Below are 72,089 nucleotides of genomic sequence, written 5' to 3'. Positions count from 1 at the left end.
ACCCAGGGATCACTGGACAGTGATCAGGAGCAGGAACCCTGGCTGATTTCCTCTCTCTCTCTAACCCAGCGATCACTGGACAGTGACCAGGATCAGGAACCCTGGCTGATTTCCCCTCTCTCTCTCTAACCCAGGGATCACTGGACAGTGATCAGGAGCAGGAACCCTGGCTGATTTCCCTGATCTCTCTCTAACCCAGGGATCACTGGACAGTGATCAGGAGCAGGAACCCTGGCTGATTTCCCCCTCTCTCTCTAACGCAGGGATCACAGGACAGTGGTCAGGAGCAGGAACCCTGGCTGATTTCCCCTCTCTCTCTAACCCAGGGCTCACTGGACAGTGATCAGGAGCAGGAACCCTGGCTGATTTCCCCTCTCTCTCTCTCTAACCCAGGGATCACTGGACAGTGATCAGGAGCAGGAACCCTGGCTGATTCCCCCTCTCTCGCTCTAACCCAGGGATGACTGGACAGTGATCAGGAGCAGGAACCCTGGCTGATTTCCCCTCTCTCTCTCTAACCCAGGGATCACTGGACAGTGATCAGGAGCAGGAACCCTGGCTGATTTCCCCTCTCTCTCTAACCCAAGGATCACTGGACAGTGATCAGGAGCAGGAACCCTGGCTGATTTCCCCTCTCTCTCTCTAACCCAGGGATCACTGGACAGTGATCAGGAGCAGGAACCCTGGCTGATTTCCCCTCTCTCACTCTAACCCAGGGATCACTGGACAGTGATCAGGAGCAGGAACCCTGGCTGATTTCCCCTCTCTCTCTCTAACCCAGGGATCACTGGACAGTGATCAGGAGCAGGAACCCTGGCTGATTTCCCCTCTCTCTCTAACCCAGGGATCACTGGACAGGGATCAGGAGCAGGAACCCTGGCTGATTTCCCCCCTCTCTCTCTCTAACCCAGGGATCACTGGACAGTGATCAGGAGCAGGAACCCTGGCTGATTTCCCCTCTCTCTCTCTAACCCAGGGATCACTGGACAGTGATCAGGAGCAGGAACCCTGGCTGATTTTCCCTCTCTCTCTAACCCAAGGATCACTGGACAGTGATCAGGAGCAGGAACCCTGGCTGATTTCCCCTCTCTCTCTAACCCAGGGATCACTGGACAGTGATCAAGAGCAGGACCCCTGGCTGATTTTCCCTCTCTCTCTAAGCCAAGGATCACTGGACAGTGATCAGGATCAGGAACCCTGGCTGATTTTCTCTCTCTCTAACCCAGGGATCACTGGACAGTGATCAGGAGCAGGAACCCGGGCTGATTTTCCCTCTCTCTCTAACCCAGGGATCACTGGACAGTGATCAGGAGCAGGAACCCTGGCTGATTTCCTCTCTCTAACCCAGGGATCACTGGACAGTGATCAGGAGCAGGAGCCCTGGCTGATTTCCCCTCTCTCTCTCTAACACAGGGATGACTGTTCAGTGATCAGGAGCAGGAACCCTGGCTGATTTCCCCTCTCTCTCTCTAACCCAGGGATCACTGGACAGTGATCAGGTGCAGGAACCCTGGCTGATTTCCCCTCTCTCTCTAACCCAGGGCTCACTGGACAGTGATCAGGAGCAGGAACCCTGTCTGATTTCCCCTCTCTCTCTAAGCCAGGGATCACTGGACAGTGATCAGAGCAGGAACCCTGGCTGATTTCCCCTCTCTCTCTAACCCAGGGATCACTGGACAGTGATCAGGAGCAGGAACCCTGGCTGATTTACTCTCTCTCTCTAACCCAGGGATCACTGGACAGTGATCAGGAGCAGGAACCCTGGCTGATTTTCCCTCTCTCTCTCGAACCCAGGGATCACTGGACAGTGATCAGGAGCAGGAACACTGGCTGATTTCCCCTCTCTCTCTCTCTAACCCAGCGATCACTGGACAGTGATCAGGAGCAGGAGCCCTGGCTGATTTCCCCTCTCTCTCTCTAACCCAGGGATCACAGGACAGTGATCAGGAGCAGGAACCCTGGCTGACTTCCCCTCTCTCTCTCTAACCCAGGGATCACTGGACAGTGATCAGGAGCAGGAACCCTGGCCGATTTCCCGTCTCTCTCAAACCCAGGGATCACTGGACAGTGATCAGGAGCAGGAACCCTGGCTGATTTCCCCTCTCTCTCTAACCCAGGGATCACTGGACAGTGATCAGGAGCAGGAACCCTGGCTGATTTCCCCTCTCTCTCTCTAACCCAGGGATCACTGGACAGTGATCAGGAGCAGGAACCCTGGCTGATTTCCTCTCTCTCTCTAACCCTGGGATCACTGGACAGTGATCAGGAGCAGGAACCCTGGCTGATTTCCCCTCTCTCTCTCTCGAACCCAGGGATCACTGGACAGTGATCAGAAGCAGGAACCCTGGCTGATTTCCCCTCTCTCTCTAACCCAGGGATCACTGGACAGTGATCAGGAGCAGGAACCCTGGCTGATTTCCCCTATCTCTCTCTAACCCAGTGATCACTGGACAGTGATCAGGAGCAGGAACCCTGACTGATTTCCCTGCTCTCTCTAACCCAGTGATCACTGGACAGTGATCAGGAGCAGGAACCCTGGCTGATTTCCCCTCTCTCTCTCTAACCCAGGGATCACTGGACAGTGATCAGGAGGAGGAACCCTGGCTGATTTCCCCTCTCTCTCACTAACCCAGGGATCACTGGACAATGATCAGGAGCAGGAACCCTGGCTGATTTCCCCTCTCTCTCCAACCCAGGGATCACAAGACAGTGATCAGGAGCAGGAAACCTGGCTGATTTCGCCTCTCTCTAACCCAGGGATCACTGGACAGTGATGAGGAGCAGGAACCCTGGCTGATTTCCCCTCTCTCTCTAACCCAGGGATCACTGGACAGTGATCAGGAGCAGGAACCCTGGCTGATTTCCTCTCTCTCTCTAACCCAGGGATCACTGGGCAGCGATCAGGAGCAGGAACCCTGGCTGATTTCCTCTCTCTCTCTAACCCAGGGGGCACTGGACAGTGATCAGGAGCAGGAAGCCTGGCTGATTTCACCCCTCTCTCTAACCCAGGGATGACTGGACAGTGATCAGGGGCAGGAACCCTGGCTGATTTCCCCTCTCTCTCGCTAACCCAGGGATCACTGGACAGTGATCAGGAGCAGGAACCCTGGCTGATTTCCCCCCTCTCTCTCTAACCCAGGGATCACTGGACAGTGATCAGGAGCAGGAACCCTGGCTGATTTCCCCTCTCTCTCTCTAACCCAGGGACCACTGGACAGTGATCAGTAGCAGGAACCCTGGCTGATTTCCCCTCTCTCTCTCTAACCCAGGGATCACTGGACAGTGATCAGGAGCAGGAACCCTGGCTGATTTCCCCTCTCTCTCTAACCCAGGGATCACTGGACAGTGATCAGGAGATGGAACCCTGGCTGATTTCCCCTCTCTTTCTAACCCGGGGATCACTGGACAGTGATCAGGAGCAGGAACCCTGGCTGATTTCCTCTCTCTCTCTCTAACCCAGGGATCACTGGACAGTGATCAGGAGCAGGAACCCTGGCTGATTTCCCCTCTCTCTCTCTACCCCAGGCATCACTGTACAGTGATCAGGAGCAGGACCCTGGCTGATTTCTCCTCTCTCTTTCTAACCCAGGGATCAGTGGACAGTGATCAGGAGCAGGAACCCTGGCTGATTCCCCCTCTCTCTCTCTAACCCAGGGGTCACTGGACAGTGATCAGGAGCAGGAACCCTGGCTTATTTCCCCCCTCTCTCTCTAATCCAGGGATCGCTGGACAGTGATCAGGAGCAGGAACCCTGGCTGATTTTCCCTCTCTCTCTAACCCAGGGATGACTGAACAGTGATCAGGAGCAGGAACACTGGCTGATTTCCCCTCTCTCTCTAACCCGGAGATCACTGGACAGTGATCAGGAGCAGGAACACTGGCTGATTTCCCCTCTCTCTCTAACCCGGAGATCACTGGACAGTGATCAGGAGCAGAAACCCTGGCTGATTTCCCCCCTCTCTCTCTAACCCAGGGATCACTGGACAGTGATCAGGAGCAGGAACCCTGGCTGATTTCCCTCTCTCTCTCTAACTCAGGGATCTGTGGACAGTGATTAGGAGCAGGAACCCTGGCTGATTTCCCCTCTCTATCTAACCCAGGGATCACTGGACAGTGATCAGGATCAGGATCCCTGGCTGATTTCCCCTCTCTCACTCTAACCCAGGGATCAGTGGACAGTGATCAGGAGCAGGAACCCTGGCTGATTTCCACCCTCTCTCTCTAACCCAGGGATAACTGGACAGTGATCAGGAGCAGGAACCCTGGCTGATTTCCCCTCTCTCACTCTAACCCAGGGATCACTGGACAGTGATCAGGAGCAGGAACCCTGGCTGATTTCCACCCTCTCTCTCTAACCCAGGGACCACTGGACAGTGATCAGGAGCAGGAACCCTGGCTGATTTCCCCTCTCTCTCTAACCCAGGGATCACTGGACAGTGATCAGGAGCAGGAACCCTGGCTGATCTCCCCTCTCTCTCTAACCCAGGGATCACTGGACAGTGATCAGGAGCAGGAACCCTGGCTGATTTCCCCTCTCTCTCTCTAACCCAGGGATCACTGGACAGTGATCAGGAGCAGGAACCCTGGCTGATTTCCCCTCTCTCTCTCTAACCCAGGGATCACTGGACAGTGATCAGGAGCAGGAACCCTGGCTGATCTCCCCTCTCTCTCTAACCCAGGGATCACTGGACAGTGATCAGGAGCAGGAACCCTGGCTGATTTCCACCCTCTCTCTCTAACCCAGGGACCACTGGACAGTGATCAGGAGCAGGAACCCTGGCTGATTTCCCCTCTCTCTCTAACCCAGGGATCACAGGACAGTGATCAGGAGCAGGAACCCTGGCTGATTTCCCCTCTCTCTCTCACCCAGGGATGACAGGACAGTGATCAGGAGCAGGAACCCTGGCTGATTTCCCCTCTCTCTCTCTAACCCAGGGATCACTGGACAGTGATCAGGAGCAGGAACCCTGGCTGATTTCCCCTCTCTCTCTCTAACCCAGGGATCACTGGACAGTGATCAGGTGCAGGAACCCTGGCTGATTTCCCCTCTCTCTCTAACCCAGGGCTCACTGGACAGTGATCAGGAGCAGGAACCCTGTCTGATTTCCCCTCTCTCTCTAAGCCAGGGATCACTGGACAGTGATCAGAGCAGGAACCCTGGCTGATTTCCCCTCTCTCTCTAACCCAGGGATCACTGGACAGTGATCAGGAGCAGGAACCCTGGCTGATTTACTCTCTCTCTCTAACCCAGGGATCACTGGACAGTGATCAGGAGCAGGAACCCTGGCTGATTTTCCCTCTCTCTCTCGAACCCAGGGATCACTGGACAGTGATCAGGAGCAGGAACACTGGCTGATTTCCCCTCTCTCTCTCTCTAACCCAGCGATCACTGGACAGTGATCAGGAGCAGGAGCCCTGGCTGATTTCCCCTCTCTCTCTCTAACCCAGGGATCACAGGACAGTGATCAGGAGCAGGAACCCTGGCTGACTTCCCCTCTCTCTCTCTAACCCAGGGATCACTGGACAGTGATCAGGAGCAGGAACCCTGGCCGATTTCCCGTCTCTCTCAAACCCAGGGATCACTGGACAGTGATCAGGAGCAGGAACCCTGGCTGATTTCCCCTCTCTCTCTAACCCAGGGATCACTGGACAGTGATCAGGAGCAGGAACCCTGGCTGATTTCCCCTCTCTCTCTCTAACCCAGGGATCACTGGACAGTGATCAGGAGCAGGAACCCTGGCTGATTTCCTCTCTCTCTCTAACCCTGGGATCACTGGACAGTGATCAGGAGCAGGAACCCTGGCTGATTTCCCCTCTCTCTCTCTCGAACCCAGGGATCACTGGACAGTGATCAGAAGCAGGAACCCTGGCTGATTTCCCCTCTCTCTCTAACCCAGGGATCACTGGACAGTGATCAGGAGCAGGAACCCTGGCTGATTTCCCCTATCTCTCTCTAACCCAGTGATCACTGGACAGTGATCAGGAGCAGGAACCCTGACTGATTTCCCTGCTCTCTCTAACCCAGTGATCACTGGACAGTGATCAGGAGCAGGAACCCTGGCTGATTTCCCCTCTCTCTCTCTAACCCAGGGATCACTGGACAGTGATCAGGAGGAGGAACCCTGGCTGATTTCCCCTCTCTCTCACTAACCCAGGGATCACTGGACAATGATCAGGAGCAGGAACCCTGGCTGATTTCCCCTCTCTCTCCAACCCAGGGATCACAAGACAGTGATCAGGAGCAGGAAACCTGGCTGATTTCGCCTCTCTCTAACCCAGGGATCACTGGACAGTGATGAGGAGCAGGAACCCTGGCTGATTTCCCCTCTCTCTCTAACCCAGGGATCACTGGACAGTGATCAGGAGCAGGAACCCTGGCTGATTTCCTCTCTCTCTCTAACCCAGGGATCACTGGGCAGCGATCAGGAGCAGGAACCCTGGCTGATTTCCTCTCTCTCTCTAACCCAGGGGGCACTGGACAGTGATCAGGAGCAGGAAGCCTGGCTGATTTCACCCCTCTCTCTAACCCAGGGATGACTGGACAGTGATCAGGGGCAGGAACCCTGGCTGATTTCCCCTCTCTCTCGCTAACCCAGGGATCACTGGACAGTGATCAGGAGCAGGAACCCTGGCTGATTTCCCCCCTCTCTCTCTAACCCAGGGATCACTGGACAGTGATCAGGAGCAGGAACCCTGGCTGATTTCCCCTCTCTCTCTCTAACCCAGGGACCACTGGACAGTGATCAGTAGCAGGAACCCTGGCTGATTTCCCCTCTCTCTCTCTAACCCAGGGATCACTGGACAGTGATCAGGAGCAGGAACCCTGGCTGATTTCCCCTCTCTCTCTAACCCAGGGATCACTGGACAGTGATCAGGAGATGGAACCCTGGCTGATTTCCCCTCTCTTTCTAACCCGGGGATCACTGGACAGTGATCAGGAGCAGGAACCCTGGCTGATTTCCTCTCTCTCTCTCTAACCCAGGGATCACTGGACAGTGATCAGGAGCAGGAACCCTGGCTGATTTCCCCTCTCTCTCTCTACCCCAGGCATCACTGTACAGTGATCAGGAGCAGGACCCTGGCTGATTTCTCCTCTCTCTTTCTAACCCAGGGATCAGTGGACAGTGATCAGGAGCAGGAACCCTGGCTGATTCCCCCTCTCTCTCTCTAACCCAGGGGTCACTGGACAGTGATCAGGAGCAGGAACCCTGGCTTATTTCCCCCCTCTCTCTCTAATCCAGGGATCGCTGGACAGTGATCAGGAGCAGGAACCCTGGCTGATTTTCCCTCTCTCTCTAACCCAGGGATGACTGAACAGTGATCAGGAGCAGGAACACTGGCTGATTTCCCCTCTCTCTCTAACCCGGAGATCACTGGACAGTGATCAGGAGCAGGAACACTGGCTGATTTCCCCTCTCTCTCTAACCCGGAGATCACTGGACAGTGATCAGGAGCAGAAACCCTGGCTGATTTCCCCCCTCTCTCTCTAACCCAGGGATCACTGGACAGTGATCAGGAGCAGGAACCCTGGCTGATTTCCCTCTCTCTCTCTAACTCAGGGATCTGTGGACAGTGATTAGGAGCAGGAACCCTGGCTGATTTCCCCTCTCTATCTAACCCAGGGATCACTGGACAGTGATCAGGATCAGGATCCCTGGCTGATTTCCCCTCTCTCACTCTAACCCAGGGATCAGTGGACAGTGATCAGGAGCAGGAACCCTGGCTGATTTCCACCCTCTCTCTCTAACCCAGGGATAACTGGACAGTGATCAGGAGCAGGAACCCTGGCTGATTTCCCCTCTCTCACTCTAACCCAGGGATCACTGGACAGTGATCAGGAGCAGGAACCCTGGCTGATTTCCACCCTCTCTCTCTAACCCAGGGACCACTGGACAGTGATCAGGAGCAGGAACCCTGGCTGATTTCCCCTCTCTCTCTAACCCAGGGATCACTGGACAGTGATCAGGAGCAGGAACCCTGGCTGATCTCCCCTCTCTCTCTAACCCAGGGATCACTGGACAGTGATCAGGAGCAGGAACCCTGGCTGATTTCCCCTCTCTCTCTCTAACCCAGGGATCACTGGACAGTGATCAGGAGCAGGAACCCTGGCTGATTTCCCCTCTCTCTCTCTAACCCAGGGATCACTGGACAGTGATCAGGAGCAGGAACCCTGGCTGATCTCCCCTCTCTCTCTAACCCAGGGATCACTGGACAGTGATCAGGAGCAGGAACCCTGGCTGATTTCCACCCTCTCTCTCTAACCCAGGGACCACTGGACAGTGATCAGGAGCAGGAACCCTGGCTGATTTCCCCTCTCTCTCTAACCCAGGGATCACAGGACAGTGATCAGGAGCAGGAACCCTGGCTGATTTCCCCTCTCTCTCTCACCCAGGGATGACAGGACAGTGATCAGGAGCAGGAACCCTGGCTGATTTCCCCTCTCTCTCTCTAACCCAGGGATCACTGGACAGTGATCAGGAGCAGGAACCCTGGCTGATTTCCCCTCTCTCTCTAACCCAGGGATCACTGGATATTGATCAGGAGCAGGAACCCTGGCTGATTTCCCCTCTCTCTAACCCAGGGATCACTGGATATTGATCAGGAGCAGGAACCCTGGCTGATTTCCCCTCTCTCTCTAACCCAGGGATGACTGGACAGTGATCAGGAGCAGGAACCCTGGCTGATTTCCCCTCTCTCTCTCTAACCCAGGGATCAGTGGACAGTGATCAGGAGCAGGAACCCTGGCTGATTTCCCCCCTCTCTCTCTAACTCAGTGATGACTGGACAGTGATCAGGAGCAGGAACCCTGGCTGATTTCCCCTCTCTCTCTCTAACCCAGGGATCACTGGACAGTGATCAGGAGCAGGAACCCTGGCTGATTTCCCCCCTCTCTCTCTAACTCAGTGATGACTGGACAGTGATCAGGAGCAGGAACCCTGGCTGATTTCCCCTCTCTCTCTCTAACCCAGGGATCACTGGACAGTGATCAGGAGCAGGAACCCTGGCTGATTTCCCCCCTCTCTCTCTAACTCAGTGATGACAGGACAGTGATCAGGAGCAGGAACCCTGGCTGATTTCCCCTCTCTCTCTCTAACCCAGGGATCACTGGACAGTGATCAGGAGCAGGAACCCTGGCTGATTTCCCCTCTCTCTCTCTAACCCAGCGATCACTGGACAGTGATCAGGAGCAGGAACCCTGGCTGATTTCCCCTCTCTCTCACTAACCCAGGGATCACTGGACAGTGATCAGGAGCAGGAACCCTGGCGTATTTCCCCTCTCTCTCTCTACCCCAGGGATCACTGGACAGTGATCAGGATCAGGAACCCTGGCTGATTTCCCCTCTCTCTCACTAACCCAGGGATCACTGGACAGTGATCAGGAGCAGGAACCCTGGCTTATTTCCCCTCTCTCTCTCTAACCCAGGGATCTCTGGACAGTGATCAGGAGCAGGAACCCTGGCTGATATCCCCTCTCTCGCTAACCCAGGGATCACTGGACAGTGATCAGGAGCAGGAACCCTGGCTGATTTCCCCTCTCTCTCTAACCCAGGGATCACTGGACAGTGAACAGGAGCAGGAACCCTGGCTGAATTCCCCTCTCTCTCTAACCCTGGGCTCACTGGACAGTGATCAGGAGAAGGAACACTGGCTGATTTCCCCTGTCTCTCTCTCTCTCTAACCCAGGGATCACTGGACAGTGATCAGGAGCAGGAACCCAGGCAGATTTCCCCTCTCTCTCTAACCCAGGGATCACTGGACAGTGATCAGGAGCAGGAACCCTGGCTGATTTCCCCTCTCTCTCTAACCCAGGGATCAGTGGACAGTGATCAGGAGCAGGAACCCTGGCTGATTTCCCCTCTCTCTCTATCCCAGCGATGACTGGACAGTGATCAGGAGCAGGAACCCTGGCTGATTTCCCCTCTCTCTCTAACCCAGGGATCACTGGACAGTGATCAGGAGCAGGAACCCTGGCTGATTTCCTCTCTCTCTCTCTAACCCAGGGATCACTGGACAGTGATCAGGAGGAGGAACCCTGGCTGACTTCCACCGTCTCTCTCTAACCCAGGGATCACTGGACAGTGATCAGGACCAGGAACCCTGGCTGATTTCCTCTCTCTCTCTAACCCAGGGATCACTGGACAGTGATCTGGAGCAGGAACCCTGGCTGATTTCCCCTCTCTCCCTCTAACCCAGCGATCACTGGACAGTGATCAGGAGCAGGAACCCTGGCTGATTTCCTCTCTCTCTCTCTCACCCAGGGGTCACTGGACAGTGATCAGGAGCAGGAATCCTGGCTGATTTCCCCTCTCTCTCTAACCCAGGGATCACTGGACAGTGATCAGGAGCAGGAACCCTGGCTGATGCCCCCTCTCTCTCTCTAACCCAGGGATCACTGGACAGTGATCAGGAGCAGGAACCCTGGCTAATTTCCCCTCTCTCTCTCTAACCCAGGGATGACTGGACAGTGATCAGGAGCAGGAAGCCTGGCTGATTTCCACCCTCTCTCTCTAACCCAGGGATCACTGGACAGTGATCAGGAGCAGGAACCCTGGCTGATTTCCCCTCTCTCTCTCTAACCCAGGGATCACTGGACAGTGATCAGGAGCAGGAACCCTGGCTGATTTCCCCTCTCTCTCTCTAACCCAGGGATGACTGGAGAGTGATCAGGAGGAGGAACCCTGGCTGATTTCCCCTCTCTCTCTCTAACCCAGGGATCACTGGACAGTGATTCGGAGCAGGAACCCTGGCTGATTTCCCCTCTCTCTCTCTAGCCCAGGGATCACAGGACAGTGTTCAGGAGCAGGAACCCTGGCTGATTTCCCCTCTCTCTCTAACCCAGGGATCACGGGACAGTGATCAGGAGCAGGAACCCTGGCTGATTTCCCCTCTCTCTCTCTAACCCAGGGATGACTGGACAGTGATCAGGAGCAGGAACCCTGGCTGATTTCCCCTCTCTCTCTAACCCAGGGATCACTGAACAGTGATCAGGAGCAGGAAATCTGGCTGATTTCCCCTCTCTCTCTCTCTAACCCAGGGATCACTGGACAGTGATCAGGAGCAGGAACCCTGGCTGATTTCCCCTCTCGCTCTAACCCAGGGATCACTGGACAGTGACCAGGAGCAGGAACCCTGGCTGATTTCTCCTCTCTCTCTCTACCCCAGGGATCACTGGACAGTGATCAGGAGCAGGAACCCTGGCTGATTTCTCCTCTCTCTCTCTACCCCAGGGATCACTGGACAGTGATCAGGATCAGGAACCCTGGCTGATTTCCCCTCTCTCTCTCTAACCCAGGGATGACAGGACAGTGATCAGGAGCAGGAACCCTGGCTGATTTCCCCTCTCTCTCTAACCCAGGGATGACTGGACCATGATCAGGAGCAGGAACCCTGGCTGATTTCCCCTCTCTCTCTAACCCAGGGATCACTGGACAATGATCAGGAGCAGGAACCCTGGCTGAATTCCCCTCTCTCTCTCTAACCCAGGGATCACTGGACAGTGATCAGGAGCAGGAACCCTGGCTGAATTCCCCTCTCTCTCTCTAACCCAGGGATCACTGGACAGTGATCAGGAGCAGGAACCCTGGCTGATTTCCCCTCTCTCTAACCCAGGGATGACTGGACAGTGATCAGGAGCAGGAACCCTGGCTGATTTCCCCTCTCTCTTCAACCCAGGGAACACTGCACAATGATCAGGAGCAGGAACCCTGGCTGATTTCCCCTCTCTCTCTCTAACCCAGGGATCACTGGACAGTGATCAGGAGCAGGAACCCTGGCTGATTTCCCCTCTCTCTCTAACCCAGGGATCACTGGACAGTGATCAGGAACAGGAACCCTGGCTGATTTCCCCTCTCTCTCTCTAACCCAGGGATCACTGGACAGTGATCAGGAGCAGGAACCCTGGCTGATTTCCCCTCTCTCTCTAACCCAGGGATCACTGGACAGTGATCAGTAGCAGGAACCCTGGCTGATTTCCCCTCTCTCTCTCTAACCCAGGGATCACTGGACAGTGATCAGGAGCAGGAACCCTGGCTGATTTCCCCTCTCTCTCTCTCTAACCCAGGGATCACTGGACAGTGACCAGGAGCAGGAACCCTGGCTGATTTCTCCTCTCTCTCTCTACCCCAGGGATCACTGGACAGTGATCAGGAGCAGGAACCCTGGCTGATTTCTCCTCTCTCTCTCTACCCCAGGGATCACTGGACAGTGATCAGGAGCAGGAACCCTGGCTGATTTCCCCTCTCTCTCTAACCCAGGGATCACTGGACAGTGATCAGGAGCAGGAACCCTGGCTGATTTCCCCTCTCTCTCTACCCCAGGGATCACCGGACAGTGATCAGGAGCAGGAACCCTGGCTGATTTCCCCTCTCTCTCTAACCCAGGGATGACTGGACAGTGATCAGGAGCAGGAACCCTGGCTGATTTCCTCTCTCTCTCTCTAACCCAGGGATCACTGGACAGTGATCAGGAGCAGGAACCCTGGCTGATTTCCCCTCTCACTCTCTAACCCAGGGATGACAGGACAGTGATCAGGAGCAGGAACCCTGGCTGATTTCCCCTCTCTCTCTCTCACCCAGGGATCACTGGACAGTGATGAGGAGCAGGAACCCTGGCTGATTTCCTCTATCTCTCTAACCCAGGGATCACTGGACAGTGATCAGGAGCAGGAACCCTGGCTGATTTCCCCTCTCTCTCTAGCCCAGGGATCACTGGACAGTGATCAGGAGCAGGAACCCTGGCTGATTTTCTCTCTCTCTCTAACCCAGGGATCACTGGACAGTGATCAGGAGCAGGAACCCTGGCTGATTTCTCCTCTCTTCTAACCCAGGGATAACTGGACAGTGATCAGGAGCAGGAACCCTGGCTGATTTCCCCTCTCTCTCTAACCCAGGGATCAGTGGACAGTGATCAGGAGCAGGAACCCTGGCTGATTTCCCCTCTCTCTCTATCCCAGCGATGACTGGACAGTGATCAGGAGCAGGAACCCTGGCTGACTTCCCCTCTCTCTCTAACCCAGGGATCACTGGACAGTGATCAGGAGCAGGAACCCTGGCTGATTTCCTCTCTCTCTCTAACCCAGGGATCACTGGACAGTGATCAGGAGGAGGAACCCTGGCTGACTTCCACCGTCTCTCTCTAACCCAGGGATCACTGGACAGTGATCAGGACCAGGAACCCTGGCTGATTTCCTCTCTCTCTCTAACCCAGGGATCACTGGACAGTGATCAGGAGCAGGAACCCTGGCTGATTTCCCCTCTCTCCCTCTAACCCAGCGATCACTGGACAGTGATCAGGAGCAGGAACCCTGGCTGATTTCCTCTCTCTCTCTCTCACCCAGGGGTCACTGGACAGTGATCAGGAGCAGGAATCCTGGCTGATTTCCCCTCTCTCTCTAACCCAGGGATCACTGGACAGTGATCAGGAGCAGGAACCCTGGCTGATGCCCCCTCTCTCTCTCTAACCCAGGGATCACTGGACAGTGATCAGGAGCAGGAACCCTGGCTAATTTCCCCTCTCTCTCTCTAACCCAGGGATGACTGGACAGTGATCAGGAGCAGGAAGCCTGGCTGATTTCCACCCTCTCTCTCTAACCCAGGGATCACTGGACAGTGATCAGGAGCAGGAACCCTGGCTGATTTCCCCTCTCTCTCTCTAACCCAGGGATCACTGGACAGTGATCAGGAGCAGGAACCCTGGCTGATTTCCCCTCTCTCTCTAACCCAGGGATCACGGGACAGTGATCAGGAGCAGGAACCCTGGCTGATTTCCCCTCTCTCTCTCTAACCCAGGGATGACTGGACAGTGATCAGGAGCAGGAACCCTGGCTGATTTTCCCTCTCTCTCTCTAACCCAGGGTTCACTGAACAGTGATCAGGAGCAGGAAATCTGGCTGATTTCCCCTCTCTCTCTCTCTAACCCAGGGATCACTGGACAGTGACCAGGAGCGGGAACCCTGGCTGATTTCTCCTCTCTCTCTCTACCCCAGGGATCACTGGACAGTGATCAGGAGCAGGAACCCTGGCTGATTTCTCCTCTCTCTCTCTACCCCAGGGATCACTGGACAGTGATCAGGATCAGGAACCCTGGCTGATTTCCCCTCTCTCTCTCTAACCCAGGGATGACAGGACAGTGATCAGGAGCAGGAACCCTGGCTGATTTCCCCTCTCTCTCTAACCCAGGGATGATTGGACCGTGATCAGGAGCAGGAACCCTGGCTGATTTCCCCTCTCTCTCTAACCCAGGGATCACTGGACAATGATCAGGAGCAGGAACCCTGGCTGAATTCCCCTCTCTCTCTCTAACCCAGGGATCACTGGACAGTGATCAGGAGCAGGAACCCTGGCTGAATTCCCCTCTCTCTCTCTAACCCAGGGATCACTGGACAGTGATCAGGAGCAGGAACCCTGGCTGATTTCCCCTCTCTCTAACCCAGGGATGACTGGACAGTGATCAGGAGCAGGAACCCTGGCTGATTTCCCCTCTCTCTTCAACCCAGGGAACACTGCACAATGATCAGGAGCAGGAACCCTGGCTGATTTCCCCTCTCTCTCTCTCTAACCCAGGGATCACTGGACAGTGATCAGGAGCAGGAACCCTGGCTGATTTCCCCTCTCTCTCTAACCCAGGGATCACTGGACAGTGATCAGGAACAGGAACCCTGGCTGATTTCCCCTCTCTCTCTCTAACCCAGGGATCACTGGACAGTGATCAGGAGCAGGAACCCTGGCTGATTTCCCCTCTCTCTCTAACCCAGGGATCACTGGACAGTGATCAGTAGCAGGAACCCTGGCTGATTTCCCCTCTCTCTCTCTAACCCAGGGATCACTGGACAGTGATCAGGAGCAGGAACCCTGGCTGATTTCCCCTCTCTCTCTCTCTAACCCAGGGATCACTGGACAGTGACCAGGAGCAGGAACCCTGGCTGATTTCTCCTCTCTCTCTCTACCCCAGGGATCACTGGACAGTGATCAGGAGCAGGAACCCTGGCTGATTTCTCCTCTCTCTCTCTACCCCAGGGATCACTGGACAGTGATCAGGAGCAGGAACCCTGGCTGATTTCCCCTCTCTCTCTAACCCAGGGATCACTGGACAGTGATCAGGAGCAGGAACCCTGGCTGATTTCCCCTCTCTCTCTACCCCAGGGATCACCGGACAGTGATCAGGAGCAGGAACCCTGGCTGATTTCCCCTCTCTCTCTAACCCAGGGATGACTGGACAGTGATCAGGAGCAGGAACCCTGGCTGATTTCCTCTCTCTCTCTCTAACCCAGGGATCACTGGACAGTGATCAGGAGCAGGAACCCTGGCTGATTTCCCCTCTCACTCTCTAACCCAGGGATGACAGGACAGTGATCAGGAGCAGGAACCCTGGCTGATTTCCCCTCTCTCTCTCTCACCCAGGGATCACTGGACAGTGATGAGGAGCAGGAACCCTGGCTGATTTCCCCTCTCTCTCTAGCCCAGGGATCACTGGACAGTGATCAGGAGCAGGAACCCTGGCTGATTTTCTCTCTCACTCTAACCCAGGGATCACTGGACAGTGATCAGGAGCAGGAACCCTGGCTGATTTCTCCTCTCTTCTAACCCAGGGATAACTGGACAGTGATCAGGAGCAGGAACCCTGGCTGATTTCCCCTCCCTCTCTAACCCAGGGATCACTGGACAGTGATCAGGAGCAGGAGCCCTGGCTGATTTCCCCTCTCTCTCTAACCCAGGGATCACGGGACTGTGATCAGGAGCAGGAACCCTAGCTGATTTCCCCTCTCTCTCTCGAACCCAGGGATCACTGGACAGTGATCAGGAGCAGGAACCCTGGCTAATTTCCCCTCTCTCTCTGACCCAGGGATCACTGGACAGTGATCAGGAGCAGGAAACCTGGCTGATTTCCCCTCTCTCTCTAACCCAGGGATGACTGGACAGTGATCAGGAGCAGGAACCCTGGCTGATTTCCCCTCTCTCTCTAACCCAGGGATCACGGGACTGTGATCAGGAGCAGGAACCCTAGCTGATTTCCCCTCTCTCTCTCGAACCCAGGGATCACTGGACAGTGATCAGGAGCAGGAACCCTGGCTAATTTCCCCTCTCTCTCTGACCCAGGGATCACTGGACAGTGATCAGGAGCAGGAAACCTGGCTGATTTCCCCTCTCTCTCTAACCCAGGGATGACTGGACAGTGATCAGGAGCAGGAACCCTGGCTGATTTCCCCTCTCTCTCTCTAACCCAGGGATCACTGGTCAGTGATCAGGAGCAGGAACCCTGGCTGATTTCCCCTCTCTCTCTCTAACCCAGGGATCACTGGACAGTGTTCAGGAGCAGGAACCCTGGCTGATTTCCCCCCTCTCTCTCTAACCCAGGGATCACTGGAGAGTGATCAGGAGCAGGAACCCTGGCTGATTTCCCCTCTCTCTCTAACCCAGGGACCACTGGACAGTGATCAGGAGCAGGAACCCTGGCTGATTTCCCCTCTCTCTCTCTAACCCAGGGATCACTGGACAGTGATCAGGAGCAGGAACCCTGGCTGATTTCCCCTCTCTCTCTAACCCAGGGATCACTGGACAGTGATCAGGAGCAGGAACCCTGGCTGATTTCCCCTCTCTCTCTCTAACCCAGGGATCACTGGACAGTGATCAGGAGCAGGAACCCTGGCTGATTTCCCCTCTCTCTCTAACCCAGGGATCACTGGACAGTGATCAGGAGCAGGAACCCTGGCTGATTTCCCCTCTCTCTCTAACCCAGGGGTCACTGGACAGTGATCAGGTGCAGGAACCCTGGCTGATTTCCCCTCTCTCTCTAACCCAGGGATCACTGGACAGTGATCAGGAGCAGGAACCCTGGCTGATTTCCCCTCTCTGTCTAACCCAGGGATCACTGGACAGTGATCAGGAGCAGGAACCCTGGCTGATTTCCCCTCTCTCTCTCTAACCCAGGGATGACTGGACAGTGATCAGGAGCAGGAACCCTGGCTGATTTCCCCTCTCTCTCTCTAACCCAGGGATGACTGGACAGTGATCAGGAGCAGGAACCCTGGCTGATTTCCCCTCTCTCTCTCTAACCCAGGGATCACTGGACAGTGATCAGGAGCAGGAACCCTGGCTGATTTCCCCTCTCTCTCTCTAACCCAGGGATGACTGGACAGTGATCACAGCAGGAACCCTGGCTGATTTCCCCTCTCTCTCTCTAACCCAGGGATCACTGGACAGTGATCAGGAGCAGGAACCCTGGCTGATTTCTCCCCTCTCTCTAACCCAGGGATCACTGGACAGTGATCAGGAGCAGGAACCCTGGCTGATTTCCCCTCTCTCTCTAACCCAGTGATCACTGGACAGGGATCAGGAGCAGATACCCTGGCTGATTTCCTCTCTCTCTCTAACCCAGGGATCACTGGACAGTGATCAGGAGCAGGAACCCTGGCTGATTTCCCCTCTCTCTCTCGAACCCAGGGATGACTGGACAGTGATCAGGAGCAGGAACCCTGGCTGATTTCCCCTCTCTCTCTCTAACCCAGGGATCACTGGACAGTGATCAGGAGCAGGAACCCTGGCTGATTTCCACCCTCTCTCTCTAACCCAAGGATCACTGGACAGTGATCAGGAGCAGGAACCCTGGCTGATTTCCCCTCTCTCTCTCTAACCCGGAATCACTGGACAGTGATAAGGAGCAGGAACCCTGGCTGATTTCCCCTCTCTCTCTAACCCAGGGATCACTGGACAGTGATCAGGAGCAGGAACCCTGGCTGATTTCCCCTCTCTCTCTCTAACCCAGGGATCACTGGACAGTGATCAGGAGCAGGAACCCTGGCTGATTTCCCCTCTCTCTCTAACCCAGGGATGACTGGACAGTGACCAGGAGCAGGAACCCTGGCTGATTTCCCCTCTCTCTCTCTAACCCAGGGATGACTGGACAGTGATCAGGAGCAGGAACCCTGGCTGATTTCTCCCCTCTCTCTAACCCAGGGATCACTGGACAGTGATCAGGAGCAGGAACCCTGGCTGATTTCCCCTCTCTCTCTAACCCAGTGATCACTGGACAGGGATCAGGAGCAGATACCCTGGCTGATTTCCTCTCTCTCTCTAACCCAGGGATCACTGGACAGTGATCAGGAGCAGGAACCCTGGCTGATTTCCCCTCTCTCTCTCGAACCCAGGGATGACTGGACAGTGATCAGGAGCAGGAACCCTGGCTGATTTCCCCTCTCTCTCTCTAACCCAGGGATCACTGGACAGTGATCAGGAGCAGGAACCCTGGCTGATTTCCACCCTCTCTCTCTAACCCAAGGATCACTGGACAGTGATCAGGAGCAGGAACCCTGGCTGATTTCCCCTCTCTCTCTCTAACCCGGAATCACTGGACAGTGATAAGGAGCAGGAACCCTGGCTGATTTCCCCTCTCTCTCTAACCCAGGGATCACTGGACAGTGATCAGGAGCAGGAACCCTGGCTGATTTCCCCTCTCTCTCTCTAACCCAGGGATCACTGGACAGTGATCAGGAGCAGGAACCCTGGCTGATTTCCCCTCTCTCTCTAACCCAGGGATGACTGGACAGTGACCAGGAGCAGGAACCCTGGCTGATTTCCCCTCTCTCTCTCTAACCCAGGGATCACTGGACAGTGATCAGGAGCAGGAACCCTGGCTGATTTCCCCTCTCTCTCTTCTAACCCAGAGATCACTGGACAGTGATCAGGAGCAGGAACCCTGGCTGATTTCCCCTCTCTCTCTTACCCAGGGATCACTGGACAGTGATCAGGAGCAGGAATCCTGGTTGATTTCCCCTCTCTCTCTCTCGAACCCAGGGATCACAGGACAGTGATCAGGAGCAGGAACCCTGGCTGATTTCCCCTCTCTCTAACCCAGGGATCACTGGACAGTGATCAGGAGCAGGAACCCTGGCTGATTTCCCCTCTCTCTCTCTAACCCAGGGATCACTGGACAGTGATCAGGAGCAGGAACCTTGGCTGATTTCCCCTCTCTCTCTCTAACACAGGGATCACTGGACAGTGATCAGGATCAGGAACCCTGGCTGATTTCCCCTCTCTCTGTAACCCAGCGATCACTGGACAGTGATCAGGAGCAGGAACCCTGGCAGATATCCCCCCTCTCTCTAACCCAGGGATCACTGGACAGTGATCAGGAGCAGGAACCCTGGCTGATTTCCCCTCTCTCTCTAACCCAGGGATCACTGGACAGTGATCAGGAGCAGGAACCCTGGCTGATTTCCCCTCTCTCTCTCTCTAACCCAGGGATCACTGGACAGTGATCAGGAGCAGGAACCCTGGCTGATTTCCCTCTCTCTCTCTAACCCAGGGATCACTGGACAGTGATCAGGAGCAGGAACCCTGGCTGATTTCCCTGCTCTCTCTAACCCAGTGATCACTGGACAGTGATCAGGAGCACGAACCCTGGCTGATTTCCTCTCTCTCTCTCTCTAACCCAGGGATCACTGGACAGTGATCAGGAGCAGGAACCCTGGCTGATTTCCCCTCTCTCTCAAACCCAGGGATCACAGGACAGTGATCAGGAGCAGGAACCCTGGCTGATTTCCCCTCTCTCTAACCCAGGGATCACTGGACAGTGATCAGGAGCAGGAACCCTGGCTGATTTCCCCTCTCTCTAACCCAGGGATCACTGGACTGTGATCAGGAGCAGGAACCCTGGCTGATTTCCCCTCTCTCTCTAACCCAGGGATCACTGGACAGTGATCAGGAGCAGGAACCCTGGCTTCTCTCTAACCCAGGGATCACAGAACAGTGATCAGGAGCAGGAACCCTGGCTGATTTCCCCCCTCTCTCTCTAACCCCGGGATCATTGGACAGTGATCAGGAGCAGGAACCCTGGCTGATTTCTCCTCACTCTCTAAGCCAGGGATCACTGGACAGTGATCAGGAGCAGGAACCCTGGCTGATATCTCCCCTCTCTCTAACCCAGGGATCACTGGACAGTGATCAGGAGCAGGAACCCTAGCTGATTTCCCCTCTCTCTCTCTAACCCAGGGATCACTGGACAGTAATCAGGAGCAGGAACCCTGGCTGATTTCCCCTCTCTCTCTAACCCAGGGATCACTGGACAGTGATCAGGAGCAGGAACCCTGGATGATTTCCCCTCTCTCTCTCTATAACCCAGGGATCACTGGACAGTGATGAGGAGCAGGAACCCTAGCTGATTTCCCCTCTCTCTCTCTAACCCAGGGATCACTGGACAGTAATCAGGAGCAGGAACCCTAGCTGATTTCCCCTCTCTCTCTCTAACCCAGGGATCACTGGACAGTAATCAGGAGCAGGAACCCTGGCTGATTTCCTCTCTCTCTCTAACCCAGGGATCACTGGACAGTGATCAGGAGCAGGAACCCTGGCTGATTACCCCCCCTCTCTCTAACCCAGGGATCACAGGACAGTGATCAGGAGCAGGAACCCTGGCAGATTTCCCCTCTCTCTCTAACCCAGGTATCATTGGACAGTGATCAGGAGCAGGAACCCTGGCTGATTTCCTCTCTCTCTAACCCAGGGATGACTGGACAGTGATCAGGAGCAGGAACCCTGGCTGATTTCCATTCTCTCTCTCTCTCTAACCCAGGGATCACTGGACAGTGTGCAGGAGCAGGAACCCTGGCTGATTTCCCCTCTCTCTCTAACCCAGGGATCACTGGACAGTGATCAGGAGCAGGAACCCTGGCTGATTTCCCCTCTCTCTCTAACCGAGGGAACACTGGACAGTGATCAGGAGCAGGAACCCTGGCTGATTTCCCCTCTCTCTCTAACCCAGCGATCACTGGACAGTGATCAGGAGCAGGAACCCTGGCTGATTTCCCCTCTCTCTCTCTAACCCAGGGATCACTGGACAGTGATCAGGAGCAAGAACCCTGGCTGATTTCCCCTCTCTCTCTCTAACCCAGGGATCACTGGACAGTGATCAGGAGCAGGAACCCTGGCTGATTTCCCCTCTCTCTCTAGCCCAGGGATCACTGGACAGTGATCAGGAGCAGGAACCCTGGCTGATTTCCCCTCTCTCTCTCTAACCCAGGGATCACTGGACAGTGATCAGGAGCAGGAACCCTGGCTGATTTCCTTTCTCCCTCTAACCCAGGGAACACTGGACAGTGATCAGGAGCAGGAACCCTGGCTGATTTCCCCTCTCTCTCTCTAGCCCAGCGATCACTGGACAGTGATCAAGTGATCAGGAGCAGGAACCCTGGCTGATTTCTCCTCTCTCCCTCTAACCCAGGGATCACTGGACAGTGATCAGGAGCAGGAACCCTGGCTGATTTCCTCTCTCTCTCTCTAACCCAGGGATCACTGGACAGTGATCAGGAGCAGGAACCCTGGCTGATTTCCCCTCTCTCTCTCTAACCCAGGGATCACTGGACAGTGATCAGGAGCAGGAGCCCTGGCTGATTTCCCCTCTCTCTCTAACCCAGGGATCACTGGACAGTGATCAGGAGCTGGAACCCTGGCTGATTTCCCCTCTCTCTCTCTAACCCAGGGATCACTGGACAGTGATCAGGAGCAGGAACCCTGGCTGATTTCCACCCTCTCTCTCTAACCCAGGGATCACTGGACTGTGATCAGGAGCTGGAACCCTGGCTGATTTCCCCTCTCTCTCTCTAACCCAGGGATCACTGGACAGTGATCAGGAGCAGGAACCCTGGCTGATTTCCACCCTCTCTCTCTAACCCAGTGATCACTGGACAGTGATCAGGAGCAGGAACCCTGGCTGATTTCCCCTCTCTCTCTCTAACCCAGGGATCACTGGACAGTGATCAGGAGCAGGAACCCTGGCTGATTTCCCCTCTCTCTCTCTAACCCAGGGATCACTGGACAGTGATCAGGAGCAGGAACCCTGGCTGATTTCCACCCTCTCTCTCTAACCCAGGGATCACTGGACAGTGATCAGGAGCAGGAACCCTGGCTGATTTCCCCTCTCTCTCTCTAACCCAGGGATCACTGGACAGTGATCAGGAGCAGGAACCCTGGCTGATTTCCACCCTCTCTCTCTAACCCAGGGATCACTGGACAGTGATCAGGAGCAGGAACCCTGGCTGATTTCCCCTCTCTCTCTCTAACCCAGTGATCACTGGACAGTGATCAGGAGCAGGAACCCTGGCTGATTTCCCCTCTCTCACTCTAACCCAGGGATCACTGGACAGTGATCAGGAGCAGGAACCCTGTCTGATTTCCCCTCTCTCTCTCTAACCCAGTGATCACTGGACAGTGATCAGGAGCAGGAACACTGGCTGATTTCCCCTCTCTCTCTAACCCAGGGATAACTGGACAGTGATCAGGAACAGGAACCCTGGCTGATTTCCCCTCTCTCTCTCTAACCCAGGGATCACTGGATCGTGATCAGGAACAGGAACCCTGGCTGATTTCTCCTCTCTCTCTCTAACCCAGGGATAACTGGACAGTGATCAGGAGCAGGAACCCTGGCTGATTTCCCCTCTCTCTCTAGCCCAGGGATCACTGGACAGTGAACAGGAGCAGGAACCCTAGCTGATTTCCCCTCTCTCTCTAACCCAGGGATCACTGGACAGTGATCAGGAGCAGGAACCCTGGCTGATTTCCCCTCTCTCTCTCTAACCCAGGGATCACTGGACAGTGATCAGGAGCAGGACCCTGGCTGATTTCCCCTCTCTATCTAACCCAGGGATCACTGGGCAGTGATCAGGAGCAGGAACCCTGGCTGATTTCCCCTCTCTCTCTCTAACCCAGGGATCACTGGACAGTGATCAGGAGCAGGAACCCAGGCTGATTTCCCCTCTCTCTCTCTAACCGAGGGATCACTGGACAGTGATCAGGAGCAGGAACCCTGGCTGATTTCCCCTCTCTCTCTAACCCAGGGATCACTGGACAGCGATCAGGAACAGGAACCCTGGCTGATTTCCCCTCTCTCTCTCTAACCCAGTGATCACTGGACAGTGATCAGGAGCAGGAACCCTGGCTGATTTCCCTGCTCTCTCTAACCCAGTGATCACTGGACAGCGATCAGGAACAGGAACCCTGGCTGATTTCCCCTCTCTCTCTCTAACCCAGTGATCACTGGACAGTGATCAGGAGCAGGAACCCTGGCTGATTTCCCTGCTCTCTCTAACCCAGTGATCACTGGACAGTGATCAGGAGCACGAACCCTGGCTGATTTCCTCTCTCTCTCTCTCTAACCCAGGGATCACTGGACAGTGATCAGGAGCAGGAACCCTGGCTGATTTCCCTGCTCTCTCTAACCCAGTGATCACTGGACAGTGATCAGGAGCACGAACCCTGGCTGATTTCCTCTCTCTCTCTCTCTAACCCAGCGATCACTGGACAGTGATCAAGTGATCAGGAGCAGGAACCCTGGCTGATTTCTCCTCTCTCCCTCTAACCCAGGGATCACTGGACAGTGATCAGGAGCAGGAACCCTGGCTGATTTCCTCTCTCTCTCTCTAACCCAGGGATCACTGGACAGTGATCAGGAGCAGGAACCCTGGCTGATTTCCCCTCTCTCTCTCTAACCCAGGGATCACTGGACAGTGATCAGGAGCAGGAGCCCTGGCTGATTTCCCCTCTCTCTCTAACCCAGGGATCACTGGACAGTGATCAGGAGCTGGAACCCTGGCTGATTTCCCCTCTCTCTCTCTAACCCAGGGATCACTGGACAGTGATCAGGAGCAGGAACCCTGGCTGATTTCCACCCTCTCTCTCTAACCCAGGGATCACTGGACTGTGATCAGGAGCTGGAACCCTGGCTGATTTCCCCTCTCTCTCTCTAACCCAGGGATCACTGGACAGTGATCAGGAGCAGGAACCCTGGCTGATTTCCACCCTCTCTCTCTAACCCAGTGATCACTGGACAGTGATCAGGAGCAGGAACCCTGGCTGATTTCCCCTCTCTCTCTCTAACCCAGGGATCACTGGACAGTGATCAGGAGCAGGAACCCTGGCTGATTTCCCCTCTCTCTCTCTAACCCAGGGATCACTGGACAGTGATCAGGAGCAGGAACCCTGGCTGATTTCCACCCTCTCTCTCTAACCCAGGGATCACTGGACAGTGATCAGGAGCAGGAACCCTGGCTGATTTCCCCTCTCTCTCTCTAACCCAGGGATCACTGGACAGTGATCAGGAGCAGGAACCCTGGCTGATTTCCACCCTCTCTCTCTAACCCAGGGATCACTGGACAGTGATCAGGAGCAGGAACCCTGGCTGATTTCCCCTCTCTCTCTCTAACCCAGTGATCACTGGACAGTGATCAGGAGCAGGAACCCTGGCTGATTTCCCCTCTCTCACTCTAACCCAGGGATCACTGGACAGTGATCAGGAGCAGGAACCCTGTCTGATTTCCCCTCTCTCTCTCTAACCCAGTGATCACTGGACAGTGATCAGGAGCAGGAACACTGGCTGATTTCCCCTCTCTCTCTAACCCAGGGATAACTGGACAGTGATCAGGAACAGGAACCCTGGCTGATTTCCCCTCTCTCTCTCTAACCCAGGGATCACTGGATCGTGATCAGGAACAGGAACCCTGGCTGATTTCTCCTCTCTCTCTCTAACCCAGGGATAACTGGACAGTGATCAGGAGCAGGAACCCTGGCTGATTTCCCCTCTCTCTCTAGCCCAGGGATCACTGGACAGTGAACAGGAGCAGGAACCCTAGCTGATTTCCCCTCTCTCTCTAACCCAGGGATCACTGGACAGTGATCAGGAGCAGGAACCCTGGCTGATTTCCCCTCTCTCTCTCTAACCCAGGGATCACTGGACAGTGATCAGGAGCAGGACCCTGGCTGATTTCCCCTCTCTATCTAACCCAGGGATCACTGGGCAGTGATCAGGAGCAGGAACCCTGGCTGATTTCCCCTCTCTCTCTCTAACCCAGGGATCACTGGACAGTGATCAGGAGCAGGAACCCAGGCTGATTTCCCCTCTCTCTCTCTAACCGAGGGATCACTGGACAGTGATCAGGAGCAGGAACCCTGGCTGATTTCCCCTCTCTCTCTAACCCAGGGATCACTGGACAGCGATCAGGAACAGGAACCCTGGCTGATTTCCCCTCTCTCTCTCTAACCCAGTGATCACTGGACAGTGATCAGGAGCAGGAACCCTGGCTGATTTCCCTGCTCTCTCTAACCCAGTGATCACTGGACAGCGATCAGGAACAGGAACCCTGGCTGATTTCCCCTCTCTCTCTCTAACCCAGTGATCACTGGACAGTGATCAGGAGCAGGAACCCTGGCTGATTTCCCTGCTCTCTCTAACCCAGTGATCACTGGACAGTGATCAGGAGCACGAACCCTGGCTGATTTCCTCTCTCTCTCTCTCTAACCCAGGGATCACTGGACAGTGATCAGGAGCAGGAACCCTGGCTGATTTCCCCTCTCTCTCAAACCCAGGGATCACAGGACAGTGATCAGGAGCAGTAACCCTGGCTGATTTCCCCTCTCTCTAACCCAGGGATCACTGGACAGTGATCAGGAGCAGGAACCCTGGCTGATTTCCCCTCTCTCTAACCCAGTGATCACTGGACTGTGATCCGGAGCAGGAACCCTGGCTGATTTCCCCTCTCTCTCTAACCCAGGGATCACTGGACAGTGATCAGTAGCAGGAACCCTGGCTTCTCTCTAACCCAGGGATCACAGAACAGTGATCAGGAGCAGGAACCCTGGCTGATTTCCCCCCTCTCTCTCTAACCCCGGGATCATTGGACAGTGATCAGGAGCAGGAACCCTGGCTGATTTCTCCTCACTCTCTAACCCAGGGATCACTGGACAGTGATCAGGAGCAGGAACCCTGGCTGATATCTCCCCTCTCTCTAACCCAGGGATCACTGGACAGTGATCAGGAGCAGGAACCCTAGCTGATTTCCCCTCTCTCTCTCTAACTCAGGGATCACTGGACAGTAATCAGGAGCAGGAACCCTAGCTGATTTCCCCTCTCTCTCTCTAACCCAGGGATCACTGGACAGTAATCAGGAGCAGGAACCCTGGCTGATTTCCTCTCTCTCTCTAACCCAGGGATCACTGGACAGTGATCAGGAGCAGGAACCCTGGCTGATTTCCATTCTCTCTCTCTCTCTAACCCAGGGATCACTGGACAGTGTGCAGGAGCAGGAACCCTGGCTGATTTCCCCTCTCTCTCTAACCCAGGGATCACTGGACAGTGATCAGGAGCAGGAACCCTGGCTGATTTCCCCTCTCTCTCTAACCGAGGGATCACTGGACAGTGATCAGGAGCAAGAACCCTGGCTGATTTCCCCTCTCTCTCTCTAACCCAGGGATCACTGGACAGTGATCAGGAGCAGGAACCCTGGCTGATTTCCCCTCTTTCTCTAACCCAGGGATCACTGGACAGTGATCAGGAGCAGGAACCCTGCTGATTTCCTCTCTCTCTCACCCAGGGATCACTGGACAGTGATCAGGAGCAGGAACCCTGGCTGATTTCCCCTCTCTCTCTAACCCAGGGATCACTGGACAGTGATCAGGAGCAGGAACCCTGGCTGATTTCCCCTCTCTCTCTCTAGCCCAGCGATCACTGGACAGTGATCAAGTGATCAGGAGCAGGAACCCTGGCTGATTTCTCCTCTCTCCCTCTAACCCAGGGATCACTGGACAGTGATCAGGATCAGAAACCCTGGCTGATTTCCCCTCTTTCTCTAACCCAGGGATCACTGGACAGTGATCAGGAGCAGGAACCCTGGCTGATTTCCTCTCTCTCTCTCTAACCCAGGGATGACTGGTCAGTGATCAGGAGCAGGAACCCTGGCTGATTTCCCCTCTCTCTCTCTCTAACCCAGGGATCGCTGGACAGTGATCAGGAGCAGGAACCCTGGCTGATTTCCCCTCTCTCTCTAACCCAGGGATCACTGGACAGTGATCAGGAGCAGGAACCCTGGCTGATTTCCCCTCTCTCTCTCTAACCCAGGGATCACTGGAGAGTGATCAGGAGCAGGAACCCTGGCTGATTTCCCCTCTCTCTCTAACCCAGGGATCACTGGACAGTGATCAGGAGCAGGAACCCTGGCTGATTTCCCCTCTCTCTCTCTAACCCAGGGATCACTGGACAGTGATCAGGAGCAGGAACCCTGGCTGATTTCCCCCCTCTCTCTAACCCAGGGATCACTGGACAGTGATCAGGAGCAGGAACCCTGGCTGATTTCCTCTCTCTCTCTAACCCAGGGATCACTGGACAGTGATCAGGGGCAGGAACCCTGGCTGATTTCCTCTCTCTCTCTCTAACCCAGGGATCACTGGACAGTGATCAGGAGCAGGAACCCTGGCTGATTTCCCCTCTCTCTCTCTAACCCAGGGATCACTGGACAGTGATCAGGAGCAGGAACCCTGGCTGATTTCCCCTCTCTCTCTCTAACCCAGTGATCACTGGACAGTGATCAGGAGCAGGAACCCTGGCTGATTTCCCCTCTCTCTCTAACCCAGGGATCACTGGACAGTGATCAGGAGCAGGAACCCTGGCTGATTTCCCCTCTCTCTGTAACCCAGGGATCACTGGACAGTGATCAGGAGCAGGAACCCTGGCTGATTTCCCCTCTCTCTCGAACCCAGGGAACACTGCACCATGATCAGGAGCAGGAACCCTGGCTGATTTCCCCCCTCTCTCTCTAACCCAGGGATCACTGGGCAGTGATCAGGAGCAGGAACCCTGGCTGATTTCCCCTCTCTCTCTCTAACCCAGGGATCACTGGACAGTGATCAGGAGCAGGAACCCTGGCTGATTTTCCCCCCTCTCTCTCTAACCCAGGGATCACTGGACAGTGATCAGGAGCATGAACCCTGGCTGATTTCCCCTCTCTCTCTCTAACCCAGGGATCACTGGACAGTGATCAGGAGCAGGAACCCTGGCTGATTTCCCCTCTCTCTCGAACCCAGGGAACACTGCACCATGATCAGGAGCAGGAACCCTGGCTGATTTCCCCCCTCTCTCTCTAACCCAGGGATCACTGGGCAGTGATCAGGAGCAGGAACCCTGGCTGATTTCCCCTCTCTCTCTCTAACCCAGGGATCACTGGACAGTGATCAGGAGCAGCAACCCTGGCTGATTTCCATCCTCTCTCTAACCCAGGGATCACTGGACAGTGATCAGGAGCAGGAACCCTGGCTGATTTCCTCTCTCTCTCTAACCCTGGGATCACTGGACAGTGATCAGGAGCAGGAACCCTGGCTGATTTCCCCTCTCTCTCTCGAACCCAGGGATCACTGGACAGTGATCAGGAGCAGGAACGCTGGCTGATTTCCCCCCTCTCTCTCTCTAACCCAGGGATCACTGGACAGTGATCAGGAGCAGGAACCCTGGCTGATTTCCCCTCTCTCTCTAACCCAGGGATCACTGGACAGTGATCAGGAGCAGGAACCCTGGCTGATTTCCCCTCTATCTCTAACCCAGGGATGACTGTTCAGTGATCAGGAGCAGGAACCCTGGCTGATTTCCCCTCTCTCTCTAACCCAGGGATCACTGGACAGTGATCAGGAGCAGGAACCCTGGCTGATTTCCCCTCTCTCTCTAACCCAGGGATGACTGTTCAGTGATCAGGATCAGGAACCCTGGCTGATTTCCCCTGTCTCACTAACCCAGGGATCACTGGACAGTGATCAGGATCAGGAACCCTGGCTGATTTCCCCTCTCTCTCTAACCCAGGGATCACTGGACAGTGATCAGGAGCAGGAACCCTGGCTGATTTCCCCTCTCTCTCTAACCGAGGGATGACTGGACAGTGATCAGGAGCAGGAACCCTGGCTGATTTCCCCTCTCTCTCTAACCCAGGGATGACTGGACAGTGATCAGGAGCAGGAACCCTGGCTGTTTTCCCCTCTCTCTCTCTAACACAGGGATCACTGGACAGTGATCAGGAGCAGGAACCCTGGCTGATTTCCCCTCTCTCTCTCTAACCCAGGGATCACTGGACAGTGATCAGGATCAGGAACCCTGGCTGATTTCCCCTCTCTCTCTCTAACCCAGGGATCACTGGACAGTGATCAGGAGCAGGAACCCTGGCTGATTTCCCCTCTCTCTCTCTAACCCAGGGATCACAGGACAGTGATCAGGAGCAGGAACCCTGGCTGATTTCCCCTCTCTCTCTAACCGAGGGATGACTGGACAGTGATCAGGAGCAGGAACCCTGGCTGATTTCCCCTCTCTCTCTAACCCAGGGATGACTGGACAGTGATCAGGAGCAGGAACCCTGGCTGATTTCCCCTCTCTCTCTAACCCAGGGATCACTGGACAGTGATCAGGAGCAGGAAACCTGGCTGATTTCCCCTCTTTCTCTAACCCAGGGATCACTGGACAGTGAACAGGAGCAGGAACCCTGGCTGATTTCCCCTCTGTCTCTAACCCAGGGATCACTGGACAGTGATCAGGAGCAGGAACCCTGGCTGATTTCCCTCTCTCTCTAACCCAGGGATCACTGGACAGTGATCAGGAGCAGGAACTTTGGCTGATTTCCCCTCTCTCTCTCTAACCCAGGGATGACTGGACAGTGATCAGGAGCAGGAACCCTGGCTGATTTCCCCTCTCTCTCTCTAACCCAGGGATCACTGGACAGTGATCAGGAGCAGGAACCCTGGCTGATTTCCCCTCTCTCTCTAACCCAGGGATCACTGGACAGTGATCAGGAGCAGGAACCCTGGCTGATTTTCCCCCTCTCTCTCTCAAACCCAGGGATCACTGGACAGTGATCAGGAGCAGGAACCCTGGCTGATTTCCCCTCTCTCTCGAACCCAGGGATCACTGGACAGTGATCAGGAGCAGGAACCCTGGCTGATTTCCCCCCTCTCTCTCTCAAACCCAGGGATCACTGGACAGTGATCAGGAGCAGGAACCCTGGCTGATTTCCCCTCTCTCTCTAACCCAGGGATCACTGGACAGTGATCAGGAGCAGGAACCCTGGCTGATTTTCCCTCTCTCTCTCTAACCCAGGGATGACTGGACAGTGATCAGGAGCAGGAACCCTGGCTGATTTCCCCTCTCTCTCTCTAACCCAGGGATCACTGGACAGTGATCAGGAGCAGGAACCCTGGCTGATTTCCCCTCTCTCTCTAACCCAGGGATCACTGGACAGTGATCAGGAGCAGGAACCCTGGCTGATTTCCCCCCTCTCTCTCTCAAACCCAGGGATCACTGGACAGTGATCAGGAGCAGGAACCCTGGCTGATTTCCCCTCTCTCTCTAACCCAGGGATCACTGGACAGTGATCAGGAGCAGGAACCCTGGCTGATTTCCCCCCTCTCTCTCTCAAACCCAGGGATCACTGGACAGTGATCAGGAGCAGGAACCCTGGCTGATTTCTCCTCTCTCTCTCTAACCCAGGGATCACTGGACAGTGATCAGGAGCAGGAACCCTGGCTGATTTCTCCTCTCTCTCTAACCCAGGGATGACTGGACAGTGATCAGGAGCAGGAACCCTGTCTGATTTCCTCTCTCTCTAACCCAGGGATCACTGGACAGTGATCAGGGGCAGGAACCCTGGCTGATTTCCTCTCTCTCTCTAACCCAGGGATCACTGGACAGTGATCAGGAGCAGGAACCCTGGCTGATTTCCCCCCTCTCTCTAACCCAATGATCACTGGACAGTGATCAGGAGCAGGAACCCTGGCTGATTTCCTCTCTCTCTCTAACCCAGGGATCACTGGACAATGATCAGGAGCAGGAACCCTGGCTGATTTCCTCTCTCTCTCTAACCCAGGGATCACTGGACAATGATCAGGAGCAGGAACCATGGCTGATTTCCCCTCTCTCTCTCTAACCCAGGGATCACTGGACAGTGATCAGGAGCAGGAACCCTGGCTGATTTCTCCCTTCTCTCTCTCTAACCCAGCGATCACTGGACAGTGATCAAGTGATCAGGAGCAGGAACCCTGGCTGATTTCTCCTCTCTCCCTCTAACCCAGGGACCACTGGACAGTGATCAGGAGCAGGAACCCTGGCTGATTTCCCCTCTCTCTCAAACCCAGGGATCACTGGACAGTGATCAGGAGCAGGAACCCTGGCTGATGTCCCCTCTCTCTCTAACCCAGGGATCACTGGACAGTGATCAGGAGCAGGAACCCTGGCTGATTTCTCCTCCTCTCTAACCCAGGGATGACTGGACAGTGATCAGGAGCAGGAACCCTGGCTGATTTCCCCTCTCTCTCTAACCCAGGGATCACTGGACAGTGATCAGGAGCAGGAACCCTGGCTGATTTCCCCCCTCTCTCTCTCTAACCCAGCGATCACTGGACAGTGATCAGGAGCAGGAACCCTGGCTGATTTCTCCTCTCTCTCTAACCCAGGGATGACTGGACAGTGATCAGGAGCAGGAACCCTGTCTGATTTCCTCTCTCTCTAACCCAGGGATCACTGGACAGTGATCAGGAGCAGGAACCCTGGCTGATTTCCTCTCTCTCTCTAACCCAGGGATCACTGGACAGTGATCAGGAGCAGGAACCCTGGCTGATTTCCCCTCTCTCTCTAACCCAATGATCACTGGACAGTGATCAGGAGCAGGAACCCTGGCTGATTTCCTCTCTCTCTCTAACCCAGGGATCACTGGACAATGATCAGGAGCAGGAACCCTGGCTGATTTCCCCTCTCTCTCTCTAAGCCAGGGATCACTGGACAGTGATCAGGAGCAGGAACCCTGGCTGATTTCTCCCCTCTCTCTCTCTGACCCAGCGATCACTGGACAGTGATCAAGTGATCAGGAGCAGGAACCCTGGCTGATTTCTCCTCTCTCCCTCTAACCCAGGGATCACTGGACAGTGATCAGGAGCAGGAACCCTGGCTGATTTCCCCTCTCTCTCTCTCTAACCCAGCTATCACTGGACAGTGATCAGGAGCAGGAACCCTGGCTGATTTCCCCTCTCTCTCTCTCTAACCCAGGGATCACTGGATAGTGATCAGGAGCAGGAACCCTGGCTGATTTCCTCTCTCTCTCTAACCCAGGGATCACTGGACAGTGATCAGGAGCAGGAACCCTGGCTGATTTCCCCTCTCTCTCAAACCCAGGGATCACTGGACAGTGATCAGGAGCAGGAACCCTGGCTGATTTCCCCTCTCTCTCTCTAACCCAGGGATCAATGGACAGTGATCAGGAGCAGGAACCCTGGCTGATGTCCCCTCTCTCTCTAACCCAGGGATCACTGGACAGTGATCAGGAGCAGGAACCCTGGCTGATTTCTCCTCCTCTCTAACCCAGGGATGACTGGACAGTGATCAGGAGCAGGAACCCTGGCTGATTTCCCCTCTCTCTCTAACCCAGGGATCACTGGACAGTGATCAGGAGCAGGAACCCTGGCTGATTTCCCCTCTCTCTCTCTCTAACCCAGCGATCACTGGACAGTGATCAGGAGCAGGAACCCTGGCTGATTTCCTCTCTCTCTCTAACCCTGGGATCACTGGACAGTGATCAGGAGCAGGCACCCTGGCTGATTTCCCCTCTCTCTCTCGAACCCAGGGATCACTGGACAGTGATCAGGAGCAGGAATCCTGGCTGATTTCCCCCCTCTCTCTCTCTAACCCAGGGATCACTGGACAGTGATCAGGAGCAGGAACCCTGGCTGATTTCCCCTCTATCTCTAACCCAGGGATGACTGTTCAGTGATCAGGATCAGGAACCCTGGCTGATTTCCCCTCTCTCTCTCTAACCCAGGGATGACTGTTCAGTGATCAGGATCAGGAACCCTGGCTGATTTCCCCTCTCTCTCTAACCTAGGGATCACTGGACAGTGATCAGGATCAGGAACCCTGGCTGATTTCCCCTCTCTCTCTCTAACCCAGGGATCACTGGACAGTGATCAGGAGCAGGAACCCTGGCTGATTTCCCCTCTCTCTCTAACCCAGGGATCACTGGACAGTGATCAGGAGCAGGAACCCTGGCTGATTTCCCCTCTCTCTCTAACCCAGGGATCACTGGACAGTGATCAGGAGCAGGAAACCTGGCTGATTTCCCCTCTTTCTCTAACCCAGGGATCACTGGACAGTGATCAGGAGCAGGAACCCTGGCTGATTTCCCCTCTGTCTCTAACTCAGGGATCACTGGACAGTGATCAGGAGCAGGAACCCTGGCTGATTTCCCCTCTCTCTCTAACCCAGGGATCACTGGACAGTGATCAGGAGCAGGAACCCTGGCTGATTTCCCCTCTCTCTCTCTAACCCAGGGATGACTGGACAGTGATCAGGAGCAGGAACCCTGGCTGATTTCCCCTCTCTCTCTCTAACCCAGGGATCACTGGACAGTGATCAGGAGCAGGAACCCTGGCTGATTTCCCCTCTCTCTCTAACCCAGGGATCACTGGACAGTGATCAGGAGCAGGAACCCTGGCTGATTTTCCCCCTCTCTCTCTCAAACCCAGGGATCACTGGACAGTGATCAGGAGCAGGAACCCTGGCTGATTTCCCCTCTCTCTCGAACCCAGGGATCACTGGACAGTGATCAGGAGCAGGAACCCTGGCTGATTTCCCCCCTCTCTCTCTCAAACCCAGGGATCACTGGACAGTGATCAGGAGCAGGAACCCTGGCTGATTTCCCCTCTCTCTCTAACCCAGGGATCACTGGACAGTGATCAGGAGCAGGAACCCTGGCTGATTTCCCCTCTCTCTCTCTAACCCAGGGATCACTGGACAGTGATCAGGAGCAGGAACCCTGGCTGATTTCTCCCCTCTCTCTCTCTAACCCAGCGATCACTGGACAGTGATCAAGTGATCAGGAGCAGGAACCCTGGCTGATTTCTCCTCTCTCCCTCTAACCCAGGGATCACTGGACAGTGATCAGGAGCAGGAACCCTGGCTGATTTCCCCTCTCTCTCTCTCTAACCCAGCTACCACTGGACAGTGATCAGGAGCAGGAACCCTGGCTGATTTCCCCTCTCTCTCTCTCTAACCCAGGGATGACTGGACAGTGATCAGGAGCAGGAATCCTCACTGATTTCCCCTCTCTCTCTCTAACCCAGGGATCACTGGACAGTAATCAGGAGCAGAAACCCTGGCTGATTTCCCCTCTCTCTCTAACCCTGGGATCACTGGACAGTGATCAGGAGCAGGAACCCTGGCTGATTTCCCCTCTCTCTCTCTAACCCAGGGCTCACTGGACAGTGATCAGGAGCAGGAACCCTGGCTGATTTCCCCTCTCTCTCTCTAACCCAGGGATCACTGGGCAGTGATCAGGAGCAGGAACCCTGGCTGATTTCCCCTCTCTCTCTCTAACCCAGGGATCACTGGACAGTGATCAGGAGCAGGAACCCTGGCTGATTTCCCCTCTCTCTCTCTAACCCAGGGATCACTGGACAGTGATCAGGAGAAGGAACCCTGTCTGATTTCCCCTCTCTCTCTCTAACCCAGTGATCACTGGACAGTGATCAGGAGCAGGAACACTGGCTGATTTCCCCTCTCTCTCTAACCCAGGGATCACTGGACAGTGATCAGGAGCAGGAACCCTGGCTGATTTCCTCTCTCTCTCTAACCCAGGGATAACTGGACAGTGATCAGGAACAGGAACCCTGGCTGATTTCCCCTCTCTCTCTCTAACCCAGGGATAACTGGACAGTGATCAGGAGCAGGAACCCTGGCTGATTTCCCCTCTCTCTCTCTAACCCAGGGATGACTGGACAGTGATCAGGAGCAGGAACCCTGGCTGATTTCCCCTCTCTCTCTAGCCCAGGGATCACTGGACAGTGATCAGGAGCAGGAACCCTGGCTGATTTCCCCTCTCTCTCTAGCCCAGGGATCACTGGACAGTGATCAGGAGCAGGAACCCTGTCTGATTTCCCCTCTCTTCTAACCCTGGGATCACTGGACAGTGATCAGGAGCAGGAACCCTGGCTGATTTCCCCTGTCTCTCTAACCCAGGGATCACTGGACATTGATCAGGAGCAGGAACCCTGGATGATTTCCCCTCTCTCTCTCTAACCCAGGGATCACTGGACAGTGATTAGGAGCAGGAACCCTGGCTGATTTCTCCTCTCTCTAACCCAGGGATCACTGGACAGTGATCAGGAGCAGGAACCCTGGCTGATTTCCCCTCTCTCTCTAACCCAGGGATCACTGGACAGTGATCAGGAGCAGGAATCCTGGCTGATTTCCCCTCTCTCTCTCTAACCCAGGGATCACTGGACAGTGATCAGGAGCAGGAACCCTGGCTGATTTCCCCTCTCTCTCTCTAACCCAGGGATCACTGGACAGTGATCAGGAGAAGGAACCCTGTCTGATTTCCCCTCTCTCTCTCTAACCCAGTGATCACTGGACAGTGATCAGGAGCAGGAACACTGGCTGATTTCCCCTCTCTCTCCAACCCAGGGATAACTGGACAGTGATCAGGAGCAGGAACCCTGGCTGATTTCCCCTCTCTCTCTAACCCAGGGATCACTGGACAGTGATCAGGAGCAGTAACCCTGGCTGATTTCCTCTCTCTCTCTAACCCAGGGATGACTGGACAGTGATCAGGAGCAGGAACCCTGGCTGATTTCCCCTCTCTCTCTCTAACCCAGGGATCACTGGACAGTGATCAGGAGCAGGAACCCTGGCTGATTTCCTCTCTCTCTCTAACCCAGGGATAACTGGACAGTGATCAGGAACAGGAACCCTGGCTGATTTCCCCTCTCTCTCTCTAACCCAGGGATAACTGGACAGTGATCAGGAGCAGGAACCCTGGCTGATTTCCCCTCTCTCTCTCTAACCCAGGGATGACTGGACAGTGATCAGGAGCAGGAACCCTGGCTGATTTCCCCTCTCTCTCTAGCCCAGGGATCACTGGACAGTGATCAGGAGCAGGAACCCTGGCTGATTTCCCCTCTCTCTCTAGCCCAGGGATCACTGGACAGTGATCAGGAGCAGGAACCCTGTCTGATTTCCCCTCTCTTCTAACCCTGGGATCACTGGACAGTGATCAGGAGCAGGAACCCTGGCTGATTTCCCCTGTCTCTCTAACCCAGGGATCACTGGACATTGATCAGGAGCAGGAACCCTGGCTGATTTCTCCTCTCTCTCTAACCCAGGGATCACTGGACAGTGATTAGGAGCAGGAACCCTGGCTGATTTCCCCTCTCTCTCTCTAACCCAGGGATCACAGGACAGTGATCAGGAGCAGGAACCCTGGCTGATTTCCCCTCTCTCTCTCTAACCCAGGGATCACTGGACAGTGATTAGGAGCAGGAACCCTGGCTGATTTCTCCTCTCTCTAACCCAGGGATCACTGGACAGTGATCAGGAGCAGGAACCCTGGCTGATTTCCCCTCTCGCTGTAACCCAGGGATCACTGGACAGTGATCAGGAGCAGGACACTGGCTGATTTCCCCTCTCTCTCTAACCCAGTGATCACTGGACAGTGATCAGGAGCAGGAACCCTGGCTGATTTCCCCTCTCTTCTAACCCAGTGATCACTGGACAGGGATCAGGAGCAGGAACCCTGGCTGATTTCTCCCCTCTCTCTAACCCAGGGCTCACTGGACAGTGATCAGGAGCAGGAACCCTGGCTGATTTCCCCTCACTCTCTCTAACCCAGGGATCACTGGACAGTGATCAGGAGCAGGAACCCAGGCTGATTTCCCCTCTCTCTCTCTAACCCAGGGATCACTGGACAGTGATCAGGAGCAGGAACCCTGGCTGATTTCCCCTCTCTCTCTAACCCAGCGATCACTGGACATTGATCAGGAGCAGGAACCCTGGCGGATTTCCCTCTCTCTCTAACCCAGGGATCACTGGACAGTGATCAGGAGCAGGAACCCTGGCTGATTTCCCCTCTCTCTCTCTAACCCAGGGATGACTGGACAGTGATCAGGAGCAGGAACCCTGGCTGATTTCCCCTCTCTCTCTAACCCAGGGATCACTGGACAGTGATCAGGAGCAGGAACTCTGGCTGATTTCCCCTCTCTCTCTAACCCAGGGATCACTGGACAGTGATCAGGAGCTGGAACCCTGGCTGGTTTCCCCTCACTCTCTCTCACCCAGGGATCACTGGACAGTGATCAGGAGCAGGAACCCTGGCTGATTTCCCCTCTCTCTCTAACCCAGCGATCACTGGACATTGATCAGGAGCAGGAACCCTGGCGGATTTCCCTCTCTCTCTAACCCAGGGATCACTGGACAGTGATCAGGAGCAGGAACCCTGGCTGATTTCCCCTCTCTCTCTCTAACCCAGGGATGACTGGACAGTGATCAGGAGCAGGAACCCTGGCTGATTTCCCCTCTCTCTCTAACCCAGGGATCACTGGACAGTGATCAGGAGCAGGAACCCTGGCTGATTTCCCCTCTCTCTCTAACCCAGGGATCACTGGACAGTGATCAGGAGCAGGACACTGGCTGATTTCCCCTCTCTCTCTAACCCAGTGATCACTGGACAGTGATCAGGAGCAGGAACCCTGGCTGATTTCCCCTCTCTTCTAACCCAGTGATCACTGGACAGGGATCAGGAGCAGGAACCCTGGCTGATTTCTCCCCTCTCTCTAACCCAGGGCTCACTGGACAGTGATCAGGAGCAGGAACCCTGGCTGATTTCCCCTCACTCTCTCTAACCCAGGGATCACTGGACAGTGATCAGGAGCAGGAACCCAGGCTGATTTCCCCTCTCTCTCTCTAACCCAGGGATCACTGGACAGTGATCAGGAGCAGGAACCCTGGCTGATTTCCCTGATCTCTCTCTAACCCAGGGCTCACTGGACAGTGATCAGGAGCAGGAACCCTGGCTGATTTCCCCTCACTCTCTCTAACCCAGGGATCACTGGACAGTGATCAGGAGCAGGAACCCAGGCTGATTTCCCCTCTCTCTCTCTACCCCAGGGATCACTGGACAGTGATCAGGAGCAGGAACCCTGGCTGATTTCCCCTCTCTCTCTCTAACCCAGGGATCACTGGACAGTGATCAGGAACAGGAGCCCTGGCTGATTTCCCCTCTCTCTCTCTACCCCAGGGATCACTGGACAGTGATCAGGAACAGGAACCCTGGCTGATTTCCCCTCTCTCTCTCTAACCCAGGGATCACTGGACAGTGATTAGGAGCAGGAACCCTGGCTGATTTCTCCTCTCTCTAACCCAGGGATCACTGGACAGTGATCAGGAGCAGGAACCCTGGCTGATTTCCCCTCTCTCTCTAACCCAGGGATCACTGGACAGTGATCAGGAGCAGGACACTGGCTGATTTCCCCTCTCTCTCTAACCCAGTGATCACTGGACAGTGATCAGGAGCAGGAATCCTGGCTGATTTCCCCTCTCTTCTAACCCAGTGATCACTGGACAGGGATCAGGAGCAGGAACCCTGGCTGATTTCTCCCCTCTCTCTAACCCAGGGCTCACTGGACAGTGATCAGGAGCAGGAACCCTGGCTGATTTCCCCTCACTCTCTCTAACCCAGGGATCACTGGACAGTGATCAGGAGCAGGAACCCAGGCTGATTTCCCCTCTCTCTCTCTAACCCAGGGATCACTGGACAGTGATCAGGAGCAGGAACCCTGGCTGATTTCCCCTCTCTCTCTAACACAGCGATCACTGGACATTGATCAGGAGCAGGAACCCTGGCGGATTTCCCTCTCTCTCTAACCCAGGGATCACTGGACAGTGATCAGGAGCAGGAACCCTGGCTGATTTCCCCTCTCTCTCTCTAACCCAGGGATCACTGGACAGTGATCAGGAGCAGGAACCCTGGCTGATTTCCCCTCTCTCTCTCTAACCCAGGGATCACTGGACAGTGATCAGGAGAAGGAACCCTGTCTGATTTCCCCTCTCTCTCTCTAACCCAGTGATCACTGGACAGTGATCAGGAGCAGGAACACTGGCTGATTTCCCCTCTCTCTCTAACCCAGGGATCACTGGACAGTGATCAGGAGCAGGAACCCTGGCTGATTTCCTCTCTCTCTCTAACCCAGGGATAACTGGACAGTGATCAGGAACAGGAACCCTGGCTGATTTCCCCTCTCTCTCTCTAACCCAGGGATAACTGGACAGTGATCAGGAGCAGGAACCCTGGCTGATTTCCCCTCTCTCTCTCTAACCCAGGGATGACTGGACAGTGATCAGGAGCAGGAACCCTGGCTGATTTCCCCTCTCTCTCTAGCCCAGGGATCACTGGACAGTGATCAGGAGCAGGAACCCTGGCTGATTTCCCCTCTCTCTCTAGCCCAGGGATCACTGGACAGTGATCAGGAGCAGGAACCCTGTCTGATTTCCCCTCTCTTCTAACCCTGGGATCACTGGACAGTGATCAGGAGCAGGAACCCTGGCTGATTTCCCCTGTCTCTCTAACCCAGGGATCACTGGACATTGATCAGGAGCAGGAACCCTGGATGATTTCCCCTCTCTCTCTCTAACCCAGGGATCACTGGACAGTGATTAGGAGCAGGAATCCTGGCTGATTTCCCCTCTCTCTCTCTAACCCAGGGATCACAGGACAGTGATCAGGAGCAGGAACCCTGGCTGATTTCCCCTCTCTCTCTCTAACCCAGGGATCACTGGACAGTGATTAGGAGCAGGAACCCTGGCTGATTTCTCCTCTCTCTAACCCAGGGATCACTGGACAGTGATCAGGAGCAGGAACCCTGGCTGATTTCCCCTCTCGCTGTAACCCAGGGATCACTGGACAGTGATCAGGAGCAGGACACTGGCTGATTTCCCCTCTCTCTCTAACCCAGTGATCACTGGACAGTGATCAGGAGCAGGAACCCTGGCTGATTTCCCCTCTCTTCTAACCCAGTGATCACTGGACAGGGATCAGGAGCAGGAACCCTGGCTGATTTCTCCCCTCTCTCTAACCCAGGGCTCACTGGACAGTGATCAGGAGCAGGAACCCTGGCTGATTTCCCCTCTCTCTCTAACCCAGGGATCACTGGACAGTGATCAGGAGCAGGAACCCAGGCTGATTTCCCCTCTCTCTCTCTAACCCAGGGATCACTGGACAGTGATCAGGAGCAGGAACCCTGGCTGATTTCCCCTCTCTCTCTAACCCAGCGATCACTGGACATTGATCAGGAGCAGGAACCCTGGCGGATTTCCCTCTCTCTCTAACCCAGGGATCACTGGACAGTGATCAGGAGCAGGAACCCTGGCTGATTTCCCCTCTCTCTCTCTAACCCAGGGATGACTGGACAGTGATCAGGAGCAGGAACCCTGGCTGATTTCCCCTCTCTCTCTAACCCAGGGATCACTGGACAGTGATCAGGAGCAGGAACTCTGGCTGATTTCCCCTCTCTCTCTAACCCAGGGATCACTGGACAGTGATCAGGAGCTGGAACCCTGGCTGATTTCCCCTCTCTCTCTCTCACCCAGGGATCACTGGACAGTGATCAGGAGCAGGAACCCTGGCTGATTTCCCCTCTCTCTCTAACCCAGCGATCACTGGACATTGATCAGGAGCAGGAACCCTGGCGGATTTCCCTCTCTCTCTAACCCAGGGATCACTGGACAGTGATCAGGAGCAGGAACCCTGGCTGATTTCCCCTCTCTCTCTCTAACCCAGGGATGACTGGACAGTGATCAGGAGCAGGAACCCTGGCTGATTTCCCCTCTCTCTCTAACCCAGGGATCACTGGACAGTGATCAGGAGCAGGAACCCTGGCTGATTTCCCCTCTCTCTCTAACCCAGGGATCACTGGACAGTGATCAGGAGCAGGACACTGGCTGATTTCCCCTCTCTCTCTAACCCAGTGATCACTGGACAGTGATCAGGAGCAGGAACCCTGGCTGATTTCCCCTCTCTTCTAACCCAGTGATCACTGGACAGGGATCAGGAGCAGGAACCCTGGCTGATTTCTCCTCTCTCTCTAACCCAGGGATCACTGGACAGTGATCAGGAGCAGGAACCCTGGCTGATTTCCCCTCTCTCTCTCTAACCCAGGAATCACTGGACAGTGATCAGGAGCAGGAACACTGGCTGATTTCCCCTCTCTCTCTAACCCAGGGCTCACTGGACAGTGATCAGGAGCAGGAACCCTGGCTGATTTCCCCTCACTCTCTCTAACCCAGGGATCACTGGACAGTGATCAGGAGCAGGAACCCAGGCTGATTTCCCCTCTCTCTCTCTAACCCAGGGATCACTGGACAGTGATCAGGAGCAGGAACCCTGGCTGATTTCCCCTCACTCTCTCTAACCCAGGGATCACTGGACAGTGATCAGGAGCAGGAACCCTGGCTGATTTCCCCTCTCTCTCTCTAACCCAGGGATCACTGGACAGTGATCAGGAACAGGAACCCTGGCTGATTTCCCCTCTCTCTCTAACCCAGGGATCACTGGACAGTGATCAGGAGCAGGAGCCCTGGCTGATTTCCCCTCTCTCTCTCTACCCCAGGGATCACTGGACAGTGATCAGGAACAGGAACCCTGGCTGATTTCCCCTCTCTCTCTCTAACCCAGGGATCACTGGACAGTGATTAGGAGCAGGAACCCTGGCTGATTTCTCCTCTCTCTAACCCAGGGATCACTGGACAGTGATCAGGAGCAGGAACCCTGGCTGATTTCCCCTCTCTCTCTAACCCAGGGATCACTGGACAGTGATCAGGAGCAGGACACTGGCTGATTTCCCCTCTCTCTCTAACCCAGTGATCACTGGACAGTGATCAGGAGCAGGAATCCTGGCTGATTTCCCCTCTCTTCTAACCCAGTGATCACTGGACAGGGATCAGGAGCAGGAACCCTGGCTGATTTCTCCCCTCTCTCTAACCCAGGGCTCACTGGACAGTGATCAGGAGCAGGAACCCTGGCTGATTTCCCCTCACTCTCTCTAACCCAGGGATCACTGGACAGTGATCAGGAGCAGGAACCCAGGCTGATTTCCCCTCTCTCTCTCTAACCCAGGGATCACTGGACAGTGATCAGGAGCAGGAACCCTGGCTGATTTCCCCTCTCTCTCTAACACAGCGATCACTGGACATTGATCAGGAGCAGGAACCCTGGCGGATTTCCCTCTCTCTCTAACCCAGGGATCACTGGACAGTGATCAGGAGCAGGAACCCTGGCTGATTTCCCCTCTCTCTCTCTAACCCAGGGATGACTGGACAGTGATCAGGAGCAGGAACCCTGGCTGATTTCCCCTCTCTCTCTAACCCAGGGATCACTGGACAGTGATCAGGAGCAGGAACCCTGGCTGATTTCCCCTCTCTCTCTAACCCAGGGATCACTGGACAGTGATCAGGAGCTGGAACCCTGGCTGATTTCCCCTCTCTCTCTCTAAACCAGGGATCACTGGACAGTGATCAGGAGCAGGAACCCTGGCTGATTTCCCCCCTCTCTCTCACCCAAGGATCACTGGACCGTGATCAGGAGCAGGAACCCTGGCTGATTTCCCCTCTCTCTCTCTCTAACCCAGGGATCACTGGACAGTGATCAGGAGCAGGATCCCTGGCCGATTTCCTCTCTCTCTCTAACCCAGCAATCACTGGACAGTGATCAGGAGCAGGAACCCTGGCAGATTTCCCCTCTCTCTCTCTAACCCAGGGATCACTGGACAGTGATCAGGAGAAGGAACCCTGGCTGATTTCCTCTCTCTCTCTCTCTAACCCAGGGATCACTGGGCAGTGATCAGGAGCAGGAATCCTTGCTGATTTCCCCTCTCTCTCTAACCCAGGGATCACTGGACAGTGATCAGGAGCAGGAACCCTGGCTGATTTCCTCTCTCTCTCTCTCTAACCCAGGGATAACTGGACAGTGATCAGGAGCAGGAACCCGGGCTGATTTCCCCTCTCTTCTAACCCAGGGATGACTGGACAGTGATCAGGAGAAGGAACCCTGGCTGATTTCCTCTCTCTCTCTCTCTAACCCAGGGATGACTGGACAGTGATCAGGAGCAGGAACCCTGGCTGTTTTCCCCTCTCTCTCTCCAGCCAGGGATCGCTGGACAGTGATCAGGAGCAGGAACCCTGGCTGATTTCCTCTCTCTCTCTAACCCAGGGATCACTGGACAGTGATCAGGAGCAGGAACCCTGGCTGATTTCCCCTCTCTCTCTAACCCAGCGATCACTGGACAGTGATCAGGAGCAGGAACCCTGGTGGATTTCCCCTCTCTCTCTAACCCAGGGATCACTGGACAGTGATCAGGAGCAGGAACTCTGGCTGATTTCCCCTCTCTCTCTCCAACCCAGGGATCACTGGACAGTGATCAGGAGCAGAAACCCTGGCGGATTTCCCCTCTCTCTCTAACCCAGGGATCACTGGACAGTGATCAGGAGCAGGAACCCTGGCTGATTTCCCCTCTCTCTCTAACCCAGCGATCACTGGACATTGATCAGGAGCAGGAACCCTGGCGGATTTCCCTCTCTCTCTAACCCAGGGATCACTGGACAGTGATCAGGAGCAGGAACCCTGGCTGATTTCCCCTCTCTCTCTCTAACCCAGGGATGACTGGACAGTGATCAGGAGCAGGAACCCTGGCTGATTTCCCCTCTCTCTCTAACCCAGGGATCACTGGACAGTGATCAGGAGCAGGAACCCTGGCTGATTTCCCCTCTCTCTCTAACCCAGGGATCACTGGACAGTGATCAGGAGCTGGAACCCTGGCTGATTTCCCCTCTCTCTCTCTAACCCAGGGATCACTGGACAGTGATCAGGAGCAGGAACCCTGGCTGATTTCCCCCCTCTCTCTCACCCAAGGATCACTGGACCGTGATCAGGAGCAGGAACCCTGGCTGATTTCCCCTCTCTCTCTCTCTAACCCAGGGATCACTGGACAGTGATCAGGAGCAGGATCCCTGGCCGATTTCCTCTCTCTCTCTAACCCAGCGATCACTGGACAGTGATCAGGAGCAGGAACCCTGGCAGATTTCCCCTCTCTCTCTCTAACCCAGGGATCACTGGACAGTGATCAGGAGAAGGAACCCTGGCTGATTTCCTCTCTCTCTCTCTCTAACCCAGGGATAACTGGACAGTGATCAGGAGCAGGAACCCGGGCTGATTTCCCCTCTCTCTCTCTTCTAACCCAGGGATGACTGGACAGTGATCAGGAGAAGGAACCCTGGCTGATTTCCTCTCTCTCTCTCTCTAACCCAGGGGTGACTGGACAGTGATCAGGAGCAGGAACCCTGGCTGTTTTCCCCTCTCTCTCTCCAGCCAGGGATCGCTGGACAGTGATCAGGAGCAGGAACCCTGGCTGATTTCCTCTCTCTCTCTAACCCAGGGATCACTGGACAGTGATCAGGAGCAGGAACCCTGGCTGATTTCCCCTCTCTCTCTAACCCAGCGATCACTGGACAGTGATCAGGAGCAGGAACCCTGGTGGATTTCCCCTCTCTCTCTAACCCAGGGATCACTGGACAGTGATCAGGAGCAGGAACTCTGGCTGATTTCCCCTCTCTCTCTCCAACCCAGGGATCACTGGACAGTGATCAGGAGCAGAAACCCTGGCGGATTTCCCCTCTCTCTCTAACCCAGGGATCACTGGACAGTGATCAGGAGCAGGAACCCTGGCTGATTTCCCCTCTCTCTCTAACCCAGCGATCACTGGACATTGATCAGGAGCAGGAACCCTGGCGGATTTCCCTCTCTCTCTAACCCAGGGATCACTGGACAGTGATCAGGAGCAGGAACCCTGGCTGATTTCCCCTCTCTCTCTCTAACCCAGGGATGACTGGACAGTGATCAGGAGCAGGAACCCTGGCTGATTTCCCCTCTCTCTCTAACCCAGGGATCACTGGACAGTGATCAGGAGCAGGAACCCTGGCTGATTTCCCCTCTCTCTCTAACCCAGGGATCACTGGACAGTGATCAGGAGCTGGAACCCTGGCTGATTTCCCCTCTCTCTCTCTAACCCAGGGATCACTGGACAGTGATCAGGAGCAGGAACCCTGGCTGATTTCCCTGCTCTCTCTAACCCAGTGATCACTGGACAGCGATCAGGAGCACGAACCCTGGCTGATTTCCTCTCTCTCTCTCTCTAACCCAGGGATCACTGGACAGTGATCAGGAGCAGGAACCCTGGCTGATTTCCCCTCTCTCTCAAACCCAGGGATCACAGGACAGTGATCAGGAGCAGGAACCCTGGCTGATTTCCCCTCTCTCTAACCCAGGGATCACTGGACAGTGATCAGGAGCAGGAACCCTGGCTGATTTCCCCTCTCTCTAACCCAGGGATCACTGGACAGTGATCAGGAGCAGGAACCCTGGCTTCTCTCTAACCCAGGGATCACAGAACAGTGATCAGGAGCAGGAACCCTGGCTGATTTCCCCCCTCTCTCTCTAACCCCAGGATCATTGGACAGTGATCAGGAGCAGGAACCCTGGCTGATTTCTCCTCACTGTCTAACCCAGGGATCACTGGACAGTGATCAGGAGCAGGAACCCTGGCTGATATCTCCCCTCTCTCTAACCCAGGGATCACTGGACAGTGATCAGGAGCAGGAACCCTGGCTGATTTCCTCTCTCTCTCTCTCTAACCCAGGGATAACTGGACAGTGATTAGGAGCAGGAACCCGGGCTGATTTCCCCTCTCTTCTAACCCAGGGATGACTGGACAGTGATCAGGAGAAGGAACCCTGGCTGATTTCCTCTCTCTCTCTCTCTCTAACCCAGGGATGACTGGACAGTGATCAGGAGCAGGAACCCTGGCTGATTTCCTCTCTCTCTCCAACCCAGGGATCACTGGACAGTGATCAGGAGCAGGAACCCTGGCTGATTTCCCCTCTCTCTCTAACCCAGCGATCACTGGACAGTGATCAGGAGCAGGAACCCTGGTGGATTTCCCCTCTCTCTCTAACCCAGGGATCACTGGACAGTGATCAGGAGCAGGAACTCTGGCTGATTTCCCCTCTCTCTCTCCAACCCAGGGATCACTGGACAGTGATCAGGAGCAGGAACCCTGGCTGATTTCCCCTCTCTCTCGAACCCAGGGATCACAGGACAGTGATCAGGAGAGGGAACCCTGGCTGATTTCCCCTCTCTCTCTCTAACCCAGGGATCACTGGACAGTGATCAGGAGCAGGAACCCTGGCTGATTTCCACCCTCTCTCTCTAACCCAGGGATCACTGGACAGTGATCAGGAGCAGGAACCATGGCTGATTTCCCCTCTCTCTCTAACACAGCGATCACTGGACAGTGATCAGGAGCAGGAACCCTGGCTGATTTCCCCTCTCCCTCTAACCCAGGGATCACTGGACAGTGATCAGGAGCAGGAGCCCTGGCTGATTTCCCCTCTCTCTCTATCTCTCTAACCCTGGGATCACTGGACTGTGATCAGGAGCTGGAACCCTGGCTGATTTCCCCTCTCTCTCTCTAACCCAGGGATCACTGGACAGTGATCAGGAGCAGGAACCCTGGCTGATTTCCACCCTCTCTCTCTAACCCAGTGATCACTGGAGTGTGATCAGGAGCAGGAACCCTGGCTGATTTCCCCTCTCTCTCTCTAACCCAGTGATCACTGGACAGTGATCAGGAGCAGGAACCCTGGCTGATTTCCCCTCTCTCTCTAACCCAGGGATCAATGGACAGTGATCAGGAGCAGGAACCCTGGCTGATTTCCCCTCTCTCTCTCTAACCCAGGGATCACTGGACAGTGATCAGGAGCAGGAACCCTGGCTGATTTCCCCTCTCTCTCTAACCCAGGGATCAATGGACAGTGATCAGGAGCAGGAACCCTGGCTGATTTCCCCTCTCTCTCTAACCCAGGGATCAATGGACAGTGATCAGGAGCAGGAACCCTGGCTGATTTCCACCCTCTCTCTCTAACCCAGGGATCACTGGACAGTGATCAGGAGCAGGAACCCTGGCTGATTTCCCCTCTCTCTCTCTAACCCAGTGATCACTGGACAGTGATCAGGAGCAGGAACCCTGGCTGATTTCCCCTCTCTCACTCTAACCCAGGGATCACTGGACAGTGATCAGGAGCAGGAACCCTGTCTGATTTCCCCTCTCTCTCTCTAACCCAGTGATCACTGGACAGTGATCAGGAGCAGGAACACTGGCTGATTTCCCCTCTCTCTCTAACCCAGGGATCACTGGACAGTGAACAGGAGCAGGAACCCTGGCTGATTTCCCCTCTCTCTCTCTAACCCAGGGATCACTGGACAGTGATCAGGAACAGGAACCCTGGCTGATTTCCCCTCTCTCTCTCTAACCCAGGGATAACTGGACAGTGATCAGGAGCAGGAACCCTGGCTGATTTCCCCTCTCTCTCTAGCCCAGGGATCACTGGACAGTGAACAGGAGCAGGAACCCTAGCTGATTTCCCCTCTCTCTCTAACCCAGGGATCACTGGACAGTGATCAGGAGCAGGAACCCTGGCTGATTTCCCCTCTCTCTCTCTAACCCAGGGATCACTGGACAGTGATCAGGAGCAGGAACCCTGGCTGATTTCCCCTCTCTCTCTAACCCAGGGATCACTGGACAGCGATCAGGAACAGGAACCCTGGCTGATTTCCCCTCTCTCTCTCTAACCCAGTGATCACTGGACAGTGATCAGGAGCAGGAACCCTGGCTGATTTCCCTGCTCTCTCTAACCCAGTGATCACTGGACAGCGATCAGGAGCACGAACCCTGGCTGATTTCCTCTCTCTCTCTCTCTAACCCAGGGATCACTGGACAGTGATCAGGAGCAGGAACCCTGGCTGATTTCCCCTCTCTCTCAAACCCAGGGATCACTGGACAGTGATCAGGAGCAGGAACCCTGGCTGATTTCCCCTCTCTCTAACCCAGGGATCACTGGACAGTGATCAGGAGCAGGAACCCTGGCTGATTTCCCCTCTCTCTAACCCAGGGATCACTGGACAGTGATCAGGAGCAGGAACCCTGGCTTCTCTCTAACCCAGGGATCACAGAACAGTGATCAGGAGCAGGAACCCTGGCTGATTTCCCCCCTCTCTCTCTAACCCCAGGATCATTGGACAGTGATCAGGAGCAGGAACCCTGGCTGATTTCTCCTCACTGTCTAACCCAGGGATCACTGGACAGTGATCAGGAGCAGGAACCCTGGCTGATATCTCCCCTCTCTCTAACCCAGGGATCACTGGACAGTGATCAGGAGCAGGAACCCTAGCTGATTTCCCCTCTCTCTCTCTAACCCAGGGATCACTGGACAGTAATCAGGAGCAGGAACCCTGGCTGATTTCCCCTCTCTCTCTAACCCAGGGATCACTGGACAGTGATCAGGAGCAGGAACCCTGGATGATTTCCCCTCTCTCTCTCTATAACCCAGGGATCACTGGACAGTGATGAGGAGCAGGAACCCTAGCTGATTTCCCCTCTCTCTCTCTAACCCAGGGATCACTGGACAGTAATCAGGAGCAGGAACCCTAGCTGATTTCCCCTCTCTCTCTCTAACCCAGGGATCACTGGACAGTAATCAGGAGCAGGAACCCTGGCTGATTTCCTCTCTCTCTCTAACCCAGGGATCACTGGACAGTGATCAGGAGCAGGAACCCTGGCTGATTTCCCCCCCTCTCTCTAATCCAGGGATCACAGGACAGTGATCAGGAGCAGGAACCCTGGCAGATTTCCCCTCTCTCTCTAACCCAGGTATCATTGGACAGTGATCAGGAGCAGGAACCCTGGCTGATTTCCTCTCTCTCTAACCCAGGGATGACTGGACAGTGATCAGGAGCAGGAACCCTGGCTGATTTCCATTCTCTCTCTCTCTCTAACCCAGGGATCACTGGACAGTGATCAGGAGCAGGAACCCTGGCTGATTTCCCCTCTCTCTCTAACCGAGGGATCACTGGACAGTGATCAGGAGCAAGAACCCTGGCTGATTTCCCCTCTCTCTCCCTAACCCAGGGATCACTGGACAGTGATCAGGAGCAGGAACCCTGGCTGATTTCCCCTCTCTCTCTAGCCCAGGGATCACTGGACAGTGATCAGGAGCAGGAACCCTGGCTGATTTCCTCTCTCTCTAACCCAGGGATCACTGGACAATGATCAGGAGCAGGAACCCTGGCTGATTTCCCCTCTCTCTCTCTAGCCCAGCGATCACTGGACAGTGATCAAGTGATCAGGAGCAGGAACCCTGGCTGATTTCTCCTCTCTCCCTCTAACCCAGGGATCACTGGACAGTGATCAGGATCAGAAACCCTGGCTGATTTCCCCTCTTTCTCTAACCCAGGGATCACTGGACAGTGATCAGGAGCAGGAACCCTGGCTGATTTCCTCTCTCTCTATCTAACCCAGGGATGACTGGTCAGTGATCAGGAGCAGGAACCCTGGCTGATTTCCCCTCTCTCTCTCTAACCCAGGGATCACTGGACAGTGATCAGGAGCAGAAACCCTGGCTGATGTCCCCTCTCTCTCTAACCCAGGGATCACTGGACAGTGATCAGGAGCAGGAACCCTGGCTGATTTCCCCTCTCTCTCTCTAACCCAGGGATCACTGGACAGTGATCAGGAGCAGGAACCCTGGCTGATTTCCCCTCTCTCTCTAACCCAGGGATCACTGGACAGTGATCAGGAGCAGGAACCCTGGCTGATTTCCCCTCTCTCTCTCTAACCCAGGGATCACTGGACAGTGATCAGGAGCAGGAACCCTGGCTGATTTCCCCCCTCTCTCTAACCCAGGGATCACTGGACAGTGATCAGGAGCAGGAACCCTGGCTGATTTCCTCTCTCTCTCTAACCCAGGGATCACTGGACAGTGATCAGGGGCAGGAACCCTGGCTGATTTCCTCTCTCTCTCTCTAACCCAGGGATCACTGGACAGTGATCAGGAGCAGGAACCCTGGCTGATTTCCCCTCTCTCTCTCTAACCCAGGGATCACTGGACAGTGATCAGGAGCAGGAACCCTGGCTGATTTCCCCTCTCTCTGTAACCCAGGGATCACAGGACAGTGATCAGGAGCAGGAACCCTGGCTGATTTCCCCTCTCTCTCTCTAACCCAGGGATCACTGGACAGTGATCAGGAGCAGGAACCCTGGGTGATTTCCCCTCTCTCTCTCTACCCCAGGTACCACTGGACAGTGATCTGGAGCAGGAACCCTGGCTGATTTCCCCTCTCTCTCTCTAACCCAGGGATCACTGGACAGTGATCAGGAGCAGGAACCCTGGCTGATTTCCCCTCTCTCTCTCTAACCCAGGGATCACTGGACAGTGATCAGGAGCAGGAACCCTGGCTGATTTCCTCTCTCTCTCTCTAACCCAGGGATCACTGGACAGTGATCAGGAGCAGGAACCCTGGCTGATTTCCCCTCTCTCTCTAACCCAGAAATCACTGGGCAGTGACCAGCAGCAGGAACCCTGGCTGATTTCCCCTCTCTCTCTCTAACCCAGGGATCACTGGGCAGTGACCAGGAGCAGGAACCCTGGCTGATTTCCCCTCTCTCTCTCTAACCCAGGGATCAATGGACAGTGATCAGGAGCAGGAACCCTGGCTGATTTCCCCTCTCTCTCTCGAACCCAGGGATCACTGGACAGTGATCAGGAGCAGGAGCCCTGGCTGATTTCCCTTCTCTCTCTCTCACCCAGGGATCACTGGACAGTGATCAGGAGCAGGAACCCTGGCTGATTTCCCCTCTCTCTCTAACCCAGGGATCACTGGACAGTGATCAGGATCAGGAACCCTGGCTGATTTCCCCTCTCTCTCTCTAACCCAGGGCTCACTGGGCAGTGATCAGGAGCAGGAACCCTGGCTGATTTCCCCTCTCTCTCTCTAACCCAGGGATCACTGGACAGTGATCAGGAGCAGGAACCCTGGCTGATTTCCCCTCTCTCTCTCTAACCCAGGGATCACTGGACAGTGATCAGGAGCAGGAACCCTGGCTGATTTCCCCTCCCTCTTTAACCCAGGGATCACTGGACAGTGATCAGGAGCAGGAACCCTGGCTGATTTCCCCTCTCTCTCTCTAACCTAGGGATCACTGGACAGTGATCAGGAGCAGGAACCCTGGCTGATTTCCTCACTCTCTAACCCAGGGCACACTGGACAGTGATCAGGAGCATGAACCCTGGCTGATTTCCCTTCTCTCTAACCCAGGGATCAATGGACAGTGATCAGGAGCAGGGACCCTGGCTGATTTCCCCTCTCTCTCTAACCCAGGGATCACAGGACAGTGATCAGGAGCAGGAACCCTGGCTGATTTCCCCTCTCTCTCTCTAACCCAGGGATCAGTGGACAGTGATCAATAGCAGGAACCCTGGCTGATTTCCTCTCTCCCTCTAACCCAGGGATACCTGGATAGGGATCAGGAGCAGGAACCCTGGCTGATTTCCCCTCTCTCTCTAACCCAGGGATCACTGGACAGTGATCAAGAGCACGATCACTGGCTGATTTCCCCTCTCTCTCTCTAACCCAGGGATAACTGGACAGTGATCAGGAGGAGGAACCCTGTCTGATTTCGCCCATCTCTCTAACACAGGGATCACTGGACAGTGATCAGGAGCAGGAACCCTGGCTCATTTCCCCTCTCTCTCCAGCCAGGGATCACACGACAGTGATCAGGAGCAGGAACCCTGGCTGATTTCCCCTCTCTCTCTAACCCAGGGATCACTGGACAGTGATCAGGAGCAGGAACCCTGGCTGATTTCCCCTCTCTCTCTAACCCAGTGATCAGAGGACAGTGATCAGGAGCAGGAACTCTGGCTGATTACCCCTCCCTCTTTAACCCAGCGATCACTGGACAGTGATCAGGATGAGGAACCCTGGCTGATTTCCTCTCTCTCTCTCTCTAACCCAGGGATCACAGGACAGTGATCAGGATCAGGAACCCTGGCTGATTTCCCCCCTCTCTCTAACCCAGGGATCACTGGACAGTGATCAGGAGCAGGAACCCAGGCTGATTTCCCCTCTCTCTCTCTCTAACCCAGGGATCACTGGACAGTGATCAGGAGCAGGAACCCTGGCTGATTTCCCCTTCCTCTCTCTCTCTAACCCAGGGATCACTGGACGTGATCAGGAGCAGGAACCCTGGCTGATTTCCTCTCTCTCTAACACAGGGATCACTGGACAGTGATCAGGAGCAGGAACTCTGGCTGATTTCTCCTCTCTCTCTGTCTCACCCAGCGATCATTGGACATTGATCAGGAGCAAGATCCCTGGCTGATTTCCCCTCTCTCTCTAACCAAGGAATCACTGGACAGTGATCAGGAACCCTGGCTGATTTCCCCTCTCTCTCTAACCCAGGGATCACTGGACAGTGATCAGGAGCAGGAACCCTGGCTGATTTCTCCTCTCTCTCTCTAACCCAGGGATCACTGGACAGTGATCAGGAGCAGGAACACTGGCTGATTTCCCCTCTCTCTCTCTAACCCAGGGATCACTGGACAGTGATCAGGAGCCGGAACCCTGGCTGATTTCCCCTCTCTCTCTAACCCAGGGATGACTGGACAGTGATCAGGAGCTGGAACCCTGGCTGATTTCCCCTCTCTCTCTAACCCACGGATCACTGGACAGTGATCAGGAGCAGGAACCCTGGCTGTTTTCCCCTCTCTCTCTAACCGAGGGATCACTGGACAGTGATCAGGAGCAGGAACCCTGGCTGATTTCCCCTCTCTCTCTCTCTCTCTCTCTCTCTAACCCAGGGATCATTGGACAGTGATCAGGAGCAGGAACACTGGCTGATTTCCCCTCTCTCTCTCTAACCAAGGAATCACTGGACAGTGATCAGGAGCAGGAACCCTGGCTGATTTCCCCTCTCGCTCTCTAACCCAGGGCTCACTGGACAGTGATCAGGAGCAGGAACCCTGGCCGATTTCCCCTCTCTCTCTAACCCAGGGATGACTGGACAGTGATCAGGAGCAGGAACCCTGGCTGATTTCCCCTCTCTCTCTAACCCAGGGATCACTGGACAGTGATCAGGAGCAGGAACCCTGGCTGATTTCCCCCCTCTCTCTCTAACCCAGGGATCACTGGACAGTGATCAGGAGCAGGAAGCCTGGCTGATTTCCACCCTCTCTCTCTAACCCAGGGATCACTGGACAGTGATTAGGAGCAGGAACGCTGGCTGATTTCCCCCCTCTCTCTCTAACCCAGGGATCACTGGACAGTGATCAGGAGCAGGAACCCTGGCTGATTTCCCCTCTCTCTCTAACCCAGGGATGACTGGACAGTGATCAGGAGCAGGAATCCTGGCTGATTTCTCCTTTCTCTCTATCCCAGGGATGACTGGACAGTGATCAGGAGCAGGAACCCTGGCTGATTTCCCCTCTCTCTCTCTAACCCAGGGATCACTGGACAGTGATCAGGAGCAGGAACCCTGGCTGATTTCCTCTCTCTCTCTAACCCAGGGATCACTGGGCAGTGATCAGGAGCAGGAACCCTGGCTGATTTCTCCTCTCTCTCTCAAACCCAGGGATCACTGGACAGTGATCAGGAGCAGGATCCCTGGCTGATTTCCCCTCTCTCTCTCTAACCCAGGGATCACTGGACAGTGATCATAAGCAGGAACCCTGGCTGATTTCCCCTCTCTCTCTCTAACCCAGGGATCACTGGACAGTGATGAGGAGCAGAAACCCTGGCTGATTTCTCCTCTCTCTCTCTAGCCCAGGGATCACTGTACAGTGATCAGGAGCAGGAACCCTGGCTGATTTCCCCTCTCTCTCTAACCCAGGGATCACTGGACAGTGATCAGGAGCAGGAACCCTGGCTGATTTCCCCTCTCTCTCTCGAACCCAGGGATCACTGGACAGTGATCAGGAGCAGGAACCCTGGCTGATTTCCCCTCTCTCTCTCTAACCCAGGGATCACTGGACAGTGATCAGGAGCAGGAACCCTGGCTGATTTCCCCTCTCTCTCTCTAACCCAGGGATCACTGGACAGTGATCAGGAGCAGGAACCCTGGCTGATTTCCCCTCTGTCTCTAACCCTGGGATCACTGGACAGTGATCAGGAGCAGGAACCCTGGCTGATTTCCCCGCTCTCTCTCTAACCCAGGGATGACTGGACAGTGATCAGGAGCAGGAACCCTGGCTGATTTCCCCTCTCTCTCTCTAACCCAGGGATCACTGGACAGTGATGAGGAGCAGGAACCCTGGCTGATTTCCCCTCTCTCTCTCTAGCCCAGGGATCACTGTACAGTGATCAGGAGCAGGAACCCTGGCTGATTTCCCCTCTCTATCTAACCCAGGGATCACTGGACAGTGATCAGGAGCAGGAACCCTGGCTGATTTCCCCTCTCTCTCTCGAACCCAGGGATCACTGGACAGTGATCAGGAGCAGGAACCCTGGCTGATTTCCCCTCTCTCTCTCTAACCCAGGGATCACTGGACAGTGATCAGGAGCAGGAACCCTGGCTGATTTCCCCTCTCTCTCTCTCACCCAGGGATCACTGGACAGTGATCAGGAGCAGGAACCCTGGCTGATTTCCCCTCTGTCTCTAACCCTGGGATCACTGGACAGTGATCAGGAGCAGGAACCCTGGCTGATTTCCCCGCTCTCTCTCTAACCCAGGGATGACTGGACAGTGATCAGGAGCAGGAACCCTGGCTGATTTCCCCCCCCCTCTCTATAACCCAGGGATCACTGGGCAGTGATCCGGAGCAGGAACCCTTGCTGATTTTCCCTCTCTCTCTTACCCAGGGATCACTGGACAGCGATCAGGAGCAGGAACCCTGGCTGATTTCCCCTCTGTCTCTCTAACCCAGGGATCACTGGACAGTGATCAGGAGCAGAAACTCTGGCTGATTTCCCCCCTCTCTCTCTCTAACCCAGGGATCTCTGGACAGTGATCAGGAGCAGGAACCCTGGCTGATTTCCCCTCTCTCTCTAACCCAGGGATCACTGGACAGTGATCAGGAGCAGGAACCCTGGCTGATTTCCCCTCTCTCTCTCTAACCCAGGGATCAGTGGACAGTGATCAGGAGCAGGAACCCTGGCTGATTTCCACCCTCTCTCTCTCACCCAGGGATAACTGGACAGTGATCAGGAGCAGGAACCCTGGCTGATTTTCCCTCTCTCTCTCTAACCCAGGGATCACTGGACAGTGATTAGGAGCAGGAACCCTGGCTGATTTCCCCTCTCTCTCTAACCCAGGGATCACTGGACAGTGATCAGGAGCAGGAACCCTGGCTGATTTCCCCTCTCTCTCTAACCCAGTGATCACTGGACAGTGATCAGGAGCAGGAACCCTGGCTGATTTCCCCTCTCTCTCTAACCCAGGGATCACTGGACAGTGATTAGGAGCAGGAACCCTGGATGATTTCTCCTCTCTCTCTAACCCAGGGATCACTGGACAGTGATCTGGAGCAGGAACCCTGGCTGATTTCCCCTCTCTCTCTAACCCAGGGATCACTGGACAGTGATCAGGAGCAGGAACCCTGGCTGATTTCCCCTCTCTTCTAACCCAGGGATCACTGGACAGTGATCAGGAGCAGGAACCCTGGCTGATTTCCCCTCTCTCTCTAACCCAGGGATCACTGGACAGTGATCAGGAGCAGGAACCCTGGCTGATTTCCCCCCTCTCTCTTCTAACCCAGGGATCACTGGACAGTGATCAGGAGCAGGAACCCTGGCTGATTTCCCCTCTCTCTCTCTAACCCAGGGATCACTGGACAGTGATCAGGAGCAGGCACCCTGGCTGATTTCCCCTCTCTCTCTCTAACCCAGGGATCACTGGACAGTGATCAGGAGCAGGAACCCTGGCTGATTTCCCCTCTCTCTCTCTAACCCAGGGATGACTGGACAGTGATCAGGAGCAGGAACCCTGGCTGATTTCCCCTCTCTCTCTAACCCAGGGATCACTGGACAGTGATCAGGAGCAGGAACCCCGGCTGATTTCCTCTCTCTCTAACATAGGGATCTCTGGACAGTGATCAGGAGCAGGAACCCTGGCTGATTTCCCCTCTCCAACCCAGCGATCACTGGACAGTGATCAGGAGCAGGAACCCTGGCGGATTTCCCCTCTCTCTCTAACCCAGGGATCACTGGACAGTGATCAGGAGAAGGAACCCTGGCTGATTTCCCCTCTCTCTCTCCAACCCAGGGATCACTGGACAGTAATCAGGAGCAGGAACCCTGGCTGATTTCCACCATCTCTCTCTAACCCAGGGATCACTGGACAGTGATCAGGAGCAGGAACCCTGGCTGATTTCCCCTCTCTCTAACCCAGGGATCACTGTACAGTGATCAGGAGCAGGAACCCTGGCTGATTTCCCCTCTCTCTCTAACCCAGGGATCACTGGACAGTGATCAGGAGCAGGAACCCTGGCTGATTTCCCCTCTCTCTCTCTAACCCAGGGATCACTGGACAGTGATCAGGAGCAGGAACCCTGGCTGATTTCCCCTCTCTCTCTCTAACCCAGGGATCACTGGACAGTGATCAGGAGCAGGAACCCTGGCTGATTTCCCCTCTCTCTCTCTAACCCAGGGATCACTGGACAGTGATCAGGAGCAGGAACCCTGGCTGATTTCCCCTCTCTCTCTAACCCAGGGATCACTGGACAGTGATCAGGAGCAGGAACCCTGGCTGATTTCCCCTCTCTCTCTAACCCAGGGATCACTGGACAGTGATCAGGAGCAGGAACCCTGGCTGATTTCCCCTCTCTCTCTAACCCAGGGATCCCTGGACAGTGATCAGGAGCAGGAATCCTGGCTGATTTCCACCCTCTCTCTCACCCAGGGATCACTGGACAGTGATCAGGAGCAGGAACCCTGGCTGATTTCCCCTCTCTCTCTAACCCAGGGATCACAGGACAGTGATCAGGAGCAGGAACCCTGGCTGATTTCCCCTCTCTCTCTCTAACCCAGGGATCACTGGACAGTGATCAGGAGCAGGAACCCTGGCTGATTTCCCCTCTCTCTCTAACCCAGGGATCACTGGACATTGATCAGGAGCAGGAACCCTGGCTGATTTCCCCTCTCTCTCTCTAACCCAGGGATCACAGGACAGTGATCAGGAGCAGGAACCCTGGCTGATTTCCACCCTCTATCTCTAACCCAAGGATCACTGGACAGTGATCAGGAGCAGGAACCCTGGCTGATTTCCCCTCTCTCTCTAACCGAGCGATCACTGGACAGTGATCAGGAGCAGGAACCCTGGCTGATTTCCCCTCTCTCTCGAACCCAGGGATCACAGGACAGTGATCAGGAGCAGAAACCCTGGCTGATTTCCCCTCTCTCTCTAACCCAGGGATCACTGGACAGTGATCAGGAGCAGGAACCCTGGCTGATTTCCCCTCTCTCTCTAACCCAGGGATCACTGGACAGTGATCAGGAGCAGGAACCCTGGCTGATTTCCCCTCTCTCTCTCTAACCGAGCGATCACTGGACAGTGATCAGGAGCAGGAACCCTGGCTGATTTCCCCTCTCTCTCTAACCCAGTGATCACTGGACAGTGATCAGGAGAAGGAACCCTGGCTGATTTCCCCTCTCTCTCTAACCCAGGTCTCACTGGACAGTGATCAGGAGCAGGAACCCTGGCTGATTTCCCCTCTCTCTAACCCAGGGATCATAGGACAGTGATCAGGAGCAGGAACCCTGGCCGATTTCCCCTCTCTCTCTCTAACCCAGGGGTCACTGGACAGTGATCAGGCGCAGGAACCCTGGCTGATTTCCCCTCTCTCTCTCTAACCCAGGGATCACTGGACAGTGATCAGGAGCAGGAACTCTGGCTGATTTCCCCTCTCTCTCTCTCTAACCCAGGGATCACTGGACAGTGACCAGGAGCAGGAACCCTGGCTGATTTCTCCTCTCTCTCTCTACCCCAGGGATCACGGGACAGTGATCAGGAGCAGGAACCCTGGCTGATTTCCCCTCTCTCTCTAACCCAGCGATCACTGGACAGTGATCAGGAGCAGGAACCCTGGCTGATATCCCCTCTCTCTCTAACCGAGTGATCACTGGACATTGATCGGGAGCAGGCACCCTGGCTGATTTCCCCTCTCTCTCTCTAACCCAGGGATGACTGGACAGTGATCAGGAGCAGGAACCCTGGCTGATTTCCCCTCTCTCTCTCTAACCCAGGGATCACTGTACAGTGATCAGGAGCAGGAACCCTGGCTGATTTCCCCTCTCTGTCTAACCCAGGGATCACTGGACAGTGATCAGGTGCAGGAACCCTGGCTGATTTCCTCTCTCTCTCTATCCCAGGGGTCACTGGACAGTGATCAGGAGCAGGAACCCTGGCTGATTTCCCCTCTCTCTCTAACCCAGGGATCACTGGACAGTGATCAGGAGCAGGAACCCTGGCTGATTTCCCCTCTCTCTCTCTAACCCAGGGATCACTGGACAGTGATCAGGAGCAGGAACCCTGGCTGATTTCCCCTCTCTCTCTCGAACCCAGGGATCACTGGACAGTGATCAGGAGCAGGAACCCTGGCTGATTTCCCCTCTCTCTCTCTAACCCAGGGATCACTGGACAGTGATCAGGAGCAGGAACCCTGGCTGATTTCCCCTCTCTCTCTCTAACCCAGGGATCACTGGACAGTGATCAGGAGCAGGAACCCTGGCTGATTTCCCCTCTGTCTCTAACCCTGGGATCACTGGACAGTGATCAGGAGCAGGAACCCTGGCTGATTTCCCCTCTCTCTCTAACCCAGGGATCACTGGACAGTGATCAGGAGCAGGAACCCTGGCTGATTTCCCCTCTCTCTCTCTAACCGAGCGATCACTGGACAGTGATCAGGAGCAGGAACCCTGGCTGATTTCCCCTCTCTCTCTAACCCAGTGATCACTGGACAGTGATCAGGAGAAGGAACCCTGGCTGATTTCCCCTCTCTCTCTAACCCAGGTCTCACTGGACAGTGATCAGGAGCAGGAACCCTGGCTGATTTCCCCTCTCTCTAACCCAGGGATCATAGGACAGTGATCAGGAGCAGGAACCCTGGCCGATTTCCCCTCTCTCTCTCTAACCCAGGGGTCACTGGACAGTGATCAGGCGCAGGAACCCTGGCTGATTTCCCCTCTCTCTCTCTAACCCAGGGATCACTGGACAGTGATCAGGAGCAGGAACTCTGGCTGATTTCCCCTCTCTCTCTCTCTAACCCAGGGATCACTGGACAGTGACCAGGAGCAGGAACCCTGGCTGATTTCTCCTCTCTCTCTCTACCCCAGGGATCACGGGACAGTGATCAGGAGCAGGAACCCTGGCTGATTTCCCCTCTCTCTCTAACCCAGCGATCACTGGACAGTGATCAGGAGCAGGAACCCTGGCTGATATCCCCTCTCTCTCTAACCGAGTGATCACTGGACATTGATCGGGAGCAGGCACCCTGGCTGATTTCCCCTCTCTCTCTCTAACCCAGGGATGACTGGACAGTGATCAGGAGCAGGAACCCTGGCTGATTTCCCCTCTCTCTCTCTAACCCAGGGATCACTGTACAGTGATCAGGAGCAGGAACCCTGGCTGATTTCCCCTCTCTGTCTAACCCAGGGATCACTGGACAGTGATCAGGTGCAGGAACCCTGGCTGATTTCCTCTCTCTCTCTATCCCAGGGGTCACTGGACAGTGATCAGGAGCAGGAACCCTGGCTGATTTCCCCGCTCTCTCTCTAACCCAGGGATCACTGGACAGTGATCAGGAGCAGGAACCCTGGCTGATTTCCCCTCTCTCTCTCTAACCCAGGGATCACTGGACAGTGATCAGGAGCAGGAACCCTGGCTGATATCCCCTCTCTCTCTAACCGAGTGATCACTGGACATTGATCGGGAGCAGGCACCCTGGCTGATTTCCCCTCTCTCTCTCTAACCCAGGGATCACTGGACAGTGATCAGGAGCAGGAACCCTGGCTGATTTCCCCTCTCTCTCTCTAACCCAGGGATCACTGGACAGTGATCAGGAGCAGGAACCCTGGCTGATTTCCCCTCTGTCTCTAACCCTGGGATCACTGGACAGTGATCAGGAGCAGGAACCCTGGCTGATTTCCCCGCTCTCTCTCTAACCCAGGGATGACTGGACAGTGATCAGGAGCAGGAACCCTGGCTGATTTCCCCCCCCCCTCTCTATAACCCAGGGATCACTGGGCAGTGATCCGGAGCAGGAACCCTTGCTGATTTTCCCTCTCTCTCTTACCCAGGGATCACTGGACAGCGATCAGGAGCAGGAACCCTGGCTGATTTCCCCTCTGTCTCTCTAACCCAGGGATCACTGGACAGTGATCAGGAGCAGAAACTCTGGCTGATTTCCCCCCTCTCTCTCTCTAACCCAGGGATCTCTGGACAGTGATCAGGAGCAGGAACCCTGGCTGATTTCCCCTCTCTCTCTAACCCAGGGATCACTGGACAGTGATCAGGAGCAGGAACCCTGGCTGATTTCCCCTCTCTCTCTCTAACCCAGGGATCAGTGGACAGTGATCAGGAGCAGGAACCCTGGCTGATTTCCACCCTCTCTCTCTAACCCAGGGATAACTGGACAGTGATCAGGAGCAGGAACCCTGGCTGATTTTCCCTCTCTCTCTCTAACCCAGGGATCACTGGACAGTGATTAGGAGCAGGAACCCTGGCTGATTTCCCCTCTCTCTCTAACCCAGGGATCACTGGACAGTGATCAGGAGCAGGAACCCTGGCTGATTTCCCCTCTCTCTCTAACCCAGTGATCACTGGACAGTGATCAGGAGCAGGAACCCTGGCTGATTTCCCCTCTCTCTCTAACCCAGGGATCACTGGACAGTGATTAGGAGCAGGAACCCTGGATGATTTCTCCTCTCTCTCTAACCCAGGGATCACTGGACAGTGATCTGGAGCAGGAACCCTGGCTGATTTCCCCTCTCTCTCTAACCCAGGGATCACTGGACAGTGATCAGGAGCAGGAACCCTGGCTGATTTCCCCTCTCTTCTAACCCAGGGATCACTGGACAGTGATCAGGAGCAGGAACCCTGGCTGATTTCCCCTCTCTCTCTAACCCAGGGATCACTGGACAGTGATCAGGAGCAGGAACCCTGGCTGATTTCCCCCCTCTCTCTTCTAACCCAGGGATCACTGGACAGTGATCAGGAGCAGGAACCCTGGCTGATTTCCCCTCTCTCTCTCTAACCCAGGGATCACTGGACAGTGATCAGGAGCAGGCACCCTGGCTGATTTCCCCTCTCTCTCTCTAACCCAGGGATCACTGGACAGTGATCAGGAGCAGGAACCCTGGCTGATTTCCCCTCTCTCTCTCTAACCCAGGGATGACTGGACAGTGATCAGGAGCAGGAACCCTGGCTGATTTCCCCTCTCTCTCTAACCCAGGGATCACTGGACAGTGATCAGGAGCAGGAACCCCGGCTGATTTCCTCTCTCTCTAACATAGGGATCTCTGGACAGTGATCAGGAGCAGGAACCCTGGCTGATTTCCCCTCTCCAACCCAGCGATCACTGGACAGTGATCAGGAGCAGGAACCCTGGCGGATTTCCCCTCTCTCTCTAACCCAGGGATCACTGGACAGTGATCAGGAGAAGGAACCCTGGCTGATTTCCCCTCTCTCTCTCCAACCCAGGGATCACTGGACAGTAATCAGGAGCAGGAACCCTGGCTGATTTCCACCATCTCTCTCTAACCCAGGGATCACTGGACAGTGATCAGGAGCAGGAACCCTGGCTGATTTCCCCTCTCTCTAACCCAGGGATCACTGTACAGTGATCAGGAGCAGGAACCCTGGCTGATTTCCCCTCTCTCTCTAACCCAGGGATCACTGGACAGTGATCAGGAGCAGGAACCCTGGCTGATTTCCCCTCTCTCTCTCTAACCCAGGGATCACTGGACAGTGATCAGGAGCAGGAACCCTGGCTGATTTCCCCTCTCTCTCTCGAACCCAGGGATCACTGGACAGTGATCAGGAGCAGGAACCCTGGCTGATTTCCCCTCTCTCTCTCTAACCCAGGGATCACTGGACAGTGATCAGGAGCAGGAACCCTGGCTGATTTCCCCTCTCTCTCTAACCCAGGGATCACTGGACAGTGATCAGGAGCAGGAACCCTGGCTGATTTCCCCTCTCTCTCTAACCCAGGGATCACTGGACAGTGATCAGGAGCAGGAACCCTGGCTGATTTCCCCTCTCTCTCTAACCCAGGGATCCCTGGACAGTGATCAGGAGCAGGAACCCTGGCTGATTTCCACCCTCTCTCTCACCCAGGGATCACTGGACAGTGATCAGGAGCAGGAACCCTGGCTGATTTCCCCTCTCTCTCTAACCCAGGGATCACAGGACAGTGATCAGGAGCAGGAACCCTGGCTGATTTCCCCTCTCTCTCTCTAACCCAGGGATCACTGGACAGTGATCAGGAGCAGGAACCCTGGCTGATTTCCCCTCTCTCTCTAACCCAGGGATCACTGGACATTGATCAGGAGCAGGAACCCTGGCTGATTTCCCCTCTCTCTCTCTAACCCAGGGATCACAGGACAGTGATCAGGAGCAGGAACCCTGGCTGATTTCCACCCTCTATCTCTAACCCAAGGATCACTGGACAGTGATCAGGAGCAGGAACCCTGGCTGATTTCCCCTCTCTCTCTAACCGAGCGATCACTGGACAGTGATCAGGAGCAGGAACCCTGGCTGATTTCCCCTCTCTCTCGAACCCAGGGATCACAGGACAGTGATCAGGAGCAGAAACCCTGGCTGATTTCCCCTCTCTCTCTAACCCAGGGATCACTGGACAGTGATCAGGAGCAGGAACCCTGGCTGATTTCCCCTCTCTCTCTAACCCAGGGATCACTGGACAGTGATCAGGAGCAGGAACCCTAGCTGATTTCCCCTCTCTCTCTAACCCAAGGATCACTGGACAGTGATCAGGAGCAGGAACCCTGGCTGATTTCCCCTCTCTCTCGAACCCAGGGATCACAGGACAGTGATCAGGAGCAGAAACCCTGGCTGATTTCCCCTCTCTCTCTAACCCAGGGATCACTGGACAGTGATCAGGAGCAGGAACCCTGGCTGATTTCCCCTCTCTCTCTAACCCAGGTCTCACTGGACAGTGATCAGGAGCAGGAACCCTGGCTGATTTCCCCTCTCTCTCTCTAACCCAGGGATCACTGGACAGTGATCAGGAGCAGGAACCCTGGCTGATTTCCCCTCTGTCTCTAACCCTGGGATCACTGGACAGTGATCAGGAGCAGGAACCCTGGCTGATTTCCCCGCTCTCTCTCTAACCCAGGGATGACTGGACAGTGATCAGGAGCAGGAACCCTGGCTGATTTCCCCCCCCCCTCTCTATAACCCAGGGATCACTGGGCAGTGATCCGGAGCAGGAACCCTTGCTGATTTTCCCTCTCTCTCTTACCCAGGGATCACTGGACAGCGATCAGGAGCAGGAACCCTGGCTGATTTCCCCTCTGTCTCTCTAACCCAGGGATCACTGGACAGTGATCAGGAGCAGAAACTCTGGCTGATTTCCCCCCTCTCTCTCTCTAACCCAGGGATCTCTGGACAGTGATCAGGAGCAGGAACCCTGGCTGATTTCCCCTCTCTCTCTAACCCAGGGATCACTGGACAGTGATCAGGAGCAGGAACCCTGGCTGATTTCCCCTCTCTCTCTCTAACCCAGGGATCAGTGGACAGTGATCAGGAGCAGGAACCCTGGCTGATTTCCACCCTCTCTCTCTAACCCAGGGATAACTGGACAGTGATCAGGAGCAGGAACCCTGGCTGATTTTCCCTCTCTCTCTCTAACCCAGGGATCACTGGACAGTGATCAGGAGCAGGAACCCTGGCTGATTTCCCCTCTCTCTCTAACCCAGGGATCACTGGACAGTGATTAGGAGCAGGAACCCTGGATGATTTCTCCTCTCTCTCTAACCCAGGGATCACTGGACAGTGATCTGGAGCAGGAACCCTGGCTGATTTCCCCTCTCTCTCTAACCCAGGGATCACTGGACAGTGATCAGGAGCAGGAACCCTGGCTGATTTCCCCTCTCTTCTAACCCAGGGATCACTGGACAGTGATCAGGAGCAGGAACCCTGGCTGATTTCCCCTCTCTCTCTAACCCAGGGATCACTGGACAGTGATCAGGAGCAGGAACCCTGGCTGATTTCCCCCCTCTCTCTTCTAACCCAGGGATCACTGGACAGTGATCAGGAGCAGGAACCCTGGCTGATTTCCCCTCTCTCTCTCTAACCCAGGGATCACTGGACAGTGATCAGGAGCAGGCACCCTGGCTGATTTCCCCTCTCTCTCTCTAACCCAGGGATCACTGGACAGTGATCAGGAGCAGGAACCCTGGCTGATTTCCCCTCTCTCTCTCTAACCCAGGGATGACTGGACAGTGATCAGGAGCAGGAACCCTGGCTGATTTCCCCTCTCTCTCTAACCCAGGGATCACTGGACAGTGATCAGGAGCAGGAACCCCGGCTGATTTCCTCTCTCTCTAACATAGGGATCTCTGGACAGTGATCAGGAGCAGGAACCCTGGCTGATTTCCCCTCTCCAACCCAGCGATCACTGGACAGTGATCAGGAGCAGGAACCCTGGCGGATTTCCCCTCTCTCTCTAACCCAGGGATCACTGGACAGTGATCAGGAGAAGGAACCCTGGCTGATTTCCCCTCTCTCTCTCCAACCCAGGGATCACTGGACAGTAATCAGGAGCAGGAACCCTGGCTGATTTCCACCATCTCTCTCTAACCCAGGGATCACTGGACAGTGATCAGGAGCAGGAACCCTGGCTGATTTCCCCTCTCTCTAACCCAGGGATCACTGTACAGTGATCAGGAGCAGGAACCCTGGCTGATTTCCCCTCTCTCTCTAACCCAGGGATCACTGGACAGTGATCAGGAGCAGGAACCCTGGCTGATTTCCCCTCTCTCTCTCTAACCCAGGGATCACTGGACAGTGATCAGGAGCAGGAACCCTGGCTGATTTCCCCTCTCTCTCTCTAACCCAGGGATCACTGGACAGTGATCAGGAGCAGGAACCCTGGCTGATTTCCCCTCTCTCTCTCTAACCCAGGGATCACTGGACAGTGATCAGGAGCAGGAACCCTGGCTGATTTCCCCTCTCTCTCTAACCCAGGGATCACTGGACAGTGATCAGGAGCAGGAACCCTGGCTGATTTCCCCTCTCTCTCTAACCCAGGGATCACTGGACAGTGATCAGGAGCAGGAACCCTGGCTGATTTCCCCTCTCTCTCTAACCCAGGGATCCCTGGACAGTGATCAGGAGCAGGAACCCTGGCTGATTTCCACCCTCTCTCTCACCCAGGGATCACTGGACAGTGATCAGGAGCAGGAACCCTGGCTGATTTCCCCTCTCTCTCTAACCCAGGGATCACAGGACAGTGATCAGGAGCAGGAACCCTGGCTGATTTCCCCTCTCTCTCTCTAACCCAGGGATCACTGGACAGTGATCAGGAGCAGGAACCCTGGCTGATTTCCCCTCTCTCTCTAACCCAGGGATCACTGGACATTGATCAGGAGCAGGAACCCTGGCTGATTTCCCCTCTCTCTCTCTAACCCAGGGATCACAGGACAGTGATCAGGAGCAGGAACCCTGGCTGATTTCCACCCTCTATCTCTAACCCAAGGATCACTGGACAGTGATCAGGAGCAGGAACCCTGGCTGATTTCCCCTCTCTCTCTAACCGAGCGATCACTGGACAGTGATCAGGAGCAGGAACCCTGGCTGATTTCCCCTCTCTCTCGAACCCAGGGATCACAGGACAGTGATCAGGAGCAGAAACCCTGGCTGATTTCCCCTCTCTCTCTAACCCAGGGATCACTGGACAGTGATCAGGAGCAGGAACCCTGGCTGATTTCCCCTCTCTCTCTAACCCAGGGATCACTGGACAGTGATCAGGAGCAGGAACCCTAGCTGATTTCCCCTCTCTCTCTAACCCAAGGATCACTGGACAGTGATCAGGAGCAGGAACCCTGGCTGATTTCCCCTCTCTCTCGAACCCAGGGATCACAGGACAGTGATCAGGAGCAGAAACCCTGGCTGATTTCCCCTCTCTCTCTAACCCAGGGATCACTGGACAGTGATCAGGAGCAGGAACCCTGGCTGATTTCCCCTCTCTCTCTAACCCAGGTCTCACTGGACAGTGATCAGGAGCAGGAACCCTGGCTGATTTCCCCTCTCTCTAACCCAGGGATCATAGGACAGTGATCAGGAGCAGGAACCCTGGCCGATTTCCCCTCTCTCTCTCTAACCCAGGGGTCACTGGACAGTGATCAGGCGCAGGAACCCTGGCTGATTTCCCCTCTCTCTCTCTAACCCAGGGATCACTGGACAGTGATCAGGAGCAGGAACTCTGGCTGATTTCCCCTCTCTCTCTCTCTAACCCAGGGATCACTGGACAGTGACCAGGAGCAGGAACCCTGGCTGATTTCCTCTCTCTCTCTCTAACCCAGGGATCACTGGACAGTGATCAGGAGCAGGAACCCTGGCTGATTTCTCCTCTCTCTCTCTAACCCAGGGATCACTGGACAGTGATCAGGAGCAGGAACCCTGGCTGATTTCTCCTCTCTCTCTCTACCCCAGGGATCACTGGACAGTGATCAGGAGCAGGAACCCTGGCTGATTTCTCCTCTCTCTCTCTACCCCAGGGATCACGGGACAGTGATCAGGAGCAGGAACCCTGGCTGATTTCCCCTCTCTCTCTAACCCAGCGATCACAGGACAGTGATCAGGAGCAGGAACCCTGGCTGATTTCCCCTCTCTCTCTCTAACCCAGGGATCACTGGACAGTGATCAGGAGCAGGAACCCTGGCTGATTTCCCCTCTCTCTCTAACCCAGGGATCACTGGACATTGATCAGGAGCAGGAACCCTGGCTGATTTCCCCTCTCTCTCTCTAACCCAGGGATCACAGGACAGTGATCAGGAGCAGGAACCCTGGCTGATTTCCACCCTCTATCTCTAACCCAAGGATCACTGGACAGTGATCAGGAGCAGGAACCCTGGCTGATTTCCCCTCTCTCTCTAACCGAGCGATCACTGGACAGTGATCAGGAGCAGGAACCCTGGCTGATTTCCCCTCTCTCTCGAACCCAGGGATCACAGGACAGTGATCAGGAGCAGAAACCCTGGCTGATTTCCCCTCTCTCTCTAACCCAGGGATCACTGGACAGTGATCAGGAGCAGGAACCCTGGCTGATTTCCCCTCTCTCTCTAACCCAGGGATCACTGGACAGTGATCAGGAGCAGGAACCCTAGCTGATTTCCCCTCTCTCTCTAACCCAAGGATCACTGGACAGTGATCAGGAGCAGGAACCCTGGCTGATTTCCCCTCTCTCTCGAACCCAGGGATCACAGGACAGTGATCAGGAGCAGAAACCCTGGCTGATTTCCCCTCTCTCTCTAACCCAGGGATCACTGGACAGTGATCAGGAGCAGGAACCCTGGCTGATTTCCCCTCTCTCTCTAACCCAGGTCTCACTGGACAGTGATCAGGAGCAGGAACCCTGGCTGATTTCCCCTCTCTCTCTCTAACCCAGGGATCACTGGACAGTGATCAGGAGCAGGAACCCTGGCTGATTTCCCCTCTGTCTCTAACCCTGGGATCACTGGACAGTGATCAGGAGCAGGAACCCTGGCTGATTTCCCCGCTCTCTCTCTAACCCAGGGATGACTGGACAGTGATCAGGAGCAGGAACCCTGGCTGATTTCCCCCCCCCCTCTCTATAACCCAGGGATCACTGGGCAGTGATCCGGAGCAGGAACCCTTGCTGATTTTCCCTCTCTCTCTTACCCAGGGATCACTGGACAGCGATCAGGAGCAGGAACCCTGGCTGATTTCCCCTCTGTCTCTCTAACCCAGGGATCACTGGACAGTGATCAGGAGCAGAAACTCTGGCTGATTTCCCCCCTCTCTCTCTCTAACCCAGGGATCTCTGGACAGTGATCAGGAGCAGGAACCCTGGCTGATTTCCCCTCTCTCTCTAACCCAGGGATCACTGGACAGTGATCAGGAGCAGGAACCCTGGCTGATTTCCCCTCTCTCTCTCTAACCCAGGGATCAGTGGACAGTGATCAGGAGCAGGAACCCTGGCTGATTTCCACCCTCTCTCTCTAACCCAGGGATAACTGGACAGTGATCAGGAGCAGGAACCCTGGCTGATTTTCCCTCTCTCTCTCTAACCCAGGGATCACTGGACAGTGATCAGGAGCAGGAACCCTGGCTGATTTCCCCTCTCTCTCTAACCCAGGGATCACTGGACAGTGATTAGGAGCAGGAACCCTGGATGATTTCTCCTCTCTCTCTAACCCAGGGATCACTGGACAGTGATCTGGAGCAGGAACCCTGGCTGATTTCCCCTCTCTCTCTAACCCAGGGATCACTGGACAGTGATCAGGAGCAGGAACCCTGGCTGATTTCCCCTCTCTTCTAACCCAGGGATCACTGGACAGTGATCAGGAGCAGGAACCCTGGCTGATTTCCCCTCTCTCTCTAACCCAGGGATCACTGGACAGTGATCAGGAGCAGGAACCCTGGCTGATTTCCCCCCTCTCTCTTCTAACCCAGGGATCACTGGACAGTGATCAGGAGCAGGAACCCTGGCTGATTTCCCCTCTCTCTCTCTAACCCAGGGATCACTGGACAGTGATCAGGAGCAGGCACCCTGGCTGATTTCCCCTCTCTCTCTCTAACCCAGGGATCACTGGACAGTGATCAGGAGCAGGAACCCTGGCTGATTTCCCCTCTCTCTCTCTAACCCAGGGATGACTGGACAGTGATCAGGAGCAGGAACCCTGGCTGATTTCCCCTCTCTCTCTAACCCAGGGATCACTGGACAGTGATCAGGAGCAGGAACCCCGGCTGATTTCCTCTCTCTCTAACATAGGGATCTCTGGACAGTGATCAGGAGCAGGAACCCTGGCTGATTTCCCCTCTCCAACCCAGCGATCACTGGACAGTGATCAGGAGCAGGAACCCTGGCGGATTTCCCCTCTCTCTCTAACCCAGGGATCACTGGACAGTGATCAGGAGAAGGAACCCTGGCTGATTTCCCCTCTCTCTCTCCAACCCAGGGATCACTGGACAGTAATCAGGAGCAGGAACCCTGGCTGATTTCCACCATCTCTCTCTAACCCAGGGATCACTGGACAGTGATCAGGAGCAGGAACCCTGGCTGATTTCCCCTCTCTCTAACCCAGGGATCACTGTACAGTGATCAGGAGCAGGAACCCTGGCTGATTTCCCCTCTCTCTCTAACCCAGGGATCACTGGACAGTGATCAGGAGCAGGAACCCTGGCTGATTTCCCCTCTCTCTCTCTAACCCAGGGATCACTGGACAGTGATCAGGAGCAGGAACCCTGGCTGATTTCCCCTCTCTCTCTCTAACCCAGGGATCACTGGACAGTGATCAGGAGCAGGAACCCTGGCTGATTTCCCCTCTCTCTCTCTAACCCAGGGATCACTGGACAGTGATCAGGAGCAGGAACCCTGGCTGATTTCCCCTCTCTCTCTAACCCAGGGATCACTGGACAGTGATCAGGAGCAGGAACCCTGGCTGATTTCCCCTCTCTCTCTAACCCAGGGATCACTGGACAGTGATCAGGAGCAGGAACCCTGGCTGATTTCCCCTCTCTCTCTAACCCAGGGATCCCTGGACAGTGATCAGGAGCAGGAACCCTGGCTGATTTCCACCCTCTCTCTCACCCAGGGATCACTGGACAGTGATCAGGAGCAGGAACCCTGGCTGATTTCCCCTCTCTCTCTAACCCAGGGATCACAGGACAGTGATCAGGAGCAGGAACCCTGGCTGATTTCCCCTCTCTCTCTCTAACCCAGGGATCACTGGACAGTGATCAGGAGCAGGAACCCTGGCTGATTTCCCCTCTCTCTCTAACCCAGGGATCACTGGACATTGATCAGGAGCAGGAACCCTGGCTGATTTCCCCTCTCTCTCTCTAACCCAGGGATCACAGGACAGTGATCAGGAGCAGGAACCCTGGCTGATTTCCACCCTCTATCTCTAACCCAAGGATCACTGGACAGTGATCAGGAGCAGGAACCCTGGCTGATTTCCCCTCTCTCTCTAACCGAGCGATCACTGGACAGTGATCAGGAGCAGGAACCCTGGCTGATTTCCCCTCTCTCTCGAACCCAGGGATCACAGGACAGTGATCAGGAGCAGAAACCCTGGCTGATTTCCCCTCTCTCTCTAACCCAGGGATCACTGGACAGTGATCAGGAGCAGGAACCCTGGCTGATTTCCCCTCTCTCTCTAACCCAGGGATCACTGGACAGTGATCAGGAGCAGGAACCCTAGCTGATTTCCCCTCTCTCTCTAACCCAAGGATCACTGGACAGTGATCAGGAGCAGGAACCCTGGCTGATTTCCCCTCTCTCTCGAACCCAGGGATCACAGGACAGTGATCAGGAGCAGAAACCCTGGCTGATTTCCCCTCTCTCTCTAACCCAGGGATCACTGGACAGTGATCAGGAGCAGGAACCCTGGCTGATTTCCCCTCTCTCTCTAACCCAGGTCTCACTGGACAGTGATCAGGAGCAGGAACCCTGGCTGATTTCCCCTCTCTCTAACCCAGGGATCATAGGACAGTGATCAGGAGCAGGAACCCTGGCCGATTTCCCCTCTCTCTCTCTAACCCAGGGGTCACTGGACAGTGATCAGGCGCAGGAACCCTGGCTGATTTCCCCTCTCTCTCTCGAACCCAGGGATCACTGGACAGTGATCAGGAGCAGGAACTCTGGCTGATTTCCCCTCTCTCTCTCTCTAACCCAGGGATCACTGGACAGTGACCAGGAGCAGGAACCCTGGCTGATTTCCTCTCTCTCTCTCTAACCCAGGGATCACTGGACAGTGATCAGGAGCAGGAACCCTGGCTGATTTCTCCTCTCTCTCTCTAACCCAGGGATCACTGGACAGTGATCAGGAGCAGGAACCCTGGCTGATTTCTCCTCTCTCTCTCTACCCCAGGGATCACTGGACAGTGATCAGGAGCAGGAACCCTGGCTGATTTCTCCTCTCTCTCTCTACCCCAGGGATCACGGGACAGTGATCAGGAGCAGGAACCCTGGCTGATTTCCCCTCTCTCTCTAACCCAGCGATCACTGGACAGTGATCAGGAGCAGGAACCCTGGCTGATATCCCCTCTCTCTCTAACCGAGTGATCACTGGACATTGATCGGGAGCAGGCACCCTGGCTGATTTCCCCTCTCTCTCTCTAACCCAGGGATCACTGGACAGTGATCAGGAGCAGGAACCCTGGCTGATTTCCCCTCTCTCTCTCTAACCCAGTGATCACTGGACAGTGATCAGGAGCAGGAACCCTGGCTGATTTCTCCTCTCTCTCTCTACCCCAGGGATCACTGGACAGTGATCAGGAGCAGGAACCCTGGCTGATTTCTCCTCTCTCTCTCTACCCCAGGGATCACGGGACAGTGATCAGGAGCAGGAACCCTGGCTGATTTCCCCTCTCTCTCTAACCCAGCGATCACTGGACAGTGATCAGGAGCAGGAACCCTGGCTGATATCCCCTCTCTCTCTAACCGAGTGATCACTGGACATTGATCGGGAGCAGGCACCCTGGCTGATTTCCCCTCTCTCTCTCTAACCCAGGGATCACTGGACAGTGATCAGGAGCAGGAACCCTGGCTGATTTCCCCTCTCTCTCTCTAACCCAGTGATCACTGGACAGTGATCAGGAGCAGGAACCCTGACTGATTTCCCTGCTCTCTCTAACCCAGTGATCACTGGACAGTGATCAGGAGCAGGAACCCTGGCTGATTTCCCCTCTCTCTCTCTAACCCAGGGATCACTGGACAGTGATCAGGAGCAGGAACCCTGGCTGATTTCCCCTCTCTCTCACTAACCCAGGGATCACTGGACAATGATCAGGAGCAGGAACCCTGGCTGATTTCCACTCTCTCTCTCTAACCCAGGGATGGCTGGACAATGATCAGGAGCAGGAACCCTGGCTGATTTCCACTCTCTCTCTCTAACCCAGGGATCACTGGACAGTGATCAGGAGCAGGAACACTGGCTGATTTCCTCTCTCTCTCTCTAACCCAGGGATCACTGGCAGTGATCAGGAGCAGGAACCCTGGCTGATTTCCCCTCTCTCTCTAACCCAGGGATCATTGGACAGTGATCAGGAGCAGGAACCCTGGCTGATTTCCCCTCTCTCTCTCTAACCCAGGGATGACTGGACAGTGATCTGGAGCAGGAACACTGGCTGATTTCCCCTCTCTCTCTCTAACCCAGGGATCACTGGACAGTGATCAGGAGCAGGAACCCTGGCTGATTTCCCCTCTCTCCCTAACCCAGGGATCGCTGGACAGTGATCAGGAGCAGGAACCCTGGCTGATTTCCCCTCTCTCTCTAACCCAGGGATCACTGGACAGTGATCAGGAGCAGGAACCCTGGCTGATTTCCCCTCTCTCTCTAACCCAGGGATCACTGGACAGTGATCAGGAGCAGGAACCCTGGCTGATTTCCCTCTCTCTCT

The sequence above is a fragment of the Scyliorhinus torazame genome, chromosome 5 (genome assembly GCF_047496885.1).
Source record: "Scyliorhinus torazame isolate Kashiwa2021f chromosome 5, sScyTor2.1, whole genome shotgun sequence".
NCBI lineage: Eukaryota > Metazoa > Chordata > Chondrichthyes > Carcharhiniformes > Scyliorhinidae > Scyliorhinus > Scyliorhinus torazame.
This window is presented reverse-complemented; position numbering follows the sequence as displayed.